Consider the following 71,928-nt stretch of genomic DNA (forward strand, 5'->3'; position numbering starts at 1 on the left):
ATTAAATAATATGTGACAATTGTTGCACACCAGAGTGTGTGGGCTGAGATTCATAAGGTATGCAGGAAAGCAGTGACCTTGTTCAGTTTTGCTTTTTCTAGAAGCTTTGCCCTCTAACTCCCAGACCCAAAGCAGCACCCCTGCTCCCAGCCCCACCTCGCCCACATACTTCCCACCAAAAGCAAACAAAAGCCAAAGCCCTGATCACGTCTTTTCAAACCGGAGTAGTTGAAACTGTGCCTAGTGTTACAGAAAGCCCAGCATAGGTACTGGGCGTATTCCTGGAGCACTAAATTTCCTGAAAGACTTTAAAAGAGTATTTTTATATTAGCTGGGTTTCCGGGTTGGAAGGAGCCCTGGTGGCGAAGTGGTTAAGCTAACGTGGGTTAATGTGGCTGTTAAAGAAAAGGTTGCCCAAGAGTCGGGCTGTTAAAACCTTCCAGCTGCTCTGGGAAGAAAAGATGTGGCAGTGTGCTGTCAGAAGGATTTAGTCTTGGAAACCCTATGGGGCAGTTCTATTCTGTCCTATAGGGTCATTATGAGTCTGAATCAACTCGATGGCAACTGGTTGGTTTTTTTACGGGGCAGAATACAAAATACAGGTGATTAAAAAAAAAAAAAGATAAAATTTCGGAGTTCAAAGGAACTTCTTTCTTGCAGGGAAGAGGCCCTGCCTGCTTCAGGGCCCCAAGTGCGTCCCCATCGATCAAGTTCTTAACAGAAGGGCATCTGCGTGGAAAAGTCTGAGCAGCTCTGGCCCTGCGCTGGGTCCGGCCCGGGGCCTCTTCAGGTGCTAGGGTTGCCTCTCTGGAAGGGTATCACATTCTTGTTAATGTCTCCTCAGGTTTCTCAACTCACAGCTTGTCAGCGCAGGCGAAACGTGAGAGCTGCGGCTACAGTCCAGCCTGCCGGTTTCATAAGGTAGAAAATGCAGAGTCAGCGACTTTAAATAACTTATCTGGGACATCCAGACTTTCCATGCCAACGTCCCTCCCACGGTCCTTGGCTGCCCCATCCTTTCATATTTCAGGAGCCCCTTATTCGCCCCTTGGCCCATTCTTCACCCCACAGTTCCACCCTCTTGGGAGGCCTCCTCTCCACAGGAGTATCTGGCGTCCTTGGGGATGCTTATAAAAGTTTGGTGAATTAATGGCTGCTGATTCTGTAACAAAAGCATCGGAGCCCAGCCCACCGGGCTGGTGAAGGAGAGGTGGGAGAAGGGCGGGGGGCGACAGATTTGCTTTGCATCCCCCCGTAGGGCCAAGAGAGAATAGGCTGCGTCAGGGTTGAGAGACTGGAACTGGGCTGACTGAGAGCTCCGAAGCGAGAACGCAGGTTGGCACGGGCAGCCCCTTCGAGGGCTCCGAAGCGAGAACGCAGGTTGGCACGGGCAGCCCCTTCCCTCCGCCCACGATCCTCAGGTGGGCGTGCGGCCAAGTCTGCTGGATGGTGCAATCTCCTGCATGCTTTGCACCGACCGAAAAGGGGCGGGCCGAAAAAGTAAACGCGAGGAGGGGCAACTGCATCCGGGCCTCGGCTGGTGACCACGCGACCAATGGGGATGCGAGCCCGGTCACGGGAACCAATCAACGCAGGGCGTGCAGTAGCGCGGGGCTGTGGGGAAGCCGGCTCCGCGTTGGAAGCAGGCGAGTCGGAGTCCGGCTATAGACTGACGCCGCTGACGGCAGGTTACGTGTGCTCTCCACGCACGTGCGCTGTCCACGCTATCGGTCCTCCTAGGTGATTTGCCACCTGGCCGCTGCACCATGGATGCCCCAAAACTGGTGGTCAACTTCGGGCCAGGGCCCGCCAAGCTGCCGCACTCGGTAAGTCCCCGCGAGGCGCGCGTACAGCGCGGTCCGGCGGGAGCACGCGTCGTTGGGGGTTCGCATCCCCGCCCCGAGAGCTCGGATCCACCCTCCCCGCCCCGACTCTTCGCTAACGCTTTGCACCCGCCCGGTCCAGGATGTCTCGCGGGCGGGCTTCTGTAAGAATGCACTTCGTGAAAAAAGCTCGGCGAGGCATGTTTGTGCAGCTGCCGCTGGCACCAACTGTCGTGCTAGGCGTGGACGACTAGGCCCGCTGGGGCGTGCCGTCCGCGCCCCGGCAGCGCACCTGCTGACCCGGGTGCTGTGTCTTCTCCCGGACCCGGGCGGGGGTGCGGCGGGAAGAGAAGGTTCTCGTCCCTGCGTTCCCATCGCGGTGCGGTGCTGCGAACCCAGGCCGTGTTGAGTACAGGCGTGAATGAACGAAGAGTGGGGATGAAGGAACGGGTGATGGGCTTTACAGACCGTGGTGAATGCGTCAACCGTAGGGGAATGCAGACGCTCCAGTTTGGCCTCCCTCGGACTGTTTCCTTTAGCCGGCATTTGGGAAATTTGCTTTTCAAGAATTTACGTTTGTAAGGCAGCCCAACCTTTCACCGCTTGCCCCGTAGGGAACCTACCCTTTCTTAAAGGCTTTACTCCATCTGCTTTACGCGTAGTTTTTTTTTTAAACCTGTTTGCCCCAGGGATATTCGTGTATTCTCACCTTGGTGGGCATGGGGTTACTGGTTCAGTACTCTGCAGTTTTTTTTCTGGAGCAAATGGAATGATTAGGTATTCCCCCAGGCCATTAACTGACCCTGACCGGTTGTCCAAGGGCAACCAGTCCCTGCTTTCCCAGCCCCCCGGGAGCTTTCGGCTCCTCCCGGTTCCTAACACTTCGTAGCCAGCGCTTTGTGCCACTCCCCCCGCCTCCCGCTCTCCACCTGTGAAAAAGGCAGTCTCTCAAGTGCCTTGAACCTATTGACGATCTGCTGCTGCTGCTGTTATATTTTGTTTTTTTTTAACCAGATAAATTTGATAATGTCTTGTAGCAACCCACAGGGGGCATAGCCAAGTACTTCACAATTACTTATTGTTGAATAGAGTAGCGCTCTCCTTGGGACTGAGCCTTCTCTGTGTCGTGGTAAGAACAGAGAATTCTACAATTTTGGAGGGGGAAGGGCCTTTTGCTTACATAGGGCCAGTTCTCAGTAACAGAGAGCAGGGCTGATTTTTTTCTTAGTTATTCTAGTCAGTTTTAGGTGAGATTTCCTGCTGGAGCTGTGGAAACTTCCCTCCTCATCCGTCTTTGGAATCTCCAGTATATTTGTTTCTTTTGTAATTTGTTATGCGTTTATTGTAATGGCAGTTGGCACCATTATTTATTTGCTATTCATTGCCTTAAGAGAATTTTTACATTCAGGTGCACTCTCTAACATGGGGGCGGGGGTAGATGTAACTTTTTATATTTTGTATTCTATTCAATTCTACTTGGTTCTTTTTCATTGAAAAAACGAGTTGTGATCCTCAAAACTGACTGTGATCTGCAGTTTGAAAAAAAAAAAGCCCACTGGATTAAAGGAGCTTGTTTTTTTTGGGGTAGAAGTCTTTAAAACTCTTTGTAATGATTTTGATTCTAGACTTTTCTAGATGGCTTTTCAAGGATTGGAGGGCTGGTGGTGCAGTGGTTAAGCATTTGGCTGCTAACCAAAAAGTCAGCAGTTTGAATTCACCACCCACTCCTTGGAAACCACATGGGGCAATTCTGCTCTGTCCTATAGGGTTGGTATGAGTCAGAATTGACTTGATAGCAACGGGTTTTTTGTGTTTTTTCCCCAAGGAACAAAAGTACAATCTTAAAACGGAAGTTCAAAGATGAGTTTATCACAGAAAATTTCTCTTTACTGAAGGAATGTCTTCATAAAAGTTTGCTTGAGCGGGTCCTGCTAATGGCATTCAGCTCTTCTCAAAACGATGACATATTCTTGAGCCAATTTCAAGGGAATCTTGCTTAATTATTGTCAAAATTTTGTATTTTAGACAAGTCAAAATCCAGTTTAGATTGTTTTAATGATGTCCTCCTTAGCCAGTATCTTTTAAAGAAACCATTGTAGACATCTCTGCTGGGGGATGCTTCTACAAGAGGGCGTATGGCCCCTGGTTTCTGTTCGTTTTTATTTTTAGAACTTTTCTTTCGTCTTATTGCAAAATTTCTCACATATGCAAAGATAGAGTAATATAATGAACCTCCACAGACACATATCCAAAGTTTGACAACTGACAACATTTTGACAATCTTATTTCAGCACCTCCTGCCCTTCAGATTATTTTAAAGCCAATCCGAGATATTCTGTCATATCACTCATATGCATCGCTAGTTGATAAGGGCTTCCTTCTTAAAAAAGAAAAGATAATGTCTTTTTTTTTTTCCAGTTTGTAGTTATTTGGGTTTTATGTAACTCTGGTGCAGTGAATTACTTAATATGGCCCTTCTAGCCATAAAAAAAAAAAAATTCTTTTTTTTCTAGCCATAGTTTTTGTAGCTCCCACCAGATGACTGGGTGGAACTATGCAAACGAGGTCCTTGTGACCCACCAAGGGTATTGTATAACTTGCTAATAATGAAAATAAGGTGCGTGGCACTGGCACCATTGTGGAGCTGGGACCATGCAAGTAATTTCCTAAAGCCTATGCCTGTGTTTATAAGCCCATCTGGGAATGGGTTGTCTTTGTTATGTTAATGAGGCATGTTTAGTGTAGGGTACTTTTCCAGTTAATCTCTTTTGAGGTATAAAAGAGATTAAATAAGCAAGCAAAAGAAGGAGAGACGGGGTAAGATAGATACCAAAACCAAGGAACCAGGGAAAAGCTGAAGAAGACAAGGACCTTCCTCCAGAGCCAAGAGAGAGGAAGCCTTCCCCTAGAACCAGCGCTTTGAGTCCTGAGAAAATAAATTTGTTTGTTAAAGCCGTCTACTTGTAGTTTTTCTGTTATAGCAGCACTAGATAACTATGACATCTCATCTTTTTTTTAACCAGAGTGAATTTTTATATCTAAGTAAATCCATGCCTTAAGAACTAACTGTATCTTAGTGTCAGTCGTGTTGTGTAATTTCACACTCAAGCTGAGTGTAAGTTGCATCACCGGCTGTGGGCGATGGTGGGGACCGTCTCCTGACTCCGAAGGCCTTGTGAGGCGACCCCCCCACCCCGCGCCTCTCAGGCCTGGCTGTACAGAAGGAAAGCTGTGCACAGTACACAGAAGTCATTTTATTTTCTTTTATTTTTCTAGGTCCTGTTGGAGATACAAAAAGAATTATTAGACTACAGAGGAGTTGGGATTAGTGTTCTTGGTAAGATTTACTTGTGGATTCTGTGAATGTCCAGGTTTCAGAGGAAAGCAACCTAAATGCATCAAGCCTAGACGTACCAGGGTCTTCCTATAGGCCTTTGTAGATACACTTTTAAACTTTAATAATTTTGGTTGCATGCTTGATAGAGACAATTTTGAAACCAGCATTTAAAAGCAAACTCCGTTTCCTTCCCACAGCTAGTGGTGATGGTAACATCTCATTGTCTCGTTTAATAATTGATTTTTGCTAATCACAGCATCTGAAGTGAAGGTACTGCTGATTTGCATAACAGTGCCCCAGACATTTACCATATTGCTTCACGTTTCAATTTAGTTTTATTTTCTGTAAATACTAACTTATTAAAGTTTAGAAGTGAAGATGTTGCATATTCATAATTTCTTTGCTAGTTTCTCTCCTCTTTCTTATTGGGGAGGGCCCCAGGCGGCACAGTGGTTAAGCACTGGACTGCTAACCGAAGGGTCGGTGGTTTGAACCCACCGGCTGCCTCGTGGGAGAAGGATGTGGGTGCCTGCTTTTGTAAGGATTACAGCCTTGGAAACCTTAGGGAGTAGTTCTTCTCTGTCCTGTAGGGTCACTATGAGTTAGAATCGTGTTTGGTTTTGGTTTTGGTGTATTATTGGGCAAGAGGGACCTATGAGTTTTAAAGTTTACCTTCTTTTATTTATTTTTTGGTAGTTCCAAAGGGTGCTTAGTGTTAGGAGACCGTAGGACTAACTGTGTGCTTGTTGCTGTTATTTTGTTCCTCTGGACTTGGGACATGTATTTAGATTTCTGTGAAGTGAGCTCACAACGTGAAATTTGCAGCTGTCCTGAAGGACAGCATTGCCACGGATTCCTGTTCTTGAGAAGGAGACATTGAGGAGTCAGGATACCTAATGATGAATTAGTAAAGGGCTCATTCAATGAACCTGTCACTTGAAAAATTACTCTGCTGTGATTATAAGGCTAAGATGTTTGCAATTTGGAAATCAATTTGGATCTTCCCTAATCTAAGTAATCTGAATCTTGGGGTTCAAACACAATTTGAATGCAGAAATCACTGAAATCTCCCTTTATTATGCAATTTTTTTTCCCCGTTTATAAAAAATAATTTGTTTTACTTTTTGGTGTCGTTGAGAAATATACACAGTGGAACGTACACGAATTCAACAATCTCTACATGTGCAATTGAGTGCCACCGATTACATTCTTTAAGTTGTGCAACCATTCTCACGCTCCTTTTCTGACTTGTTCCTCTACCATCAATATAAACTCACTGGCCCTTAAGGTTCCTATCTAATCTTTTGAGTTGCTTTTGTCAATTTGATCCCATATCAATAGTTCTTAAAAGAGCATAATGCTCAAGGTAGACATTCTTTACTAGTTAAACAAATTAAAAAAAAAAAAAAACCAAACCCACTGCCATCAAGTCGATTCTGACTCATAGCGACCCTATAGGACAGAGCAGAACTGCTCTGTAGAGTTTCCAAGGAGCACTTGGCAGATTCGAACTGCTGACTTTTTGCTTAACAGCTGTAGCACTTAACCACTACTGTTTTAAGAAGACTTCAGGGGATATTTTTGGTTTAAGGTTTAAAGATGAACTGAGGGCAATAGTTTCAGGTGTTTATCCAGCCTCCGCGGTCCTTTTTTTTTTTTTTTTAAACTGTAGCTATCCAAATGAGTATGAAGTGGTATCTAATGTGGTTTTGATTTTCATTTCCTTAATGACTGCTGATGTTGAGTATCATTTCATGTGCTTATTGGCCATTTTTATGTCTCCCTTGGAAATGCCTACTCAGATCTTTTGCCCATCTTTAGAGTGTGTCGTTTGTCTTTTTGTTGTTGAGTTTTAAGAATGATTTGTATATTCTGGGTACTAGACCCTTATTACATGTATAATTTACAAATATTTTATTCCCTTCTGGTTATCTTTTCACTTCGTTGTTAGTATACTTTGATGCCCAAAAGTTTCTAATTTTGATGAAGTCTATTTTTTCTTTTGTTGCTTGTGTGGTGGGTGTCGTACCTAAGAGTCTGTTATCAAATCCAAGGTCAAAAAGATTTACTCCTGTATTTTCTTCCAGGAGTTTTATAATTTGAGCTCTTACATTTAGGTCTTTGTCCTTTTGGAGTTACTTTTTGTATATGGTGTGAGGTAAGGGTTCAACTTCATTCTCTTACATGTGGAGATCCAGTGGTCCTAGCACCATCTGTTGAAAAAGACTATTCTTTCCACATAGAATTGTTTTGGCAGCCTTTTCGAAAATCAGTTGGCCATAAATGTGTGGGTTTTTTTCCCTGGACTCTCAATTTCTGTTCCATGAATCTAATTTCTGTCTGTATGCTAGTGTCACACAGTCTTGGTTACTGCCGCTTTGTAGTAAGTTTTCAAATTGGGAAGTAGGAGTCCTCCAGCCTTGTTCATCTTTTTCAAGATTGTTTTTGGTGAATTTGGATCCCTTGCATTTCTGTATGAATTTTAGGATCAGCTTGTCAATTTCTGCAAGGAAAATACAGCAGGGTTTTTGGTAGGGGTTGAGTTGAATCTGTAGACCACTTTAGGGAGCATTACTGTCTTAACAGTATTCAATTTTCCAATCCACGAATTTATTTAAGCTTTTGTTAATCTCTTTCAATGATGTTTTATAGTTTTCAGTGTCCAATTCTAACAATTATTTTATTAAATTTGTTCCTAGGTATTTTATTCTTTTTGGTGCTGTCGTAAATAAAATTGTTTTCTTAATTTCAGTTTTGGATTGCTCTTTGCTAATGCATATAAAGGCAATGAATTTTTGAATATTGATCTTATTATATCCTGTAACTTTGGTGAATTTGTTAGCTCTGATGTGTTTTTGTGTGTGAAATCCTTAGGGTTTTTTACCTGCAAATTTTGTAGTTATTTCTAAAGTCCCTTCTGCTTGTTTGGTTTTGAATTGAAACTTTTTCGTTGTTTATCTTCCTCTCCACAGAAATGAGCCACAGATCATCAGATTTCGCTAAGATTATTAACACCACGGAGAATCTTGTGCGGGAATTGTTGTAAGTTAAAATTTTAAAGACCAAATTATGTTACTCTTACTTTACAGTTCCATACCCAGACGTCTGTTACATTATTTTCTGTACCTGTTTTTTTGTGTCCGTAATATTCCATAGTTAAACATGTTATTTTTAAGATCCTCCCAGATTCAACCTTAATACATAATGCTTTTTAAAGAACAGAAATTTATTTTCTCATAGTTCTGGAGGTTGTTGTTAGTGGCCATTGAGTTGATTCTGACTCATGGTGGCCCCATGTGTGCAGGGTAGAACTGTTCAATAGGATTTTCAGGGCCGTGACCTTTCAGAAGCAGATTGTTGGGCCTGTCTACTGTCTCTGGGTGGGTTCAGACTGCTGACCTTTTGGCAGTAGTGAGGTGCTTAACCTCTTCTGCCACCCAGGGACTCCTTTCTGGAGGCTAGAAATCTGAATTCAGGACATTTGGCAGGGCTGTGCCCTTTCTTTGTTGGCTGTAGGAGAAGATCCTTCCTAGTCCTTTCAGCTTCTGGCAGTCGGGCTACTTCCTGGTATTCCTTGGCTCGTAAGTGGGTCTTCACATGCTGTCTTCACCCTCTGTGTGACTCCATTTCTGTGTTTGTCCTTCTCTTTTATAAGAGGCCACTCAGAAGAGGTTAGAATTAAGACCTGCTCTACACTCTGGCATGATTTAATTTAACTGATACCGTATACAAAGAAAAAAAGCCTGTTTCCCCAATGTCACGTTTACTTGTGCAGAAGTTAGGACTTCATCATATCTTTTTGGGGAACACAATTCAATCCATAACACTAGGAAAGTGTTTTTAGCACTGTGGAATTAAACTGGCTTAAAAGAGATTTAAACCACAAAGAAATGGTCGGCTTGGTCAGCATTAACCCGCTATGATTTCATGTAGTGGTTCTTGAAGCCTGGGCCTGGTTTGAATCAGCTGGTGGGGGGATGGTTATTAAAAATTCAAGTGTGGGCTCTACTTAGACCTCCTGAATCAGAATCTCTGGAGAAACTTCATTTTTAACAGGCTGTTTGGATAATTTTAAGCGTTCTGTGCTCTGGGAACCACTGCTTGAGTGAACAATCCTAGGTTATGTATACTGACTTTCATACACAGAGGAAACTTTAATCTTAGATTGCTGTTCAAAGGAGAGGTTTTGTGTATTGTATAAATATATACTCACATACATATACAGATACGGCAACCTTAAAAAAACACTTTTTCCTCCTGCTCGCAAAGAGAGTGCGCATTCATTGTAGAAAGTTTAGAAAAAACAGAAATGCACAAAGAGAACTGGAATCTTCTGTAGCCCCACTAATGGGGAATAATCATTGTTAATATCTTATGGTCCATCTTTGCATTATTGGGAGCCCTGGTGATGCAGTGGTTAAGAGCTCGGCTGCTAACCAAAAGGTCGGCAGTTTGAATCCACCAGCCATTCCTTGGAAACCCTATGGGGCAGTTCTACTCTGTCCTGTAGGGTCGCTATGAGTCACAATTGACTCGATAAGAATGGGTTTGCTTTGGTTTGGTTTTGCGTTATTTTATTAAGAAAATTGGAATCGTACTGATCACTACATAACTTTGCTTTCGTATTAGTTTCTTACAGCTGCTGTAACAAAATACCACAAACTGAGTGGGTTATAAGAACAGCAGTTTATCTCCTCACAGTTCAGGAGGCTGGGAGTTCAAGATCGGGGCATTAGCCATGTTGAGTCCTTTAGAGGCTGTGAGGGAGAACCTGTTTCATACTTCTTTCCTAGCTTCTGGGTAGCTTCGGGCTTTCCGTCGCTTGTAGCAGCAGTGTCATGTAGCATCCTTCTTGTGTCTCCCTGTCTCTGTTTTATCTTTTCTTTTACAAGGACCCCAGTCATAGAATTTTAGGACATGCCCTAGACAGTATGACCTCATGTTAACTTGGTAACATCCTCCTTAAAGACCGTTTCCAAACAGAGTCACATTTCACAGGTTCAGAAGTTAAGACTTCAGCATATCTTTTGGGGGCGGGGGGGATATAATTTAGTCTCAACATCTTCTAAATTGCCTTGACAGAGTGATTCAGGTGAGGCAGGCTTAGTGATATACATGTGAGAAGCATAGAAGCCCATTGCTATATGAGTGTTCAGAACTTGTGATCATTGCTTGCTTCCTACTCCCGCCTCTGCCTGCTGGGCCCCATGCAATCCACAGAACAATCTTGCTTTCATGGAGCGGGGAGGGGTTTGAGCCTTAGCCCGGGAGACACAGCGTTTGACCCACTTGGCTGTGAGCCTTTGAGCCCAGTTTGGTTTACTAGCCTATGCTTTCTTCCTCTGGCCAAATTCCTACTTTGCATCCGTGTAACTAGGCCTCTGTCTGGTTTCTTCCCACCCAGTTCCTGTCCTGACCTTGTTAAACTGCTTTGCATCTGTGTAACATAAATCCAGAACCTTGGGCTACCAGTCCGCCCAGCTACTAGAACCTCATGATTAAAGCATCCCTAAGACCTGACTGCTTGATTCTGTTGTTCTACTGAGCAGTGCTCAAGGCCAGGCATGTTTTCAGAGGAAGATACTTGCATACCACTTATTCTCTAAGATCCTATCACATTGCCCTGCGTTATTTTATTTCCACCTTTGTGCTAGAGCTCTGTGCTCCTAGCCATCCGCCATCTGCTTACCTCTTCCCACACTCCGACTTTACTCGACGGCTTGGGTCCAATATCCATGGCCTAGTCCTTCTGGAGCTGGCCTTATTCTGCTGCCTGTAGTCGTTCCAACCAGCATCTTAATTATTCAGAATTTTAATCTTAGTGTAGTACATGATTAGACCTGAAACAACAAAGATCCCTCCCCAGTGTTGACTTGGTCGATAACATGGTGCCACCTAGCACATAGATATTTCAGGACTTTTGGTTGCAAGTGACGGAAGGCCAACTCACTACCTTGAGCAAAAAAGGGAATGCATCAGCTTACATACAGTAAAGTAGAGGAGTGATTTAGGAGCTCAGATAATGTCAGGAAAGCCCTTTTCTCTATCTTCTGGGTCTTATGTATTAGCTTCATTCTTGGGCGTACTTTTCCCACATGGAGACCAAGATGGCCATCCATGGATGCAGGATTAGCTCCTCCAAGTTAATTTTTCACTTCAACAGAAGCAGTTCCTCTTTCCAGAAGTTCATTCAAAGGTCTCAGAACCAAATTCCATTGGCCAACTTGGGTCATGTGCTCTTGCCCTGGAGCTGGGGTTGGCCACAGTGAACCATGTGGCTGAGTGCCAGAGGGATGGTTTTCTAATGGAAAAATCAGGTGTTGTTACTAGGAAAAGGAGGAATAGATTCCATCCATAGAGTAACCATAGGTGTCCACCGCTGTGCTTAATAAATAGTTGCTAAAGGAATGAATAGATAGACGACTGAATGGGGAAGACAAAGTTAGATACAGTGGGATTTTACCGTATGTCTTGTAGTAAATCCACCCAAGGTAAAGCAGTGGTAGAGCATTACTCATTCTCAGTCTTTGGTCCTGTGAGTCTGTGAATTAACTGTCAATGGTTTTTCTGCCCAGAGCTGTTCCAGACAACTACAAGGTGATTTTTGTGCAAGGAGGTGGGTCTGGCCAGTTCAGTGCCATCCCCTTGAACCTGATTGGCCTGAAAGCAGCAAGGTGTGCTGACTACGTGGTGACAGGAGCTTGGTCGGCTAAGGCCGCAGAAGAAGCCAAGAAGTTTGGGACTGTTAATATCGTCCACCCCAAACTTGGGAGCTACACAAGTAAGTGATGGGAGATGAAGCTGGATGGTAAAATGCTGACTGGTGGGTGACCCTCAGATGTCATGTTACCCCTGCCCAGGGGAGTCTGCAGGTGTTTTTAATTCTTTACTTCCCTTGTCAGTAGTTAGTTTGGTATGACGTAGATTGGGTGACTGGCTGTACTAGCTGAGACTATTAACTGGCTTGTGCAGAAAGACTTATAGACTATTTAGCTGAAAAGTCCAGGGGCTGGTTTGGTTTCAGGTATGGCTTGATCAAGGGCCCCAACAATGTCTCTAGGTCCTGATGTCTCTCCCGGATGGCCCCACAGTTAGGAAGGCTTCCTCCTCCCTTTTGACCACAGCTACTGCTGACCTTACATTCTCCCCATTTCAGTGCCTTTGCCAGAGTGTTCCCAGTAACAGCCTGAGGTCTCAGGTGCCCCGCTCTGGATCAGCCACAGTGCTGTGCCTGAGTCACATTCTGCCCCTGGGCCTGGGGTTGGAATTGGCTTCACTGGAATTATAGGGCTGAGAGTGAAGGAGGGCTGGGGCCCCAAGAGGAAATCACTAGCTCATCAGTGGAAGGAGGAAGGATGGATGACAAGGAGTGAGCCAGATATTCACCATGCCATTCTTGAAGACTTTTTGCCCCCAATCACAGTGGAAACGGTGGGACAGATCATTCTTTTTGGATGTGAGCCATGATTCTAATGTAAGACTATAGGGTGTTTTTTACTTGGGAAATGCTTTGGAATCAGTTAATCTTTTGCTGCTAGGGGATGGATAGCAATCTTCTGGTTGATTCCCAACCTTACATGGAAAAAGGAGAGTACATGTGGAAAGTGTCATATTTTTCTTCTGTGATAGAAATTCCAGATCCCAGCACCTGGAACCTCAACCCAGACTCCTCTTACGTGTATTATTGCGCAAACGAGACCGTGCATGGAGTGGAGTTTGATTTTATACCAGATGTCAAAGGAGCAGTGTTGGTTTGTGACATGTCCTCAAACTTCCTATCCAAGCCAGTGGATGTTTCCAAGGTAGCGTATGAGAGGCTGTTTTGGGGAAATTCACTGTTGTCAGTTCATTTAGAGGGATTTTAGTATATACTATTTGCGAATAGTATATAGATGGGGTTCTTTCCCATAAGCCCCCAGAGTTTGGATAATATAGGAAAAGGGATCAGTGGTGGCTCAGAGGTAGAATTCTTGCCTTTGACACAGGACACCCAGGTTAGATTCCTGACCAGTGCACTTCATGTGCAGCCACCGACCATCTGCCCGTTGCCATGATGCTGAACAGATTTCATTGGAGCTTCCAGACTAAGGTGGACTAGGAAGAAAAGCCTGGTGACCTACTTTCAAAAATCGCTAATGAAAACTCTGTGAATCAAAACAGTCTGATCCACAACCAATCATGGGGATGGTGCAGGACTGGGCACCATTTTGTCCCATTGTGCACGGGGTTGCCATGAGTTCGGGGCTGATTCATCAACAGCTAACAAGAGCAAGCAGGATCAGAAAGGCCCTGGGAGTCTGGGGCCAGCAAACCTTGACGCAGACTAGCTCTGAGTAAGCAGGTGGACAGTTGTTTGGTTTTTACTGGTTGTGGAAATTTAAGGATACTGAGCATCCCAGCCCCAAGATACTGACAGCCTCACAGGGTCTAGTCAGGTCCTTGATGATTTTGCTGCCTTTGAGAGAGGCTCTTAGGCAACTTCTTTGGTCAACACACTATGAGTGACTTGCTCTCTTCAAGGGTTTAAGTGAAAGAGCCCCATCTTGCATTACACCCACCTCCACTCCAAGAGTATCAACCAGACACAGATTTTACAAGTGGCATGCTGAGGGTGGGGCAGTGGGAGCAGTCTACCCAGGTACATGCAGTAATAGGGTAGCGTGTCTGTAAAAAATATTACAGCAACAATTAACCCAACTAAAACGTAGTCTGCTTTTTATTATCACCAGGCACTGGCCATTCTAAAGGATGCAAGCTATAAAAAGGCTCCTTCCCAGTGGGGCAAGCTGTCCCTTTTTCCCCACTTGGGACACTACTTGATTTTATTAAAGGTGTCACGGGAAGATGGGGGAGAGGGTTCTAGATCTTATGCAACAGGTGTCTTTAAACATCTGTAGCTTTCTAAAATTTCTTCTCCCTCAGGCAGCCCATCCCATCCCTTGTTCCCATCCCTGTTCCCACAGCCATCTTCTTTACTCCCTCTCCTTACTGAGCCCCAGCGGTGCGGTGGTTAAGAGCTACGGCTGCTAACTAGAAGGTTGGCAATTCAAATCCACCAGGTGCTCCTTGGAAACCCTATGGGGCAGTTTTACTCTGTCCTATAGGGTTGCCATGAGTCAGAATCCACTCTATGGCAATAGGTTTTCTTGATGGTCCTTTTATTCAGATATAAATAGGTTAGAAAGTCTGTGTCTTTGTAAAGTGTGGTTAATACATAGGCCTGCTTTTGGTTACCAAGGAAACACTTGAGAAAAAAACAGTTGTATTCAGCCAACTCCAACTCATGGCAACCCCATGCATGTTAGAATAGAACTATGCTCCATAGGGTTTTCAATAGCTGATTTTTTGGAAGTAGATCGCCTGGCCTTTCGAGGTGCCTCTGGGTAGACTTGGATCTCCAGCCTTTCAGTTAGCAACTGTGCGCATTAATGTCTTGCACTCCCCAAGGACTCCAAGGACAGTTAGAGAGAGGTCCCATTTTAAAGACTGCTTTCATTGTAGAAAGGAGGTATACAGAGTGAATAAAAACTAAAAAACCCACTGCCGTAGAGTAGATTCTGACTCATAGCGATCTATAGGATGGAATAGAACTGCCCCGTATGGTTTCCAAGGAGTGACTGGTGGATTCGAATTGCTGACCTTTTGGGTAGCAGCTGTAGTCCTTAACCACTGCGTCACCAGGGCTCCACAGAGTGGATAGGAGTATGAATATGTCTGTAAGGCCATTAAAATGGTGGGCTTAGGTCAGCATCTCACTGGTGAAAGGGACCAGACATAGACCCTGCGGCCTCGGAATTCTGAGTATTGATTCACTGTCTCTGATAGAGGTTCCTTTAGGGAATGAAATGTACTCTACGTAGAAACAGGCATAGAGATAGAGTCTATTCATTAAAGAAACTGTGCTTTGGAAAGAAGGTTGGGAAGCTTGAACAAATTTGTGAAAAATAACCAAATACTCCTAATGCAGCACCCTTTCCTTTTTTTAAGTTTGGTGTGATTTTTGCTGGTGCTCAGAAGAACGTAGGCTCTGCTGGGGTCACGGTGGTGATCGTTCGTGATGACCTATTGGGGTTCGCTCTCCAGGAATGCCCCTCCATCCTGGAATACAAAGTGCAAGCCGGAAACAACTCCTTATACAACACGCCACCATGTTTCAGGTACATCCAGGACCCCACGTTGGGGACTGATGGAGGGGCCTCACTACTTCACTTCAGGGTGGGGTGACATTAATGTAGAGCATGCATCCAGAAAACAGTGATCTGAGGGTCCCAGATATCCCATCAGGATTCTCAGCCCAGCTCGCCTTCCCCCTTTATCTTCTGTGCACTGTGCTTTTCTTTTTGCTCTTTCTTTCCTCTTTTGCTGGATGTTTTGCTTGTGAACCAGGTGGTTCACCATCAACCGAAAAGCTCTCTGAAGATAAAGTGCTGTGGCCAGGATCACAAATAGCCAACTCAGCTTTGAAAGGAGGGACTTTGAAAGGCTGGGCTTCCCCGGCTTTCTTTTCTTTCCGGACTGGGCCTGCATGAAGCTGGCCAGCTCCACCACAAACATGCTGGCCTGGGAATCCCCTTCTGCTTTGTAACCCAGGCTACAGGGGTCCTGGTAGCCGGGCTTCTGTTAGCTTAGTGGGAGGATGCACCGCGGCGCTTTCAGGAAGAGCGAGCCTGTCAGCTCCACGAGCTTGTAACTCCTTGACTCAAGTGTTTCCTAAAGGTCTTCAGGACAAGCTAGGATTTAACAGTTGCCTGAGAAATCCTCTTACTTACTAGCTGTGTGACTTTGGGCAAGTCACTTAACCTACCTGTGCACCAGTTTGCTCTGGGAATAATAATAGTACCGTCCTCCTTGGGGTGTGGTAAGGATTAAATGAGTTGATACAATCAGTGCATTTAACCAGTTGCAGTTGAGCTGCCTCCGACTCATGGTGACCCCATGTAGGTCTGAGTAGAACTGTGCTCCTTGTTTGAAGGTAAGACTGCCAAGCCTTTCTTCCAAAGGGCCTGAGTGGACTTGAACCTCAAATCTTTAGCTTAGCAGTCAAGTGCTTAACCATTTACACCACCCTGGGACTCCAATTAATGCGCTTACTGGAAGTGCCAGAGTTTATGGATTCATCTTCCCAGGGAAGCTATGAGCTAATGATATAACGCTGATACTTTATTTTTATCTGTTGCCTTCCAGTCACTTCTGACCCCTGGTGACCCCATGTGTTACAGAGTAGAAGTGCTCCCATAGGGCTTTCTTGGCTGTAGACTTTATGGAAGCCTTTCTTCCATGATGCCGCTGGTTGGGTTTGAACTGCCAACTTTTAGGTTAGCAGTCGATTGTAATCCATTTTCTTTATTAGTCCTCGCAACAGTCCTACCCAGTGCATACTATTATAAGCTAAGGACATTTTTAGTAAGTGGCATATTTGGGATTTAAACCATGGCATTCCTAGAGCCTGGGTATGTACGCTCTGTGTGCTGTCACTTACTCCTAATCACAAGCAAAATTGCCAGTGTGGACTTGTCTGTCATTTGAAGGTTTCTGTCTTAGGAAAATCACCGTTGACTCCATCTCTTCCACGCAACAGAGTTTGTCTGTGATTTGTGGGAGGTTTCTTAAAAGAGTCTAAAAAGAGAGGGCTTGGCCTTGTGCCATCAGTGGCTTCATCTGGGTCAGGACCTTTCCAGAGCTCTTGCCCCAGCATCATAATTTATCACAGGAAAGAAGGGAGTTTTTTTCCAAACTTGGAATTCAGATGGAAATTTCCACCGGCTCTCCTCACAGCTCACAGAGCAGCTCATCGTTTTGCCCCTCCCACTTCCCTCAGGGAACAACGGGATGTTCTGGTTGCTGAACTGTCCTGGTCACCTGAAGACCCCACTGTGTTTTAGCCCCAGTTGAAAAATGTTTCTAAAATGCTTGTAAAGGATTTGGGGGGAGGGGATCTGAATCCTGTCTCTCACTGGTCATCTGACTTTGGGGGTTCTAAGAAAACCAAACCAAACCTCCTGACGAGTCAATTCCAACTCAAAGCAGCCCTATAGGATAGGGTAGAACTGCCTCAGAGGGTTTCCAAGGAGCAATGAGTGTGTTTGAACGGCTGACCTTTTCGTTAGCCACCGAAAGCTTAACCACTGTGCTGGCCACCTGAAAACAAGCACTAGTTGTGATAGGCTGTGAAGGCACATTTGTGACCTTCAAGTGCCAGGGGCAAGAAGGGAAAGGGGGCTTAGGTACGAGGCTGCATGGTAGTAGGTGGCAGGAGGTGGCCATACCTACCTGTAAGCAGGTGGGTTCAGGGTCTGCCGCCCAGTCAGGTGAGGCAAAAAGGTCACCACTGACTTGGGAAGTGAGAAGGGGGAGGAGGCAGAGAGCACTGTGAAGTGTGGCGTGAGAGTCAGCAAGTTCTGATCAGAGCACAGCCTGGGAGGAAGGAGGGACAGTTACTCCTTTGGGCACCTTCTCCAAGAGTTACTTTTAAGCTAATTTTAATAAAAAATGTCACCCATACTTTAGCATGCTCTGTTAATATCAGGGTGAAAAGTCATTAGTGGAAGTAGTGTGAAAACAAGTTAGTCTGTCTACTGTGAGAAAAAAATGTTTGGAGTCTTCAAAGGAGTAAATTTTTCATGGGGTCATTCCCCTCCAGCCCCTGTGCAGGCTTTGGCCCGGCCTTGACCAGTCGGTCAGCTGCTCCACTGAGGGTGAGGCCGTGGGGTAGGAGTCCCCTCCCCAGAGCATTCCTGCCTGAGGAGAGGGCTGAGCCAGAAACATGGGCAAAGAAGGGGCCAAGTTTCCTTTCCAAACCAGCTGGAATACTGATGATTGAGACCATGTCAGGGATGTCAGGATTGTTAATATTTGATTAGAAACTAAATATAGAAGGTGAAGACACTGGATTAAAAGTATTCTGACCCTTGGACCACTCACCACCACCCCATCCCAAGCTTTCACTTGTTTTGTCTTTTTTTTTTAAACACAAGCTCTGGTGTTGAGCCGGGACCAGAAAAGAAAAGGAAAAAAGTTCTGTATGATTGAGGAATTATCATACGTACATTATGAGGCCGTCAGTGGTTCGGTGGAAACTGGTGGCGTAGTGGTTAAGTTCTGTGGCTGCTAACCAAAAGGTTGGCAGTTTGAATCCACCAGGCGCTCCTTGGAAACTCTGTGGGGCAGTTCTACTCTGTCCTGTAGGGTTGCTATGAGTAGCGATCGACTTGATGGCAACGGGTTAGGTTGGTTTGTTTGTTTTGGTGGTTCAGTGGTAGAATTCTTGCCTTCCATGTGAGAGACCTGGGTTTGGTTCCACTCGTCTGTCAGTGGAGGCTCGTATGTTGATGTGATGCTGAACAGGTTTCAGCAGAGCTTCCAGACTAAGGACTAGGAAGAAATTTACTTCTGAAAATCAGCCAATGAAGACGCTATGGATCACAAAGGCCTGATTCAAAACTGCTCATGGGGATGGTGGGGCAGGACGGGGCAGAGTTTCTTTGTGCATGGGGCTGCCGTGAGATGCTTGGAGTTCATTTGCAGTGTTTAAACATTCAAGATTAGAAAATTGTAGCTCATTTAGTGAGAACAGCCTCCAAATGGAGATGTAAAGATCTGTGGAAATACCCTTCTCAATCATTGACTGTAAGGCTGATCAGGCTCCCAGCACACTTCAGAACTTTGTGTCACATAGAAGACATCCCGCCTTTGAAGAGACGTAGTTTTATTTTTTTCTGAAGGATGGTAGGGCCTGGAAAGTTTGTTTTAACTGTGGTGGGTAAACAGCCTTCACATAGTTGCTTTGTAGGCCTGAGCACTGAATTAGGTGAAATAAAGGCCCACAGTGTCATTCATTCTGTTTAACCCGTCAGTAGAACAAACTAAGCCCAGTTAGTGGCTTGGAGGGGGGAGGATGCCTAAACTTTTCCTTCTCTCTCCTCAAAACATTATTTACCTGCTGTGACTGACTGAACCCACAAGTGTAAATTTGTTTTAGCTGCAGTGTGAGGTAAAGTAACTAATAAAAACATATAAAACCAACAAACCTTGAACTTGGGCCACCTTTCTTACCACAATGGGAGCTTGTGCAAATGAAGCATGGGACCTGCCCTGAGAGTTTAGCCTCTGTCCCTGGGAGAGATTAGCCTGGGGGCTGCTAGGCTGTGGGTAGTGGGACCAGCTTTGGAGGCTTTCCTCTTGGAAAAGTGCTCCACATGGTTACTAACTTTGACTGATCCCTAGAAAACTGTGCCCGGGCAATACCATTTGCTGCACTTGAGTATTACGTGATTTTGGTTTGGTCTGTGGCACCTAATATTCAACGTGTTAAAACCTGTTCCTGTGAAGTCAATTCCGACTCATAAGTGAGTCCATAGGACAGAGTAAAACTGCCCTGTAGGGTTTCCAAGCAGCAGCTGGTGGATTCGAACTGCCCACCTTTTGGTTAGCAGCCGAGCTCTTAACCACTACGCCACCAGGGCTCCAGTACTAGTGTGTACCATTTATGTGGCCCACCTGCTGTATGCCGGGCCCTGTGCTCAGCACTTCACCCAGCCTGCCGACTTCTGGGAAAACTCCAGAAGTTCATCTCCAGAACAGCCAGGGAGAGTTTTCCTGGAGACTTTCTGGTATGCTTTTCTAAGCCCTACTGAGCAGGGAATGTTTAGTATTGTTTTAAAAAAAATTATAAAGGTAACACATGGTCATAGCAAAGATTTGTGAAGTGTGTAGAGTTGTCGAGGTAGCCACTGATAATTGCTTGCTGTGTATTCCAGCAGACGCTTAACTGGGCCTGTGCAAATATTAACCTGTAACCTGTTGCCATTGATTTCTGATTCATGGTGACCTCATGTGCGTGTTACAGTAGAACTGCTCCATGGGGTTTTCAGTGCCCGATTTTTTGGAAGTAGAGCACGAGGCCTTTCTTCTGAGGCACCTGTGGGTGGACTTGACCACCAACCTTTTGGTTAGCAAGTGCATTAATAATTTACACCACCCAGGGACTCCCCACCCAGAGCCATATATTTAATTATGCAAATTGAACTTTACTATACATACTGTTCTCTAACTTCCTTTTTTCTACCTAACCATATACCATGGACACTTTCCTATGTCAGCCTATCTTTTTTTTTTTTTTTTTTTAATAGTTTTCTGGTATTCCTAGGAACGCTGGTGGCACAATGGTTAAGTGGTAGGCTTCTAATTGAAAGGTTGTCAGTTCGAACCCCTGAGTGGCTCCAGAGAAGAAAAGACCTGGCGATCTCTTCCTGTAAAGATTACAGCCTAGAAAACCCTATGGGGGCAATTCTCCTCTGTCACATGGGTCCTGACAACAACATGGTATTGCATAGAATAGATGTACCATGATTTACTTACTCATTTAACAGGAAGGCTTAGAAGGTAAACTTAAGCTGTGTGTTTGCGTGTGACATTTTAGTAGTGAAGGCAAATAGGTTCTAAGCATTGCGGTGGTAGTGGTTTCTTATTTTGAGTCGTGCCACATCAGCAGATGAAGGTCCCGAAAGCTTTACTCCATCCACGTCATCATGGCCGGCTCTACTTTGAGGAGACGGCTCTTCCCCAGTCATCTTTTGAGTGCCTTCTAACCTGGGGGTCGCATCTTCCAGCACTATATCAGACAATGTCCCGCTGCTATTCATAAGGTTTCCACTGGCTAATGCTTCTCTGAAGTAGACTGCCGGATCCTTCTTCCTAGTCTGTCTTAGTCTGGAAGCTCAGCTGAAACCTGTCCTCCATGGGTGACCCTGCTGGCATCTGAATACCGGTGGCATAGCTTCCAGCATCACAGCAACACGCAAGCCCCACAGTCCAACAGATTGACAGACACGACTCCAAATGAGAAGAAATAGCTGCAAACATCCATTAATAATTGGAACCTGGAATGTATGAAGTATGAATCTAGGAAAATTGGAAATCGTCAAAAATGAAACGGAACACATAAACATCGATATCCTAGGCGTTAGTGAGCTGAAATGGACTGGTGTTGGCCATTTTGAATTGGACAATCATATAGTCTACTATGTTGGGAATGACAACATAGTAGAGGAATGGTGTTGCATTCATCGTCAAAAAGAACATTTCAAGATCTATCCTGAAGTACAGCGCTGTCAGTGATAGGATAATATCCATACACCTATAAGGAAGACCAGTTAATATGACTATTACTCAAATTTATGCACCAACCACTAGGGCCAAAGATGAAGAAATAGAATATTTTTATCAGCTGCTGTAGTCTGAAATTGATCGAACATGCCATCAAGATGCATTGATAATTACTGGCAATTGGAATGCAAAAGTTGGAAACAAAGAAGGATCAGTAGTTGGAAAATCTGGCCTTGGTGATAGAAACAATGCTGGAGATCGAATGATAGAATTTTGCAAGACCAATGACTTCTTCATTGCAGATACCTTCTTTCACCAACATAAATGGCGACTGTACACATGCACCTGGCCGGATGGAACACACAGAAATCAAATTGACTACATTTGTGTAAAGAGATGATGGAAAAGCTCAATATCATCAGTCAGAACAAGGCTGGGGCCGACTGTGGAACAGACCATCGATTGCTCATATGCAAGTTAAAGCTAAAACTGAAGAAAATCTGAGCAAGTCCACGAGAGCCAAAATATGACCTTGAATATATCCCACCTGAATTTAGAGACCATCTCAAGAACAGATTTGACGCATTGAACACTAGTGACCACAGACCAGACAAGTTGTGGAATGACATCATCCATGAAGAAAGCAAAAGGTCATTGAAAACACAGGAAAGAAAGAAAAGACCAAGATGGATGTCAGAGGAGACTCTGAAGCTTGCTCTTGAGCGTCGAGCAGCTAAAGCAAAAGGAAGAATTGATGAAGTAAAAGAACTGAACAGAAGATTTCAAAAGGCCTCTCAAGAAGACAAAGTAAAGTATTGTAATGACATGTGCAGAGAGCTGGAGATGGAAAACCAAAAGGGAAGAACACGCTCGGTGTTTCTCAAGCTGAAAGAACTGAAGAAAAAATTCAAGCCTCAAGTTGCAATAGTGAAGGATTCCATGGGGAAAATATTAAATGATGTAGGAAGCATCAAAAGAAGATGGAAGGAATACACAGTCATTATGCCAAAAAGAGTTAGTTGATATTCAGCCATTTCAAGAGGTGGCATATGATCGGGAACCAATGGTACTGAAGGAAGAAGTCCAAGCTGCTCTGAAGGCATTGGTGAAAAACAAGGCTTCAGGAATTGATGGAATATCAATCGAGATGTTTCAACAAACAGATGCAGCGCTGGAGGTGCTCACCCATCTATGCCAAGAAATATGGAAGACAGCTTCCTGACCAGCTGACTGGAAGAGATCCATATTTATGCCTGTTCCCAAGAAAGGTGATCCAACTGGATGTGGAAATTATAGAACAATATCATTAACATCACATGCAAGCAAAATTTTGCTGAAGATCCTTCAAAAACGGCTGCAGCAGTATATTGACAGGGAACTTCCAGAAATTCAGGCCAGTTTCAGAAGAGGACGTGGAACCAGGGATATCATTACTGATGTCAGATGGATCCTGGTTGAAAGCAGAGAATACCAGAAGGACGTTTACCTGTGTTTTATTGATTATGCAAAGGCATTCGACTGTGTGGATCATAACAAGCTATGGATAGCACTGCGAAGAATGGGAATTTCAAAACACTTAATTGTGCTCATGAGGAACCTTTACATAGATCAAGAGGCAGTTGTTCAGACAGAACAAGGGGATACTGATTGGTTTAAAGTCAGGAAAGGTGTGCGTCAGGGTTGTATTCTTTCACCATACCTATTTAACCTGTATGCTGAACAAATAATCCGAGAAACTGGACTATATGAAGAAGAACGGGGCATCAGGATTGGAGGAAGACTCGTTAACAACCTGCGTTATGCAGATGACACAACCTTGCTTGGTGAAAGTGAAGAGGACTTGAAGCACTTACTAAGGAAGATCAAAGACCATAGCCTTCAGTATGGATTACACCTCAACAAAAAGAAAATAAAAATCCTCACAACTGGACCAATGAGCAATGTCATGATAAATGGAGAAAAGATTGAATTTGTCAAGGATTTCATTTTACTTGGATCCACAATCAACAGCCATGGAAACAGCAGTCAAGAAATCAAAAGACGCATTGCATTGGGCAAATCTGCTGCAAAGGACCTCTTCAAAGTGTTGAAGAGCAGAGATGTCACCCTGAAGACTAAGGTGTGCCTGACCCAAGCCATGGTATTTTCAATTACATCATATGCATGTGAAAGCTGGACAATGAATAAGGAAGACCGAAGAAGAGTTGACGCCTTTGAATTGTGTTGGCGAAGAATATTGAATAATACCACGGACTGCCAAAAGAACAAACAAATCTGTCTTGGAAGAAGTGCGGCCTGACTGCTCCTTAGAGGCAAGGATGGCGAGACTGCGTCTTGCATACTTTGGACATGTTGTCGGGAGGGATCAGTCCATGGAGAAGGACATCATGCTTGGCAGAGTACAGGGTCAGCAGAAAAGAGGAAGACCCTCAACAAGGTGGATTGACACAGTGGCTGCAACAATGAGCTCAAGCATAACAATGATTGTGAGGATGTCGCAGGGCTGGGCAGTGTTTCGTTCTGTTGTGCGTAGGGTGGCTATGAGTTGGAACTGACTTGACGGCACCTAAAAACAACAGTGGTAGTGGGGAGAATTGAGACCAGGTCACAAAGCTGTGTAAGCATTTTGTTGTTAGCTGGCATCAAGCCGGCCTCCAGCTCGTGACAACCCCAAGCACAACAGGATGAAATGCTGCCCAGTCACGTGCCATCCCCATGATCGGTTGCAGATTGGACCATTGTGATCCATGGGGTTTTCACTGGATGAGTTTCAAAGGTAGGTCACCAGGGCTTCCTGGTCTTAGTCTGGAGGCTCCACTGACACTTGTCCGGCATCATAGCAGCACGCGAGCTTCTGCTGACACACGGGTGGTGGCTCTGCATGAGGTGCATGGGCTGCCAATACATAAGCATTACATGTTGCTGTCGAGTCGATTCCGACGTATAGGAGCCTATAGGACAGAGTAGAACTGCCCCGTGGGGCTTCCAAGGAGCGCCTGGTGGATTCGAACTGCCAGGCTTGGTTAGCAGCCAAGCTCTTAACCGCTTTGCCACCAGGGCTCTGTGTGAGCATTAAAAAAAAATGAAAACCCATTGCTGTTGAGTGAATTCCGACTCACAGTGACCCTGTAGGACAGAGTAGAACTGCCCTGTAGAGTTTCCAAGGAGCATCTGGTGCATTCCAACTGCTGACCTTTTGGTTAGCAGCTATAGCACTTAACCACTATGCCACCAGGGTTTCCACATAAGCATTAGGGCCCCTGTATTTTCAAGAGTTTGAATTTCATGGGGGTAGAAAGGTGGGTTAGTAATGAGTTGGAAGCCAGGAGGCCCTGGTGTTAAGTAGAGTCACGGAACCAGATATCTGAGGCTGTGGAGAGGCCCCCCCGCCTTTTTTTTTGGTGGTAAAATACACATAACACAAACCTTAGCATTTTAACCACAAAATTTTTTTTTTGCGATTAAAAACACATGTAACAAAACAGTTGTCATTTTGACATTTTTCACATGTGTGATACAGTGACATTAATTATGTTCATCGTATTGTGTGAACACCATTACTGTCCATTTTCATATTTTCCCATCACCCTTTGCAGAAAATAGCACCCCCTATGTTTTAGCCATTTTAAAGTGTATATTCAGTGGCATTTAGTACATTTGCACTGTTGTGCAGCCATCACGTCTTCGTAGTTCCAGGACATTTTCACTACCCGGAAAGGATACCCTACACTACTTAGCAGTCACTCCCCATTTCCTTCTTCCTCCAGTCCCAGGAAACCTGGCCTGCTTTTCTGGGGTCTGTTTCTCATGAAGTCTGTAAGTCTGTTTCTTAAAATTTTTTTTTCCCCCTCAGATGTCTTTCCCCATTTCCAATGCTGAATTAAATTTTTGTTTTTTTTACCTTTATTGTAGCATCTATGTCATGGGCCTGGTCCTGGAGTGGATTAAGAACAACGGTGGTGCGGCAGCCATGGAGAAGCTTAGCTCCATCAAATCTGAAATGATTTATGATATCATTGATAACTCTCAAGGATTCTATGTGTAAGTCGATGGATTTTACCTCACAACTTACCTCTTGTAAATTTTGAAACGTGTATATACTGTGGACTTTTGAAAAAAGGACACATTCACCTCTCTCTGAGACATTGCTGTTGAGCTTGGGTGGCCCCATGAGCATGAGGGGTATGTCCTTCCCTGTATCCACATCCCCACATCCCTAGGCTACGGAACCTGTCTTCCCGGGGTGGTGAGGTCTCTCACATCAGACATTGCCCTTGGGAAGAACCTCACTTCAGCCCTGGGCAAACCCTTCTCCCACTCTCTCTGTATGTCAGCTGGGAAAAAAACATGCCTCCTTGCTGGAAGCTGTCATCTTGCTCCCGCTGCCAACTCTTGGTGTAAACACCCACTCCTGGTCTCCTCCTGGGTTAGGAAAGTTCACTGCTTCCCTTAATGCAGCCCAGAGGCTCCCGTCCCAGGCCTGCCGTCTGTGAATGGAGCTGGCTATGGGATAGATAATCCCTAGTTAAATATTTCTGTGACCAAATGACTAATGAATGTGTATAGAGCATGGGGTCATGGGCATTATATTAGTTTCTCAGGGCTGCAGTAGCAAATGATCACTAATTTAATGGCTTAAAACAACAGATATTTAGTCTCTCACAGTTCTGGAGGCCCGAAGTCCAAAATCAAGGTGTTTGCAGGGCTGTGCTTCCTCCAGAGGCTTTAGGGCAGAACCTTCCTGGCCTCTTTCAGCTTTTAGTGGTTCTAGGTGTTCCTTGGCTTGTGGCTGCCTTATGCCAGTGTCTGCCTCTTCTTCACGTGGGCTTCTCCTCTCTCTGTGCTCTTCTCCCCTTCTGTCTGTTAGAAGGATGCTTGCCCTTGGGCTTGGGGCCCACCCTGATAATCCTGGATGATCTCGTTTTGAGATCCTTAATTGCAGCTCCAAAGATCCTTCTTCCAAAGCAATTTACAGTCAGAGGTTCCAGAGGTTAGGACTTGGACGCATATTTTGGGGGGCACCATTCAACTCACTATTGGCCTGTCACCAAAATGCCAGATGTGAAGCAGCCAAGCGCCAGGCCTGGCACACAGAGAAGCTTACAATGATATCTTTATTTGCTTTTTCCTCTCCCTCAGGTGGGCACAGGTGTGCAAGGACCAAACTTTATATTATGTGTGTGCATGCGTGCATGCATATATGTGTATGTGCGTGAATATGTGCACATTTTTACACACTTCTCACACATTCATAGACACTTACACTCGTTTATGAAAACCAAGACCCCCTTCTTAGCAGTCATGACTTTGGGATTCAGTTTTGTTGTAATGAAAAAATACCTGGCTGACACTTGGATAGGGATTTATACTGTCTTTGAGAATTCAGTGGGCCACATGGGGGACAGAAAAAATGATTCCGCAATCCTAACATAGAACCGTGTGTTTTGATCAAGACTTCCTAACACTTCACCAAAACCACCCATGTGTGCAGGGGGGTATGCTTTTGGGACTTTAAGTGGCCTGCTGCTGTCACCTCTGTCCTTACAATGCCTCGTGACTGCTCCTGTGACTTCTTGGCACGCAGTTTCCCCTGGCCACAAGCCCTGGGAGAGTCCGGCTTGGCTGGCTGCCTTGGGGTTCTCTCAAATGCAGCATCAGAGAGCGCTGTGCCATCTAGGGGGAGGGGTGCACACCCACATCACTGTCAGGGCAGGCCAAGTGCTTGGTCCTGGTGTGTGGGTGGGGAAGCCAAAGGACCCCGCCATGCTTACTGGAGCCATTTTAACATGCGGGATTAACAGCAGACTGTCCAAGTCGTTCATAGCCAAGGCCTAAGGAATAACAGTGTGAGCTTGGAACAGGGAGATAACTGTTCTGGTTGGAGGATAAGGCTGGATGAGCCAAGCCTTGGGTATGAGTGAAGTTAGAGAAGAGAGCAGAAGTACTTTCAGGAACTTCTTGGAAGGCAGAGAACGGATCTCACAAAGGCACAATGAGGAACAGAGTGAGTGGGCTGCCTGGAGAGGATGGCTTATGCTGGGATTAGAAGGAAAGTGTGGCAGGTCTAAGGACCACCTTTTTGTTCATTCATTCATCCACTCATCCATCCATCCAGCACACAGTTCCCGAGCACTCACTCTGGGCTAGCCTTGTCCTAGGCTCTAAGGATACACAGATGAAGAAGTCACCTTCCTTGGCTCCCGCAGTGCTCAGAACCTGCCTGAGTGAAAGCACTTGCAGACTGCTGTGGAGGGGAGACCAGTCTTTCTCTGAGCTTTTGGCTCCATGTATTTCTCAGGAGAGGTGTAGGCAGAAAAACCCAAGGACAGGAAGAATGATACCACCCCTGAAAATTCTAGAGAACTAGAAGCAAAACGTGTAGAAGCAGCTCTGGGAAGCCCCAGAATTCTCTTCCCTGAGGTTCCTTTTCCTCAGAGCTCCAAGTCTGGGCATTTCCCTAAAAAGGCAGCCTGTTAGGCCAATGGGGTAGATGTGTCCTAGGGGTCTGATACCCTTCCCCTTCACCCCTGGTACCCAGAACTCCACATAGCCTATGAACAGCCTGATCCGGAACTACCTCCTCTTTAGAGTAAACCTCCTCCTGGGAACTTCTTGTTTCCATCCACCCCCTCAGCTGCCTGCCAGAAAAACGTCACCTGGGGCCCAGGGCGTTCCTGTGGGGCCTTGTTACCAAAGTCAGCTTTGCGGTTTAGCCCTGCTGCTCTTCAGTGTTAACAGGGGAGACTCACCAGCCGTTCCTGTGCTCATTTGGAAATTCTCACTTTAGGAAATTTCTTCAGTTTTCCTTGAAGTAGAGGAAGCTCAGCAAAATGGCCTCCAAAGGGAAGGTGGGCAGCTCTAACGAGCAGTACTGTGTCACCTAGAATTTGCAGTTTATCACCCTGTGTGCCATGTTTTTGTCTCTGAGAAGATGAGCCCCTTTCCTCTTCAGTATCCCCCCCACCAACTCATGGGGCATCCCCTTTTTTGAGCACAGTTCTGGGTTGCACCAGCCCCCTCAATGTTAGAAGCTTCCTAGTGACCCTGGAGGAGAACTCTAAGCCTAGATGGGACAACTGCTGAAGTCGGTGAGTTAGTTCCATAGCTTTATCACCTACATGTGCTAGCTGACCCTGAGTTGTGCCCATGAGGACGGTATGGCGACATTTGGGATTGGAAGCCTAGTTTTGTCACTTACTGGCACGTGACCTTGGGCAAATAACTACTTCAAGCCTTAGTTTTCATATCTATAAAATGGCTGTAGTAATAGTACATATTTCTTATGATAGTCATGGGGATTAAATGAAAACGTTATGTGAATGAGGAGTTTATAGTATAGGGGCTAAGAGCATGGGCTGTCCTGTCAGTTAATTTGTATAAAACACTGGAAACAGTGTTTAGCACACAGGAAGCAATCCTTAAGTGTTCTCTCTTAATATTACTATTTGTGGTTATAATTATGTAATTTTTTTATATAACCACCTTCTGAGACTGCGATCCGTTCATTCCCCTTAATCCTTTTTCTTCCCCAGCTCCTTCCCAGAGACACAGTGCCGTGGGCACTATGTAAATACCTGTTGTATGGAGATTTCACCTTCAATTTCTAGTTTTTATGATGTTATTTCTGTATGATAGCTTCTGCTTTCATGATAAAACAAAAAAAAAAAAACAAAAAACCCAGTGCCGTCGAGTCGATTCCAACTCACGGCGACCCTATAGGACAGAGTAGAACTGACCCATAAGGTTCCTAAGTAGCACCTGGTGGATTTGAACTGCCAGTCTTTAGGTTAGCAGCCCCAGCTCTTAACCACTACGCCACCAGGGTTTCCTGCTTTCAAGATAAAAAAAAAAATAGGATGGGTAAATTTAGGGGGAGGGTGAACTGTAAATACAGTTTCTTAATTCTTCCTTTTTATTTTTTTCTTAAAGAAAAAAGCCAGTTGCCATCAAGTCGACTCCGACTCATGGAGACCCCACGTGTGTCGGAGTTGAAGGTGCCCTACAGGGTTTTCTTTTTTTTTTTTTTTAATGTGCTTTAAGTGAAAGTTTACAAATCAAGTCAGTCTCTCATACAAAAATTTATATACACCTAGCTATATACTCCTAGTTGATCTCCCTCTAATGAGACAGCACACTTCTTCCCTCCACTCTCTTTTCGTGTCCATTCCGTCAGCTTCTGACCCCCTCTGCCATCTCACCTCCCTCCAGATAGGAGATGCCAACATAGTCTCATGTGTCTACTTGATCCAAGATGTTCACTCTTCACCAGTATCATTTTCTGTCCCATAGTCCAGTCCAATCCTTGTCTGAAGAGTTGGCTTCGGAAATGGTTCCCGTTGGGCTAACAGAAGGCCTAGGGTCCGTGACCACCAGGGTCCTTCTAGTCTCAGTCAGACCATTAAGTCTGGTCTTTTTATGAGAATTTTGGGTCTGTATAATAATTTTTATTTATTTAACTCTTATCCCACTGCTCTCCTACTCCCTCAGGGGTTCCCTGTTGTGTTCCCTGTCAGGGCAGTCATTGGTTGTAGCCAGGCACCATCTAGTTCTTCTGGTCTCAGGCTGATGTAGTCCCTGGTTTATGTGGCCCTGTCTGTCTCTTGGGCTCATAATTACCTGTGTCCTTGGCGTACGTCATTCACCTTTGCTCCAGGTGGGTTGAGACCAACTGATGCAGCTTAGATGGCCGCTTGCTAGCGTTTAAGACCCCACCCCCAGGATTTTCAATGGCTGATTTTCCAGAATTAGATCACCAGGTCTTCCTTTCGAGGTTCCTCTGGGTAGACACCACATCCCAGCGTGTTAACCATTTACACCATCCAGGGACTCCTTTGTTAAGTTAGTTGTGTTTTATGTTGCTCTACCCCATAATAGGAGCCCTCACAGTGGGTGCCTTAGGCAGCAGACTATCAAAAGAGGTAGCCATTGAATTTTTAATTTTAGATGTCAGCCATGAAATCTACTGCCTTGTACAAAAGGGGGTCTAGGATTTTAAGCTCCATGTCTAATACCAGACATATGGCTCCTCCCTGCAGCCTCTCTTCTGCCTGAAGGTGTACACTTGACTCCTATGAGAGCAGGAATTATATATGTGCCCTCAGGGGGCTTTTAATGGGGGCTTTCTCATTCTGCTTTTATTTGCTGTTTAATTTTAATGAATCCTACCTTGCGGAAGTACAAGAATAAAACAGAATATGCTTGAGAAAGGGAGGAGAGAGGGTTATTACATATTGTGCTTTATTTTTATTCCAGGATAACACATCAGTTCTTTTTCCTTTTGTCTCCTTTGGTTGTCAGTGGAAAGTAATTTTGGCTGCTTATTTTCTAAATCTAAAACTAAAGTCAGATATTAACCTTTCCTAGATAAAAATTCATTCATCATCCATTTTTGAGTGCTATACATATTAGACCCTGTGTAAGATACTGGAAATAAAAAAGACATTTACTGTATTTCACAGATACTTATATAAACTCATTGCCTTCAAGTCGATTCTGACTCATAGACACCCTATAGGACAGAGTAGAACTGCCCCATAGCATTTAGTATGTTCCAGACACTATTCTAAATTGTATGAGTTACTTGCTTCTACATGAAAAACACCCCAAAATCTAGTGATTAACAACTGTTTTGTTTGCTCATGATTCTTCGGGTCAGCAGTTTGGGCTGAGCTTAGCTGGGCGGTTCTTCTGCTGGTCTCACCTGAGGTCCCTCGTTCAACTGAAGTCATTTGGTGACTCATCTGGAGCTGGATGGTCTAAAATGGCCTCATTCACATGTCTGGCAGTTGGTGCTAGCTGTTGGCTGGGCCACTTACCTCCAGCAGGCTAGCTGGGGCTTGCTTCCATGGCAGCAACGTTTTTAAGAGGGCAAGAAGAGAAGCTGCAAGGCCCCTTGAGGCCGAGGCTTAGAAATTGCACAGCATCACTGCTGTTGCATTGTCTTGGTCAAAGCAAGTCACAAATTCAGCCCAGATTCAAAAGGTGGAGAATAAGATCTCAATTCTTTTTGGAAGGGAGAGCAGAGAATTTATGGTCATTTTTAAATGTAGCACAAACATTCTCTGTAAATATTGGCTCATTTAATGCTCACAGCAACCCAGTGAGGTATGTTCTATTTCTGTTCCCACTAAGATGAAGAAAATGGGGCACAGAGATTAGGTAATTTAGGATAATCACACAGCTTATATAGTATGATAGTACTTTAAAGTTGCTACTTAAAATTTTTAAGTCTTAAAGTCAGGATTAAAAAAAAAAACCCATTGCTATTGAGTTGATTCTGACTCATAGCGACCCTAAAGGACAGAGTAGAACCACACCATAGGGTTTTCAAGGGCACCTGGGGGATTTGAACTGCCAACCTTTTGGTTCGTAGATGTAGCTCTTAGCCACTACACCACCAGGGTTTCCTACAGTCACTATTAGTACCGCCTTATTTACTTCTCTGCATCCTTTAGAGACAGGCTGCCATGTGTTAGAAATTTCATATATGTTGTACTACTGAATTTTCACCAAACCAAACCTGTTGCTGTCAAGTTGATTCTGACTCATGGTGACCCAATGTGTTACAGAGTAGAACTGTTCCATAGGGTTTCCTTGGCTGTAATCTTTATGGAAGGCGATGTCCAGGTCTTTCTTGTGCAGTGCTACTAGGTGGGTTTGAACCGCCAACCATTAGGTTAGTCGTTGGGTGCAAACTGTTTCACCACCCAGGGACCTTGAATCATCACAACTAGTCTGAAATGGAGGTTATTAGTCCTTGTTTTCAGATGGGAAAACTGAGGTTCATAGAAATTAAGTCGTACAAGAGACTGCTGACTCAGTGTTCCATATGCAAGTGTATGGTCTCCACAGGTAAATGATAAATGTGCTGGGGGCAGGTCCTCCTTTTTTATTTTTTAATCTCCAGCTGAGGACCCCTGGTGGTGCGATGGGTAAGTGCTCGGCTGCTATCTGAAAGGTTGATGGTTCAAACCCGCTCAGCAGCTCTGCGGGAGAAAGACCTGGTAATCTGCTTCTGTAAAGATTACAGCCTGGAAAATTCTGTGGTGCTGTTCTACTCTGTCACCTGGGGTTGCTATGAGTTGGAATTGACTTGGCGGCACCCAATAACAACAATCTCCTGCTTGTCCCTACAAAATTTTAAAGAAAAAAGTCTGTTGACTTGCTAATGACAGTCCACACAAATAAATGGGACAATAACCTGTTTTTTAGATGTCCAGTGGAGCCCCAGAATAGAAGCAAGATGAATATTCCATTCCGCATTGGCAATGCCAAAGGAGACGACGCTCTAGAAAAGAGATTTGTTGATAAAGCTCTTGAACTCAACATGCTGTCCTTGAAAGGGCACAGGTGAGTGCACACCCGGTCTAGAAGTTTGGCAGGGAATTGGGTTACTGTTTCACATGCAGACTGAAGTGTATCCAGGAGCCTGCCCAGCGTGGAGGGGCAGTTATGTAACCTAGTTGGGAAGAGCCAGTTGCCACGGAGGTAGTTCTGCCTGTTGTTTATATACCCTTTGCACGACTTCCTGGCTGAGAGTAGAGTGGGGGCACATCTTCCGTGGGTGCATTTTCATATTTTCCAACCAGGTTCAGCTTTATTTTTATTTACATATCTGGGTTCCATGTAAGAGTTTGTTTGAGTAAAGAGGTGTTCTGCTAAAAACATGTGGAAACCACTGATCTGAAACACCTGCGAGACCACCCACACCGGCATGTGAATTGAAGGCTTAGATCAGTGCCCTGTAACACCCCAGAGCATTTTTATGGGCACCAAGACATTTGTCTCTAGGTTTTGCTGCTAGGAGTTGGGCTGCCCAAACCTTTCAGTCATGTCCAATTTTGTCGTCACTGTGTCGGTGTGGATAAAATTATTCCATCATAGTCAATAAGTTCTTCATAAATGTGGCAATTTCTCATTGAAAACTACCCTCCTAAGGGAGCATAATAGATTTCATGGCTCTCCAGTGAAGAGGGAAGGTGCTAACTAGCCGTGTGGTTCAGAGTACATCATTACAATAACTACTTCCCTTTGAGGAATAAAGAACTAGCATTACAGCCTTAAAATTCTCTTTTAATACCAATAAAAAGAAATTGTCTCACTTGTTCTACGAGTAAAGTTTCTTCAGTGATGCCTCCTGTGTTTCTTGAGTCTCTTCCGTCTAATAGGGAGTCACTGTGTACTCCATCTGAACATCAGAGAAAGTAGTTAATCTCGCATATTTTATGAAAAACGGACGTCCTCACCCTCAAGAATAGCACCCAGGCAGCAGTGAGAGGCCGTTGCTTCAGGGAGTCCTGGGCTCCCTGTTCCCATCTTGTCCGCGCTGTGTGGCAGGGATCATTCAGTGGTGTGGTGAGCAGAATCACTCACCTTATTTAACTTAAAAGTCTTCCCAATTTTGTTTTTTCTTTGCCAGGAGTGAAGAGTGGCATTACTCTAAGTTAAGTGTGAGCGTAGTGAATGTTCGGTGCATACGGGGGAGTTTTCCAATGACTGAGAATGTCGGAAGGTCCCGGGCACCTGTTGGGGCTTTCAAGTGGGAGGTTGGACAAGATGGTGTCAGGTGCTGGGACTCTCAGGAGTAGGTGGCTGAAAAGAGAATTGTCTTGATGCTAAGTTTGATGCTTTTGTCCTAATGGCTGGTTCTTTGGTTGTTCCAGGTCCGTGGGAGGCATCCGTGCCTCTCTGTATAACGCCGTCACCATCGAAGATGTTCAGAAGCTGGCAGCCTTCATGAAAAATTTTTTGGAGATGCATCAGCTTTGAACACATCCTGACCAATGTATACTCTGTTGTTGAATGATGGATGAAATTTAAAATGACGAGGGAATGGCTACCAAAACTTAACACAGTATTTTTCTCGAATGAACACGCTTAATTTAGATTCTTCTTTTCTCAGAACACAGCAGCAAAACATCAAGAGCTCTGCAGAGCTGGTGGGACTTGACGGCGACTCTAACTCTGACTTGAAGCATTGTTTTAAATCTTACTGTTGCTTTTCTAACTAACTCAAGCTTATTTTGTCTTTGCTGCTGCTTTTTCTAGCTAGATCTCAGTATTCAAACTTGCCGGTGGACTGAATTATGCAAATGACAGTTAATCATTTCTGGAGACACACAGATTCACAGTATGGAAGGTGGGTGGGACCCACTGGGTGCTGAGTCTAGAACTTTTCCAAAATGACACGAATGGGGTCTCCTGGGTTCAGAGGTCATTAAGATTGGCCATTTGGTGAGCATCTGGGACTTCTAGGCCAAGGGCAAACTGTAGGTCTGTCTTTATACTGTTACTTTTATAAAGAGATAAACGTGGCATACTGTATTTTATATAGCAAGGCCTGTTTTTAATGACGTAGAGTTTATACCTTTATTCATTTGTAGTAACACGGTTCTCAGTGACACGTGTAGAAACGTTTAGAGTTTGTTCGAATCCTTGACGTAGTGTATTACATTAGCAACGGTTGTGACCCTTCTACAAGCTGCTTCAGAGAAATGAGATTTCGAAGTTATGTGCTTCACTCTTGCTGTCTATTTAGTAGCTAGAAGAGAGGTTTGTTCGGTTGGTTTGCTGTTGGTTTTTTAGTAATGCCTTCAAACTAAAAATCTCTGTTAAACTCCCTTGTCCCTTGTTCACTTGATTGTTTTCTTCATTGTGTCTGACCAGAGTGATACTGTGAGTTCCAGAAGAATCTGTGCTCAAGAGCCTTTTCCCTTCTTGTGTATACATTGTCAGTATCTTATGTTGACCGTGTGAAGAACATTAAAGACACTAAACCATCTAAACCTTTGTCATTGGGTTTCTCTACCTGCTTTTCAGACAAATGGTTCTTATTTTAACTTTATGATGGAAAGAAAAAAAAAAAAACCAAAAGAACTTGAGTTTGAAAATAGTACCTGAGAGTGGTAGTTTAGTTCAATGAAAAGTGTAAAACCTAAATCCTATGCATGCATTTTTTTAAAATGACTTAACAGTGTGGTAGCTCTCCACTTGCTTTTGGAGTGAACGTTATCAGCAAAACACCTTCCGGCGAAGCTCGTGGTATAAAGTTATGTCCCACGTATAGCAGAAACATGCCACTGTGATGGTTCTGAGCTGTCTTCATGTTCCGTTTGATTGTGTAATGGGACTGCACAGATTTCTTGTCCTAGCTGTGCGCCAACTAGGTGGGTTGCCCGGTCAGACCACAGCCTCCCAGTCTTGGTTCTTTCGTCTGTAAAATGAAGCTTGAAATAACATCCCAACTTAAGTCAGGGATGTTTAAGAGTTTAAAACAAGGTCAGGGTTCAGTGCTGAATGAGAACGATAACCACAATGTAAGTAGCAAAAGTCCGCCAGTCCATGGAGTCCAACTTAAGCGTTAAGATATTTAGTAGCAACTCTCCTTCCCCATGCTTCATGTGATGGTTACAAGTCCCTGTCGTTTCACCTGTGTTTCTTGAGTGTCTACTTACTTCCACTCATGTATTTACCACCCATTCTGCTGTGTCAGCCCTCAGTGGATTATTTCAGGAGCCTCCCAACTGGTCTCCTTGTCAGCAGCCTCATCTCTGCAGTCCCCTCCTCATGCCACAGTCCCTTCCTCATACCGGGAGGACATTATTCTCCTGCTTTTCATTGATGTGTACAAAAGCCAGACTTCTTAACCTGGCACAGTTTTACAGCATCTCTTACCACTTCTCTCTTCCTTCTATTATGGTTCTTTGAATGTGGTACATATTGCCCACACTATAACGTAAAAACAAATGGAAAAAATAGTATTCTTAAATCAAAGCTCCTATTTCCGCTCAGCAAAGCCAACCTGTCTTCAAGACTCCTGCCGACATCCTAACCTTGTTTTTATCTCCCCCATTGGAATCTGTTCTCACGAGGGTGACCCTTTTATCCCATCAGAACTCTGAACCAAACCAGGTGCCATCAAGTTGATTCTGACTCACGCTGACTCACTGAGTTTTCATTTGGTTGATCTTTCGGAAGCAGATTGCCAGGCCTTTGTTCTAAGGTGGCTTTGGGTGGATTTGAACAGCCAACCTTTTGGTTAGTAGCTGAGTATTTAACCATTTGCACCATCTAGAGACTCTTATACCATCAGAACATTTTATTATTTTCTGTATTCAGGTATGTGCTTACCTGCTTTGCCTAGTGAAGTAGTGTGGAAGGAACCATGTTACTTGATCTCTAGCACCTGGCACTTTGCCTTTCCCTTCGGAGGTGCTCAATAATTACCTGTTTCGTGTTGGTCTTCCTGAGTACTCCAAGCTGAGCTTGAAGGAAAGCCATAGGTACCATCTCCCACGTATATGGATTTTTTATTAAAAAAAATAAAAATACAATTTCATTTCCCACTAAAATGATGAAACATGATTCTGTGGGTTGAATAGGGAAACTTAAGACCTTAGAGGGCCCCCAGTCATCCTTTTAAACTGGTGAAAGGTTTTGGAAAATGGTTAACAACTGCATATACATGAGAGGTAATTACTATTGTCCGGCCAGGCAGGGAGGCTCTGGAGCACAGATTGCTGGAAGATAATCCCGGTGAAAACTTGACCTTTGTGTGTCTCCACTGGACTGATGACAATCTGCTGACCATGTGGAGAGAGGTGGAAGGGGAGATAAGGATGCAGGCTCCCAGGTCTGCAGGCTGTGGGGGCCAGAAGAGACTGGCCTTTACTTTAAGAGCGAAGTAGACAATGTCTTTCTTTGGAGTCTTGTGGAGGCTTGAAAGGAATGTCCTCATGATTCTTTGTTGTTCTTAGGTGCCCTCGAATCTGTTCAAGCTGATAGTGACCCTTTGTACAACAGAACAAAACACTGCCCGGTCCTGTACCATCCTTACAATCATGCATAAGCCCATTGTTGCAGCCACTGTGTCAGTCCATCTCTTGAGGGTCTTCCTCTTTTTTCCTGGCCCTCTGCTTTACCAAACATGATGTCCTTCTCCGGGGACTGATCCCTCCTGATAACATGTCCAAAGTACATGAAATGCAGTCTCACCATCCTTGCTTGTTAGGAGCATTCTGACTGTACTTCTTCTAAGACAAATTTGTTCGTTCTTCTGGCAGCCTATGGTCTACTCAGTATTCTTTGTCAACACCATAATTCAAAGGCATCCATTCTTCAGTCTTCCATATTCATTATCCAGCTTTCACATTCACATGAAGTGACTGAAAATACCATGGCTTGGGTCAGGAGCATCTTTGTCCTCAAAGTGACATCTTTGCTTTGTACTACAGTAAAACTTTCAGACTCCGTTAAGGTAAAAACAAAGATTGATGGAAAGCATAAGAAACATTCGAATGGGGAGACAGCCCCCACAGAGTGAAGACCAATGAATCCAAGGGGTGGAATTAGGCACCGCCCAGCAAGATTCTGATTGGCTGGCCCTCCCTGGGCTTTCTGGGTTTGTTTAAGCACAGCCACGTTGTCTGTTGGTCCCACCCAACCAGAGAGAGGCCCAACCATATGTATATAAATGGAAAGAAGTCAAAATTACATTCTCAGGAACGCAGAAGCGGGAGCTTGTAACAAAAATGGATTCAGGCCTGTTCTTAGGTCAAACCAAAACCAAAAATGTTGCCGTTGAGTTGATTCCAAATCATAGTGACCCTATAGGGCAGAGCAGAACTGCCCCATGTTTCCAAGGAACGGCTGGTGGATTCGAACTGCTGACCTTTTGGTTAGCAGCTGAGCTCTTATTAACCAGCACTCCTCCAGGGCCAGCCACCTTAAATATGCCAGGCAGCTGTGTTCTGAAGCTCTCATTCAGCTTTTCAACACTTTAAAAATGTCTTTTGGAACAGATTTGCCCAGTGCAATACACTGATTTCGTGACTGCTGCTTCTGTGGGCGTTGATTATGGATCCAAGTAAAATGAAATCCTTGACAACTTTGGTGTTTTCTCCGTTTATCATGATGTTGCTTATTGGTCCATTTGTGAGAATTTTTGTTTTCTTTATGTTGAGGTATCATCCACACTGAAGGCTGTAATCCTTGATCTTCATCAGTAAGCACTTCAAGTCCTTGTCACTTTCAACAAGCAAGGTTTTATCATATGCATAATTACAGGTTCTTAATGAGTCTTCCTCCAATCCTGATGGCGCATTCTTCTTCATATTATCCAGCTTCTCAGATTTTTTGCTCAGCATGTAGATTGAATGTGTATGATGAAAGGATATAACCTTGACTCAAACCCTTCCCGATCCCAAACCACGCAGTATCCCCTCGTTCTGTTGGAACGACTGCCTCTTGGTCTATGTACAGGTTCCGCATAAGCACAATTAAGTGTTCTGGAATTCTCATTCTTTGCAATGTTATCCATAATGTTACGATCCACACAGTCAAATGCCTTTGCATAGTCAGTAAAACACAGATAAACATCTTTCTGGTATTCTTTGCTTTCAGCCAAGATCCATGTGAACAATGATATTCCTCATTCCACATCTTCTTCTGAATCTGGCTTGAATTTCTGGTAGTTCCCTGTTGATGTACTGCTGCAACCATTTTTTTAATTATCTTCAGCAAAATTAATGTCACTGTCACGTGGTATTAATGACTTTGCTTGATAAATTTCCCATTCTGCTGTATCATCTTTCTTTGGAATGAGCACAAATATGGATCTCATCCAGTTGGTTGGCCAGGTAGCTGTCTTCCAAATTTCTTGGCATAGACAAGTGAGTGCTTCCAGCTTTGTATCCGTCTGTTGAAACATCTCAATTGGTATTCTGTCAATTCCCGGGGCCTTGTTTTTTTTTTTACCAATTCCTTCAGTGCAACTTGGACTTCTTCTTTCAGTACCATTGGTTCTTGCTTTTATGCTCCCTCCTGAAATGCAGCCTCTAAATTGTACTTCTTCCTCCAAACAATTTAAAGTACAGTAGTCTCCCGTTACCTGCAGGGGTATGTTCTAAGACCCCCCCATGGATACCTGAAACCACAAATACCCCCATACTATATTTTGTCCTATACATACACAGCTATGATAATTTATAAATTAGGCACAGTAAGAGATTAAAAATAATAAAATAGGACAATTATAACAATATACTGTAATAAAAGAGTGGGAGGATGTGAGATTTCATCACACTACTCATTTAACGTTTTTAGACTGCAGTTAACTGAAAGTATCTGAAACCTCGGAAAGGGAAACCGTAGATAAGGGGGGGACTACTTTACGTCATTTTTCCCTTTCAAAATTCTTTATGACATGTAATCACCGTTTTATTGCCATCCAAGGAAGAAAGAGCAAATTTGTATGTTTGCCTCCACACACTGCTTTGTCTCTGTGTCTACACAAGAAACAAAATTGTGTTCCATCCCTTAACTCCTCATGTCCCAACTATCTTGTTGTTGTATGCCACGGAGCAGATTCTGACTCATAGTAAATAGGGTTTCCTAGGCTGTAATCTACAGGAGCAAATTACCAGGTCTTTTCTCCCGTGGAGCTGCTGGTGGGTTTGAACTGCTGACCTTTTGAACACTTAACCATTGTGCTACTGGGGCTCCATCTTGCTACCCTAGGTTTATCTAAATACCTAATGCTGTCTCAGAGTCCCTGGGTGATGTAAATCGTTAATATGCTCAGCTGCTAACCAAAAGGTTGGAGATCTTTCTAGTCTACCCAGAGACATCTTGGAAGGAAGGCCTGGCTGTCTGCTTCCAAAAAATCAGCCATCGAAAACCCTACGGAGCCTAGCTCTACTCTGACACACCCAGGGTTTCCATGAGTGATAAGTGACTCAGTGGTAACTGGGTAATGCTGTCCCATCACAAGCTGATGCTGCAAAGTCTGGCATGCTCTTAGGGGAACTATGTGATATTATTATTTCTTCTTTGGTGCTGAAGGAACCACTAAGACTCATAAAAATGGACAGGACCCACTGATAGATTAGATATCGTCTAATTTGGCTGAAGGCATTACCACGTCTGGCCTTGTATTACGCTATGATTAATGTTTGTTGTATCGCATCCTTTGGAAGGAAAATAAGATGAGGAAGAATTTTCTCACATTTGATCAGAATGAGCATAATTAAAAAAAATGAAATGTTCCTGGGTCTGCTAAGAAATCAATCACTTTAATTGGAAAGATTCCTGGCCTCTGTCGGTAATTGGCCTCTTGGTAATTTAAAATCGGAATCCATGACAGTTAGTGATAAATTGGCTCCTTTTAGGCTAAAGAAGGTAAGAAGTTCTAATTACCCCTGAATTATTCCAGAGTGGTTGGAAGAATTTGATCAAAGAGCTGTTGGGAGAGAAAAAAGCTAGCAATGAGCAAAGATTTATTGAATTTTTTAAAAAAGATGCTAAAGAATAAAATACTTCAATTGATGTGACAAAAACGGCATGTGGTATTAGAAATCTCAAAGATTTAAATTGGATTTTGTAAGAAAATAAGGAACTGGGCATGTTAGAAAAAGCTTACATACATAAAACACCCCTAAAATATAAGCAAAGATGAGCAAAAAATATATTAGGAAAAAAAGTATAGTAGAAAAGCTAGACACCCATGTTGGAGGATATGTATCTCAGCAGCCCCAAGAGTAACAGACATGTTTTCATACTACGGATATTCTGAGAAAGTGTGCTTTTTGGTGGACCAGGAAAGCAGGCAAAGAGTTCCCTCATCTGGATATAGGCGCTAACTTGTGGAATTTTCTCTCCCTGTCAAGTTTATCTCTCGGTATTTTGAGAAATACAGCCCTTTGACAACACAGACCTTTAATCTAATAGCCAGACTAAGAACCACAGCCTGAGTTAAAAAAAAAAAAAAAAAAAATTTATCCTTTGAAAAATGCCATATAACAGCCTTAAGTTAAAGTTACTTCCGATGATTCTAGCTCAGCAGAATAACCCCTGAGAGAAGAATAAAGTCTGGGCTTCCATCTAGCCAGGTAAAAAGCCGAAGGCATCTTAAATGGCTGAGAAATGAAACTTGAGGTTGAAATATAAGAAGCTGCAGATCGTTCGGGGTGGGGTGGAGGAACGAGCTCATCCAGCAGAGTCAAAGCTGGCTACAGGCGGAATCATTTTTTCCTGCTCCCTTCCCACAGTTTAAAACCATACTTTCTTTGGGTGGAAAGTCCAGGAATTGAAGCAGAAATCTTCGGGAGTTCTTGAGAAATGACAGGTGAGCATGTTAATAACTCAGGCAGCAAACATTCTGGTATCAAATACACAGGGGAAAACACTTCTGAATTTCTGCTGCAGTTAAATCTGGGGGATATTACACATTTTCTAAGGAAATAGGTTCAAATTAAGGCGCCCACTGATTGTCACTTCCCTCATTAAAGCCATGCCCTATTCTCCCAGCAGCACGTTCTTTCACCCTTAACATTATTCAACACTTACTCAGTATCCTCCACGCACAAAGTTTTTGTGCATACCCATACCCATTGCAAAACAATCAAGGTATTGTATCAAATAAAATTTTTTTGGTGACACGAGAGAGAAACCTTGATCCAAAATCGCTTAAAAAAAAAAAAAAAGGAGGGGAGGGAGGTTATTGGTTGATACAACTGCAAAGTCCTAAGGTAGCGTCAGCCCCACGTGCGGTTTGCTCCAGAGACCAAGATAACATGTAGTCTTTGGGTTCACCTTTCTAGGACTCCTGTGGCTTTGCCCTCCTTGACATCTTCCTTCATGACAACCGTCAGGGTAGCAGCAGTTCCCACACTGCCTCTTCACACTACGTTGCCCAGATGACAAGAGTAGGTCTGTATATCCCAGCATTCTCAGCAAGGGTGTCGGGGCTCCCTCTGATTGGGCTGGCTTAGATCAAGTTCTCATTCCTGAACCAATTACGAGGGCCGGGAAGAAGAAAAGTGCTGACTGGCTTGAGTAAATCAGGGCCTGGTCTTGGAGCTGGGTGGGGCCAACTCTACCTAAACCATCTGGAAACCTGGGTAGTTGGCGAAGTAAACTGGTTTCTGTTGCCAGGATGGAGGAATGCTGGGTGCAAGCAGTGAGGTCCATCATCCTTGCTCTCATGGAGCTTACAGTCTGGCTGGAGAGGCAATAAACCAGTCAGCAAATGAGTACAATGTATGAGGTAAAGGAACACAGGTGCTGTGAGGCGTAAGGGGACACACTCCAGACTGGCATTTTGAAGGTGACATTTCAGCTGAGATTCCAAAGGTAGATAAACCAATAACAAACCCGTTACCGTCAAGTCAGTTCCAACTCATAACGACCGTATAGGACAGAAGAGAACTGCCTCATAGAGCTTCCAACAAGTGGCCGGTGGATTGGAACTGCCGACCTTTTGGTTAGCAGCGGAGCTCTTAACCACTGGGCCACGAAGACTCCCCCAAAGGTACAGCAGGAGTTAATCAAGAAAAGGGACTAGGGAGATACAAGCAATTTGGACCTTTTTGGGGCGGTATTTATTATTTTTCTTTCTCTCAGAATTCATGTACAGGAGCCTTGATGGCGCAGTGGTCAAGCACTGGCGCTCAGCTGCTAACCAAAAGGTCGGGGGTTTGACCCAGGAAGTTCCTCTTCCAAAGAAAGATGTGGAATGTAAAGATCACAGCCTTGTAAACCCTGTGGGGCTGTTCCACTCTGTCCTGTAGGGTCGCTGTGTGTTGGAATCCACTGGCTCGCCACAGGTTAGAGTTGGTGTGTGATACTCAAAATATTGCACCACTAGTATGGTATAATGCAGAGGCTGCAGTTCCTGCAAGTGACCACAGAAGGGCAACCTCAGGAAGGCACCAACTGGCTGTAGGTGGCCACAATCTCAGGGGGTCAGATGAGCAACCTGCATTAGCCCACTGTGGTTCCTGGTGCACTGTCTTTCCTGTTGGCAACTGAGGCCAACATAGTTAGGGCTTAGATAGTAGTTATTAACCAACTAGTATGGTAGTAGATGAACATGTAGACAACTAATATGGCAGCACCTGGTAGATTTTATCCTCTACCCACTGTCTACAGACCACCAAGCTGTGCAAATACAATACTCAATAAACGTTGACTAAACATAGATGGCAATATAGACAGCCATGGAAACAATCTATATTCATGCCCGATTGATATTGATAAGCTCTCACTCAAGAGAAAAATTAGCAAATGCTTCCCTGGATTCCTCAGAGAGTGGTCTTAGGTATTGATTCTCTACTAGAGGCTTCTGGAAGTTGAATTGACATTCACCTGACAAGGTTTGCAGATCAAGGGATTCCAGCCTGGACATACATGTTGGTTGTATGGTGGAATTTTGGTAACTCACATGGGGTAATAAACTCATAGTTTTGCTTTGTTGGAACCACCCAATTTTAAAATTATTATTAAACTAATGGCCGTATTTAAAAAAAAATCATGAGACATTAACATCTAGATTCCTGTCTTCTCTTGAAGGGGTGGAAGGTTTGGGTCTGCGTTCCAGCAGAGGGCAATTGTCTCCGGTCAATACAGGCTGCCTCTGTAGACAGGGTGTGCTCCAATTTGCCTTTCTCCTACTTTTCCCACTAAAAAAAAAAAAAAAAAAAGTGGTAAAAAATATACAGCCAAATATGTACCATTCTAACTATTTTTATGTGTAAATTCAGTGATATTAATTACACTTAGCATATTGTCCTATCTATCTCCAAAAGTTTTGCATCATCCCAAACAGAAACTCAGTACCCCTTAAACAATAATTCCAATTTCCCTTTCCCGAGCCCCTGGTGGCCACTAAGGAACTTTTGTCTCTGCATTTGCCTATTCTGGATATTTCATATAAGTGGGATCATATAATATTTGTCCTTTTGTATCTGACTTATTTCACTTAGGATAATGTTTTCAAGGAGCCAGGGTTCATCTATGTTGTAGGATGTGTCAGAAATTCATTTCTCTTTATGGCTGAATTATAGTCTACTGTACATGTATGGAAACCCTGGTGGCATAGTGGTTAAGTGCTACGGCAGCTAACCAAAAGGTTGGCAGTTCAAATTCACCAGGCGCTCCTTGGAATCTCTATGGGGCAGTTCTACTCTGTCTTGCAGGGTTGCTGTGAGTCAGAATGGACTCAACATCAATGGATTTTAATGGGTATGTATATGTCACATTTTGTTTATCCATTCTTCTGTTGGTGGACGCTTGGGTTGTTTCCACCTTTTGGGTGTTGTGAATAATGCTGCAATGAACATCAGTGTACAAGCACCTGCTTGAGTCCCTGCTTTCAAGTCTTTTGAGTATATACCTGGGAGTGGAATTGCTGGGTCACATGGTAATTCTATGCCCACTTTCCTCATTTACAGCACCTGCTTGGCCCTTAGGAACTAAGTCTGCAAACAGCTTTCTCTTGAAAATATCTTTTCTATTAAAAAACCATCCCAAGGTAAAAGTGTACAGAATTTTATTATCCCTGGTCCCACCTTTCTGGCCCTTTCCTCCATTTTCACCTCTGCAGCAACAGCACAAACTTCACAGCTGTGTGGAGGACTCTCAGGTAAAACCAGGAGCCAGAGAACAATGCTACAAACCCAGCTAGCATTAGTCCATTAGCTTTGTGCAGGCTTAAAGCATTAAATAATCATTTCCAGTTATATCCTCTTGTCATTTCCCTCTGGTTTACAGTTCCTTCCATTAAATTCCTCTCTTATATATCACCTGAAAGTCTGGTCCAGAACTCACGCCCTCCAGCATGAAAGAGTTATTGTCTTTAGACTTCTTTTAGCCTTGGAAGTATCTCTCCTGTTCAGGCCTGAGGTTCAGTTCTATAGAATTTCGAGGAAAAAGTGCCACGCACAAGTCACTCATCCATCTATCCAAACCACTCACATGTTTATTTATTCATTTAGTGAAAGGGGAAGCAATATCAACTAGGTCCTTATCCTCAAGAGATTTAAGACAAGAAGGAAAACTCAAATGTAAATGTGCAATGGCAATATGGCAATACACAATATAGTTGGGTTGCCAGATAAAATGTAGGATGCCTGGTTAAATTTGCAGGCTTTACTTGTTCAAACTGGCAAGCCTTCTCCTGGAGAAAGTGTCAGGTGCAAAGAAACCACACGTGAGTAGAATTGGAGAGGGCTTCTGTCTTAGTCATCTAGTGCTGCTATAACAGAAATTCCACAAGCAGATGGCTTTAACAAAGAGAAATTTATTTTCTCACATTCTAGGAGGCTGGAAGTCTGAGTTCAGGGTGCCGGCTCCAGGGGAAGCTTTCTCTCTTGTCGGCTCTGGGGGAAGGTCCCTTGTCATCAGTCTTCCCTGGTTGAGGAACATCTCAGTGAAGGGACCTTGGGTCCAACGGACATGCTCTGCTCCTGGCACTACTTTGTTGGTGGTATGAGGTCCCCTTGTCTCTCTGCTTGATTCTCTCTTTTTTATCTCAAAAGAGATTGGCTTAAATTGTAGATTAATCTTGTAGATTGAGTTTACATAACTGCCAATAATCCTACCTTATTTACATGATAGTGGTGGGATTTACAACACACAGGAAAATCACATCAGGTGACAAAATGGTGGACTATCATACAATACTGGGAATCATGACCTAACCAAGTTGACAGATATTTTTTGGGAACACAATTCAATCCATGACAGCTTCCTTAAAGAACTGACTTCAGGCTGAGATGAGCAGTCAGAAGAGAAAAGAAGGGTAGGGAAATGTTCTATGAATAGCACACATGAAGGCCCAGACTCAAGAGCTACCCCAGGGGGTTCAAGGAAGTGGAAGTTCAGTAAGGTTGGTGCATAGAGGGTGAAGAAATGTGTCATGAGGGGAGGGGGAGGCAAACAAGAGCAGGTAATAAAGAAATGCCTACATCATGCTATGGAGACTGGACTTTGCCGTTGGTGCAACGGGGAGCGTTGTAGGATGCTAAGCAGGAGAGTGATGTAAGATACACATTTGAGAAAGCCCTTCTGAATGGAGCTTAGTGGCTAGATTCGAGGGGGGAACCTGGAGACAGGAGAATGAGAGAATGATGCTTGTGATAGTAATAATGGTAACAATGATGGTGGCTGTGAGGAAGAAAGAGGAATGGATACATTGAGGGTGGATAATTTGATGTGGGAGATGAGGGAAAGAGAAGGGTCAAAAATGCTGTATGTCATAGATTGGATTATGTCCCCCGAAAAATGTGTGTTATCATTTGGCTGGGCCATGATTCCCAGTATTGTGTGGTTGTCCCCATTTTGTGATTGTATTTTTAGGTCAAAGAGGATTAGGGTGAGATTGTAACACCACCCTTACCCAGATCACATCCCTGATCCAAGGTAAAGGGAGTTTCCCTGGAGCGTGGCCTGCTTTATCCTTTATATCCTCCTTTATCTTATAAGAGATGAAAGGAAAGGGAAGTTAGCAGAGAGTTGGGGACCTCATACCACCAAGAAAGCAGTACCGGGAGCAGAGAGCGTCCTTTGGACCCAAGGTCCCTGTGCAGAGAAGCTCCTAATATGGGAAAAGATTGATGAGAATGCTGTCAGAGAGAGAAAGCCTTCCCCTAGAGCCGACACCCTGAATTTGAACTTCTAGCCTACTTTACTGTGAGGAAATAAACTTCTCTTTGTTAAAACCATCCACTTGTGGTATTTCTGTAACAGCAGCACTAGATGACTAAGACAACATATGTAACAGAGTGGGAGGTGGTTCCACATGATGGGATAGGAGACCCAGGAGGAAGTGGGTATTGCTTGTTTGCTTCAGCTCCATCCCCTGCCTTTCCACAGTTCCTTCGGTGGTGCAATTTGCTCTTGGCTACTAAACTAAAGGTTGATGGTTCAAACTCACCCAGCAGCACCATGGAAGAAAGCCCTGATCATCTGCTTCCATCATCATTACAGCCAAGAAAACTCTATGGAGCAGTTCTACTCTATAACACATGGGATCACCGTGAATCAGAACTGGCAGGGAACAGGTTTGGTTTTTTGGCTCTGTGTCTCAGGGGCTGACCTACAAACTTCATTTCCTAGGTTTTCTTGGCAACTATCTTCCAGACAGTTTAATCAGTGGAAAGCAATGACAAGAAGGAGGAGGGCAGGAGGAAGGGAGAAGCCAGGTACTGCTCCCTTCCTCTCTGCCTCAGGCTATAGGGGCAGCTGTAGCCTAGGTGGTGGCTGCTTTGCCTCTGTAGTCCCTGCCCTCACCAGGCAGCTGCTCCCTGTGTGCTTCCAGCTCCTGCCTGGGTGCCCTGGCTCCGGCTGGGGCAGCACTTCCTCCTTCTTTGCTCCTCCAGCCACAGGGTGGCTGTGGTTCCCAGCTGTTACTACTCTCTGGGCCATCCTGCCATTCCATTTGGCCTTTTGTCTTTTCCATCATCATATTAAATTTGCTGTACTGAACTACCCATCACGGGCTGTTTTTCTGACTGAACACTGACTATTATAAACATTTTGAGTTTGAGGTTCCTCTATGAGACATTTAAATGGAGACGTTTAATAGGACGTCATATAAAAAAGAAACTAGTTCTGTTAAGTCAACCCCCTCACCTCCGACTCACCAGAGTAGGACTGTGCTCCACAGCATTTCCAATGGCTGATTTTTAAAGTGTTAAAAAGTAAAGACGTCACCTTGAGGATTAAGGTGTGTCTGACCCAGGCCACGGTATTTTCATTGCCTCATATGCATCAACGATGAGTAAGGAAGACTGGAGAAGAATTGATGCTTTTAAATTATAGTGTTGGCAAAGAATATTGAGTATACCATGGACTGCCAGAAGTACAAACAAATCTGCCTTGGAAGAAGTACAGCCAGAATGCTTATTTGAAGTGGGGATGGCAAGGCTCTTGCACACTGGGTCACTTTGAGTCCCAACCAACTTAACGGCATTAGCAAATAGCAACAACAGAATTGCCTCATAGGATTTCCAAGGCTGCAATCTTTACAGAAGCAGACTGCCACCTCCTTCTCTGGTGGAGCAGCCAACTTTCCGGTTAGCAGCCAAGTGCTTTAACCACCTCACCACCAGGCTCCTTTGTAAAGATTAGGTCCTAGAAAACCCTATGGGGGAGTTCTGTTCCGTAGCACATGGGGTCGCTATAAGTTGAAATCCACGCAATGGCACACAATAACAACAGCAGCCTATGGAGGGATGCCAAGAGGACAGGAAGGAAGCCATCACTGGAAGAAAATGTAAAGATGTAGGAGAAGATGGCATCCGGAGGAAGGTAGGCCACGTCTTCACTAGCAATCCCATCTACTGCATATTCCCTCTCTGTAGCTCTCCACATAGACTCTCTGAAGGCTGTCCTTGATTCTCTGAATCAACTACCCTTGAGTCATTTGCTTTTCCACGTTTATCTCTCAGTGCATCTAAAACTGAAAAACCATGGTGGTTAAGCTGATTTTGACTCATGGTGATAGCATGTGGGTCAGAGTAGAAATGTGGCTCCATAGGGCTTGTTTGTTTTTTTAAATAACTTTTTATTGTGTTTTCGGTGAAAGTTTACACAGCAAATTAGGTCCCCATTTAACAATATCTATACAATTTTTTTTTTTTTATACAAATTTTGGAAACCCTGGTGGTGTAGTTGTTAAAGTGTTCGGCTGTGAACCTAAAGGTCAGCAGTATGAATCCACCAGGAGCTTTTTGGAAACCCTATGGGGCAGTTCTACTCTGTCTTATAGGGTCGCTATGAATTAGAATCGACTCCACGGCAACGGGGTAATGGGGTATACAAATTGCTCAGTGACATTGGTTACATTTTTCACAATGTGTCAACATTCTCATTATTTCCATTCTGGTCCGTCAGTTTCCATTAATCTAGTTTCTCTACCTCCCCTCCCCCCGTTATCTTCTTATCTTTACTTTATAGTAAATGTTGACTGTTAGTCTCATATAGGTGATTTTTTTAAAGGAGCACAGTACTAACGGATGGTATTGTTTATTTTATGAGCCAAATGTGTTATTTAGCTGAAAGGTAACCTCCAGGAATAGTTTCAGTTCAAAGTTCAAAGAGTAATAGTTTGAGAGGCTAATCTGATCTCCACTGGTCCAATAAGCCTGGACTTTTTCAATTGTACTTTAGGTGAAGGTTTACAAGGTAAATTAGTTTCTCATTAAACAGTGCACGTATTATTTTACGACATTGGTCAACAACCCCACAATATGTCAACACTGTCCTTTCTCAACCTTGGGTTCCCTATTACCAGCGTTCCTGTTCCCTCTTACCGTCTAGTCCCTGCCCCTGGGCTGGTGTGCCCCTTTAGTCTCATTTTGTTTTATGGGGCTGTCCAATCTTTGGCTGAAGGGCGGACCTCAGGAGTGACTTCATTACGGAGCTGAAAGGATGTCTGGGGGCTATACTCTCAGGGTTTCTCCCATCTCTGTCAGGCCAGCAAGTCTGGTTTTTTTGAGTTAGAATTTTTTTCTACGTTTTTCTCCAGCTCTGTCTGGGACCCTCTATTGTGATCCGTGTCAGAGCAGTCAGTGGTGGTGACCAGGCACCATCTAACTGTACTGGACTCAGTCTGGTGGAGGCAGTGGCAGATGTGGTCCATTAGCCCTTTGGGCTAACCTTTTTCTTGTGTCTTTAATTTTCTTCGTTCTTCCTTGCTCCCAAAAGAGTGAGACTAGTGGAGTATTCTAGACAGCCGTTTACAGGGTTTTAAGACCCCAAGTCTGGACTTTTTAAGAATTTGAGTTTTGTTCTACATTTTCTCCCAACTCCATAGGGTTTTCAATGACTGGATTTTTGGAAGTAGATCACCATGATTTTCTTCCGAGACAACTCTGGGTGGTTTTGAACCTCCAACTTTTCAGTTAGCAGCCAAGTGTGTTAACTGCCCCAGCCAGAGACTCCTCAGTGCATCTGGGCTACATGAATGTGAAAGTTCAGTTCCTGAATGAGTGCATAAAGTAAAAAATTAAAGATGGTTAGTTTTCTTGAAAAATCCCTTATAGGCATGCACCATTCTGGAGACCTACATATTGTTTCTTAAAAATCCAGTATAGCCAGTTTTTCCTCTAGCATTGGGACAGACTGATGTTCCTTTGGCTGACAGTCAGACCAAGGAATCAATGTGCACTTAGTGGTAATGTTGCTTGAAAAATGCAAAAGGCGATATGCTTCCGCTATGTGAGTGTTGTGTAAGGTTTTATCTTAGAGAATAAAAGAGAGAGACTCAGGTTTGTCATGCATAAACTCATTTAGTTTATTGCAAGTTAGTCATGGCAAGGCACGGAATTAAGAGCTCACCTCACAACATTCATTTAGAACTGGAGAATCAGAATTACAGTTACAATGTTGTTCAATGGTTAGAGTCTAAATCTTTAGATTTCAGGCTTTTATCTTTAACGAGAGGTCTCGGGAGGAAGGCTTGACATGGCTCGAACTTGGTGGCGGTCCCTTGCAACTAGGGTCCAAGATCGTGTCCGTTGGACAGGATCTCAGTTCCATTTCTGCCTTCTCTCAGTGCGTGAGCAGAAATTTAGGGTTTATATGTGAACTTGTCACCTTTGCTCCACTCAATAAGGGCTAGTGTGACATCAAAGTATGTTATGTCTTTTCTCCTGTAGCCAAATGATACATCATTTCTTCAAGGTTAGATATTAGGGGGTTTGTTTACATTAACATTACGTTTTCTTGTGTCACGGCATGACCGGTCAAAGTGAACTTAAATGTTGTTTACGTTCCTTTATACTTCACATGCTTTCATGTTTCTATGTATAAGTTCAGAAATTTTCTAAATAACTTTCTTACAGCTTATAGGGGCACAGTGGTTAAGCATCTGGCTGCTAACCAAAAAGGTCGGCAGTTCAAATCCACTAGCCACTCCTTGGAAACCCTACAAGGCAGTTCTACTCTGTCCTATAGGGTCGCTATGAGTCAGAATCTGCTCAACAGCAACGGGTTTCATATATTTTTTTTTTTATTTTAATGGTATATAGTTAACGTTAGAGTCTCACAAAGGTAGACATATTTCTAAGTTCATGTTATGAGTGCTTGTAGATACATACTTTGAAAGTGTATAGTTACCTACACCATATGGGATTTGAGATCTTTATAGAAACATACAGTACAGAGAGGCACCCAAGGACTGAGACTTACTGAGAGAATGGCACTTTTATAGCTCCCATTTCCCTGGGCTATGCTCTTATGGAGTGAAAGAGAAGGTAGAAATCACGGACATGGTTTAAGTTTTAATTTCTCTCTCTTTTTTTATTCAGAGCAAATTTAAAGGATTTACATAATTCGAATATATAAATTAAAGATCCATACAATTCTGTTTGACTGTATCCTTGTGACCTCTCTCTCCCCACCTCTTTTCCTTACATCTGTCCCCTCCAGCTCTTCAGAACTCAACCCCACGTCAGTCACCAGGCCACCCATGTCGTCCAGCTGAGTATTGCTTCCTCCTCTTCTGGTCCTTGTTGGCAACTTGTTCTCTGTCTCCAACTCCAGCTGGTCTGCTCCGTTCCCAAGAGCTGCAGGGCACAGAGAGATTGGTTCACTTATAGCAAGTGGCTGTCATGAGGCTACACTGCCAATCCAGAGCCATGGACAGACAGGGGTGATGAGGTAACCCTAGTGAGCCAGCCTTGATTTATTTATACTGATGGGAGTCAACAAGTATGGGAGAAATGACAGGTCTGCAGTGGTTTGGAAGTTATGGAACACACATCCCCAGCCTTGTCTTTCTTTGTTCTCTCTTGACTCCACCCAGGTTTCTCTTTTTCCTTTAGGGGAGGTCAGTACCAGCCTCGGGTGGTCCCGAAATGCTTCCTACTTCCAAGCCCAAATTAGGCTTCTATAGCTGCTTCTACGCATTGCCCCATAATTATAACCTGGGCAGTAGTTTCCTGCCTTAGGCTATTTAGCTGGTGTCGAGAAGGGGCGGGATTCATGGCTACCCCCTGCACAACTAAAGAAAATGCTGCTTGGTCCTGCGCCATGCCCCTGATCAGTTGTGAACTGGTCTGTTGTGATCCTTGGGGTTTTCACTGACTGATTTTCAGAAATAGATCACCAGGCCTTTCTCCCTAGTCTGTGTTAGCAGCGGTGGTTCAGTAGTAGAATTCTCGCCTTTTGTGCAGACCTGGGTTCCAGTCCCAGCCAGTGCTCCTCACAAGCAGCCACCGCCCCTCAGTGGAGGCTTGCGTGTTGCTACGATGCCAACAGGTATCAGCAGAGCTTCCAGACTAAGACAGTGGCTAAGCTTAATGCTTGGGTTTTTTCCAAGTATGTACAAGTCATACAATGCTTTTGTGATGAAAATTAAGCACCAAACCAGACATATACTTTCCATTATATTCTAGTGGTGTTAAATCGACTTGCTTCTTCCTGTTCTTGTTTCTTGGATTCTATTTTTTCATACAAGCCTGTTTTTCTACAGACGACTGTCTACTAATTTATAAAATATTATGTGAAGTTGGATGTACTAAATATTTTGCTCTCAGTTTTAATCTACATCATTTACTGCCCAGTAATCATTGGAGTGTTATTTTTCATATGTCCACACAGGGATTCAGGATAATAAAAATGCTTTGAAAAATAGTATCTTGTTTGCAAAGCAGGCACTCATACCCTATTAACTGTTCCTCGAAACCAAGCTTATTATGGCTGGAATTGCGCCTGCGTTTGTGGTCCGCTGCCGGGGCTGGCTCTCAGCAACGGTGATGGGTCATATGTCGCTCATCTCCCAGCAGCCTAGTTCAGGCTGATGCAGATGGCAGTGGATCTTCTCCAAGGGGAAGAATAGAAGCTATGATGTCTCTTGAGGTCTAGGCTTTGAACCGGCAAGCCGTCATATTAGCTGCATTCTATTGGCCAAAGCAAGTCATAAAGTCAACCCAGAATCAAGGGGTGCGGAGAAGCTGCAAAATCAAATTGCCAAGGGCATGAATAAAGGAGAATATTTGGAGCTATTTTCTCAGTTTTGAAGAGAGTTGCTGCCTTACTCAAGGAGGCCACTGGAAACTTTCATTGACCAGACACCCCACATTCTTACGAATCTTCTTCCCTTGTTTGACGGCTCCTAATTATTCCCAGTCAATTTTGGTGAAGGGGTGTTTTGTGACAAGCACCGCCTTTCCAAATGGGTAGGTCTGTTTTGACATTACATCGTTCGTCACATATTATGTGCAATTATATTTCTGCGTATAGTTTGAGAAACAAATTGTACAGGTCGAAACCCTGGTGGCATAGTGGTTACAATGCTACAGCTGCTAACCAAAGGGTCAACAGTTCAAATCCACCAGGCCCTCCTTGGAAACTCTATGGGGCAGTTCTATTCTTTCCTAATAGGGTCACTATGAGTCGGAATCGGCTCAATGGTTTTTTTTTTTTCAGTCTTCTTTCACACCCCCAGAGATGTTATAGAGGCAGTAAAAGTGTCCAAATTGGTAAAAATTGGAATAATCAAGAGTTACCTATATGGAATGCTATGAACAATAGCAGGTCACGCTAGAGTAGCTTTTCATCTGAGATACTCAGGGTCTGTTAACAGATTAAAAGTAGTAAAAGACACCAATCTAGAGAATTTTCATTATTTTGCTCTCTGGAAACTCAGCTTTTCATTGGTTTGAGCAGGCCAGAATATATATTTTTATTTCTAGTGGCATAGAAGCCTCTAGCAGTGTTCTTAATAAAGCAAGGTGTGTTATCAGCCATCATATGAAGAGGGTAAATGTACAATACTCCATTTTAAGAAAAACACAATCTGAAAGTCTTACCCTGGAAGAAAATCTTTATATGATCTTTTAAGAAAACTTCAAGAAAAATAAAGACGTGACACGATATTAAATTTAAAGCCAGTGACTTATAAGCAAAGAAAAGCAAAGACAGTCTGATTAAGGCGGCTGCATTGTTCTGGCATTTTTTTTTTATGTCTCACCCATTTCTCTGGCCTTTTTAGATCATATGATTTTAGGGCACAGAGAGCAACTCCATCTTGATGTAGTATTGAGCAAATGCACCCAGAAGCTCTCAATAAATAGGCATTAAATTCTAAGTCCAGAGGGGACCTTGAAATGCCCTCTGTTCACTTCCTCCTACTATTGGTAGTACTGAGTTTTTACCAGCCTGGGAAACCAGATTTTTTTTCCTTTTAAATCTCCAAATTCAGAAACTTCACAATAAGAATTCAGCTTTCACTCTTGCCTTGCGCTCTGCTGTTACTGTGGTGGCCCCTGTGGGAAACACTGGTGGTGTAGCGGTTAAGAGCTACGGCTGCTAACCAAAAGGTCGGCAGTTTGAATCCACCAGCTGCTCCTTGGAAACCGTATGGGGCAGTTCTACTCTGTCCTATAGGGTCGCTATGTGTTGGAATCGACTCAATGGCAGTAGGTTTGGGTTTGGTTTTTGTGGGCATCCGAAGAGTGGTGTGAACTCTACTGGTGCCTTGACTGGCCCTCCTGGCAGAATGGAGTGATAAGGAGGTCATTTCTGGCCTGGAATGCAGCCTTGGGCACATGCTGTTGTGGAATCTCGGGTGCTTGGCTACTCTGAGCCTCAGTGTCATTTGCAGGTTCTGGTGAAGATTAAATGAGACCAAGCCAGGGCAGGTGTTAATAAGTCTTTGCTTCATTTTAATTAGCTGCAGAGAAGAATGTGATCCCAGAGATGGGATGGTTGGACTCCAGATTGGTTCTTCTCGAACTTTAACATGCATATGAATCTCCTGCGGATCATGTTAAAATGTAGATTCAGTAGGTCTGGGGTGGGGCCTGGAAACCCTGGTGGAATAGTGGTTAAGTGCTACAGCTGCTAACCAAGATGTTGGCCTTTTGAATTCACCATGCACTCCGTGGGAACAGTATGGGGCAGTTCTACTCTGTCCTAGAGGGCCACTATGAGTCAGAATTGACTTGATGGCAATGGGTTTGGTTTTTGGGGGTGGGTCCTGATTCTGCATTTCTAACAAGCTAGGAGATGGTGACGCCACTGGACCTGCGGCCACACTTTGAATCGCAAGGTTCCTGCTCCTGTCTTTCTCACTTCTCCCGGCCAGAGCAAGACATTTGCCCTGGGGAGGAGGAAATGTCTGCAAAGTGAAAACTGTAATCTACTTCCCTCACTACGGAAAGCGGTCCAGTAGGTGGTTCAGTGGTAGGATTCTCACCTTCCATGTGGGAGACCCTGGTTTGAGTCCTCACCAATGAATCTCATGCTTGGCCACCACCCATCTGTCAGCGGAGCCTTGTGTGTTGCTATAACATTGAACAGGTTTCAGGGGACCTTCCAGACTAAGATGGACTAGGAAGAGAGGCCTGGTGATCTACGCCTGGAAGATCAGCCAATGGAAACTTTATGGACCACAGTGGTCCAATCCCTTTGTGCATGGGGTTGCCATGATTGAGGGCCTACTCCGTGGCAGCTAACAACAACTCTCCTCACTCACAGGGGTCTGCGCCACCACGTCGAGGCTAGCAGAAGAGACCTGTAGGCGATGAGTCCAATACCAGTTGTTGGACTCAGAGGCGGATGGTCTGTATGTAAAAGCTGGCTCTTCTACCACAGTGTGATCTTGGGAAAATTACTTCACCTCTCTGTGCCTGTTTCTCCACCAGCAGCATGAGGAAAATAATAGCCCCTCCTTCAGGGGTCTATTATGGAGATTAAATGAGATAATAGATGTATGCCCTTAGCAACACTGGAATGTAGTAAGCATGCAGTGTATGCTACCTTAGCTCTTATTATTGTTGTCAGTTGCCAGCAAGCAGGCTCCTACACATGGTGACCCCATTTACAATAGAATGGAACTTTGTCAGGTCCTGTGCCATCTTGGTGATCATTGGTATATTTGAGACCATTGTGGCCATTGTGTCAACCCATCTCATTGAGAGTTTCCCTCGTCTTTGTTGGCCCTCCACTTTACCAAACATGATGTCTTTCTCCAGTGACCAGTCCCTCTTAATGACATGACCAAAGCAAATCTAATTCCTTGAGAATATTCTGTGATCCATAGGTTTTTCTTGGCTAGTTTTCAGAAATAGATCACCAGGCCTTTCTTCCTAGTCTGTCTCAGTCTGGAAACTTCCCTTAAACCTATTCACCATAGGTGACCTTGCTGGTATTTGAAACATCAATGGCATAGCTTCCAGCATCATAGCAACATGCAAGCCACCACAGTAGACAAACCGACAGGCAGGTGGTCTGTCTGATTATTAAGATGGAGGTATTGTTAGAAGATAAGTCTGAACAGGACTAAACCAAAAAAAAAAAAAAAAAAAACCAAACTTGTTTCTGTCAAGTTGATCCCAACCCATAGCACCCTATAGGACAGAGTAGAATTGCCCATAGGGTTTTCAAGGAGCGGCTGGTGAATTCAAACTGCCCATCTTTTGGTTAGCAGCCAAGCTCTTAACCGCTGCGCCACCAGGGCTCCAAACAGGACTAAGTATACCCTAAAACAAAAGCTCCTGGAAAATGTCATCCTTCTTGCCTCCTGAGGCTTGTATAAAGGCAATGCAGGAGGAAAGAAACGGAGCAAGAAACTCTACACGTAGGGCCTCTCGCTTCTGGCAAAGAGGGTCAAAGGCTTGCTTAAAGGGCCTGTGTATCAGCCCCTGTCACTCCAGGCCTTTCTTTTGATTTCACCATCTTACCCTCTGTGGACAGATTTACCTTTTATTGCAAGAAGAGAGAAGGAACATGCATTAAAACAAACCTATGCTTACTTGGAAACTTCATGACTTTTTAAATTGAAAAAAACTGCCGGTCAAGAGAAAGGAGCCGATTCCGGATGGGCTTTAATTGGCTATTAGCGCGCTTACTGGGCGGTGGAAATTGCTTGGCCTTTGGCTTCGGACCGTGCTGGGCACCCACGGCAGGCATTAATAGCCCATTAATGCACACCCTGTCACAGCTTTATTTCCTAATTAATACTGCCTGCTTTAGGGCTAGGGGAACACAGCCATAAAGCTGTATTATCTGTTGCTTCAGCAATGAGGGAGAAGAAAGTCATTAGCCTCATGCCTGTCACACGTTAATGACTGGGCTAGAAGGATCAGCATGGGTTTTATTTTCTTAATCTTTACCTCAAGGTGGAGAAGGGCCAACCCGAAGCCCAACCCAAAGCTTAGGTCAGTAAGTTTGAATTTTGATGGTGTTATCAGCTCTTGGGATTCTTACATAATTTCAGAAGTTTAGGAAGTAGAAAGGAATGATCGAAGGTAGGGCCGATTTGCCTGATTCTCCTGTTAGGCTTGAGGAAAGAGAGAGAAGGAGAGCATGCCGCCATGAGCAGTTGTATAGGTTGTGAGCTATACAAGGGAGCCTCTCCTGAGGCGGCCCAATTCACGTCATAAACATAGAATATTTGTGTATATTATTATGACAACTTTCTGACAGATGGGAATAAGTGTCTTGAGGAAGTGTTATCTTTTCTGTTTCTCTTATGGGGTAGAGAAGTGCATCTCAATGGGGGAGAGTTTGGATATTTGGTAATGTGTTGAGGCAAATTTGATTGTCACAAATGAGCGAGGAGTGCTACTGGCATTTAGTGGGTAGAAGCCAGGGATGCTGTTAAACATCCTATAATGCACAGAGCAACCCCCCACAACAGAGAATTATCCAGCCCCAAATGCCACTAGTGTTGAGGTTGAGAAACCCTGGTCTAGAGGAGGAACGCGAATCTCTCTGACACCTAGTCTGGCATCTTCTCCCTGCCTATTTTGGGGAAATGATTGCTGGGGAAGGACTGAGGCATTCCTGACTCTACACCCATGTCTTTCTCCACTTTTACCCCAGCAACCCGTAATGCACTTAAGTGTCTATGGGGATAAACATGCCCAGAGAAACACAAGGCTACTCCACTGGCTGGCCCGTGTTTCTGGGAGGGCTGTGGGTCAGGGGGCAGCCACTGGGGGAGGGGAGCCTTCCTGACTCCAGGCCCCTGGCCCTCAGCTCATCAGGCCCTGGTGTCTCTCCCTTCCGTCCCATGGGCTTCGGAGTCAAGCCAGCTTTCCTCGTTTCTCCCAAGGTGCCCAGGTCCACTGGTGATTCCCTGCCTCTCGAGAGCCCCTGTGGCAAGTAGGGCGCAGTAGCCCCAGATTTGCCTTCCACGCTGCCTCCAAGGCAAGTTCTGGCAGGTTTTGTTGATGATCAGTGGGGGGCACAGGCAGTCATTTTGAGAATGAACAGGGAACTCTCAGGCTGGAGACTGGGTTCAAATCCCAGCTTTTCTACATACCAGATACGTAGCCTTCGGCAAGTCACTAAACCTCCCTGTGCCTCAGTTTCCTCATCTGTAAAATGGGGATGATAATACTCAGCTCACAGGGTTATGGTGAGGATTAAGTGGGTTAATACATGTGACGTGTTCAGAGCAGAGCTTAGCATGTAACAAGCACCATGTAAGTGTTAGCTCTTCCAGACTTCCTGCAATAATAAGTTTTTGGGCATCTACTACATTCCAGTCCCTGGATCATGCAGCAGGGAAATGTTGAACAACACACATCCTGAGCCGAGAGCGCAGAGAGGCTAGGGAAGGGCAAGAGATGATCAATGACTAACTCTGTATCAGCACTTGAATGAGTAAGACAACGTCTTGGTGACTATAGGGCTGTGGTTCTCAAAGTGGTGTTCTCGGACCAGCAGCCTCTACATCCTCTGGAGATTTGCTGCAATTGCAAGTTCTCAGCACACATCCCAGGCCTACTGACTCTAAAACTCCAGGTGGATGGGAGTGGCCCTGCAATCTGCGCTTTAAGAAGCTGCCAGGCTATTCTGATGCTTGCTGAAGTTTGAGAATCACTGCTGTAGTGGATCTAGACATGAATCAGACCCAGTGTCTGCTGGATAATGGATGGGCACACTAGAGTCAGACAGCTGTGGATTTCTATCTCAAGCCAGAGAGATCCGAGTTCAAATCACTGCTCTGTCCCCAGCTTGATCTGTAATCTTGGACGCTTACATTGAACCTCTGTTCCTCTTTGTATGATGAAGACAATAGTGTCTGCCTCATAACGTTGTGGAAAATTTTTAAAAGATGACACATTTAAATCACTTAGTATGGAGCTTCGCTGAAGGTTTGACCTGATTGAAGATACGGGAAGAGGGCAGTGAGCAGGAGATTCAAATTCTTTTAAAGTAGATAGAGGAAAGAATTGACACGTTGATGGTGACACCACCACAGGAGCCTTGGCCAAACTCCCTGTTGGAAAGGGGTTTTCAAGTCCCACAGAAACACCTGGTTGGTGATGACATTGCTTGATCAGGGACAGGAGACCAGCAGGTCCTTTGAGAAGCTCCTAGTTTCATTTTTTAAAATACCTTTCTGTTCCTTCCCAACTATTCTGGCTTTGTACCTGGCAAGTACTTGGTAACAACAACATAATCCTGAGTGCTTAACTGTGATGCCAGGTTGAAAAGAAAGACTATATCTCAGGGATAAAATCTCCCTGCTTCTCTCCTACCTTAGGTCCAGGAGTTACACTTGCCTTAAGTATTGCTCTGTATCAACAAATGGTAGGCAGTTCACTTCCCAAACCTCCCTTGGCTACACATTAAGGGATATGTTCCAAACCAAAAACCAAACCTGTTGCCATTGAGTCAATTCCGACTACTAGTGACTCTATAGGACAGAGTAGATCTGCCCCATACGGTTTCCAAGAAGCACCTGGTGGAATGAAACTGCTGACCTTTTGGTTAGCAGCCATAGCTCTTAACCACTATGTCACCAGGGCATGCAGAGGTTATGTTAGAACCACGCTATTAGAGTGATCATGTATCTTAGATTTTTCTGGACAATCATGACTTCAAAAATTCTGTCTTCTTGTCCACCTAAGGATACTTGTATTTTTCATACAACAGGTTCCAAAATTTGGTTTAGAAAATATGGCCTTGATGCCTACCATACCAAGATAGCCACTAGGAGGGTTGGGGAGGCAGTGGCAGGTGACAGTTGACAGATAGGCAAAGCCAGCAGCAAGAAGGAGGAGAAAAAACAAAAGACCTAGAGAATCCATAACTCTAGAACAAATTCCCAAATAATAATAGTTTACTGGAGCAGCTCGGACTCGCCTCCAGTTTATTGCCAAATCTATTCCTCCAGTTGTTGACTGCGAAATGGAAATACTAATACCTGCTTGATATGCTGGGAGGTTATATCAAAGAGTAACGCTAATATCAATAAAGCCCTTTAAAAACAAACTAAAGTGACTTGGAAAGTATTTACTTTTCCTCTCAATCACGCTCCTTAGCTACCAATCAGCAGCCGTATCTGTGCTGAATCTTGGACGTGTCTGAACTCTGGAAGTATTGCCAACAACTCTCTTTCCACCTGTGCAATATGTGCAAACGATTACGACCCAGCTCTTGGCCTTGCCTAAGAGCTACAGCAGGAGAGGATCAAATCGATACACGTTACAGCATCCTCAAGGGTCTTTGGCAAAAACCAATAGGTTTCTTTGCAGAAGGCATATGTTAATTGGACAGCAGGCCCTGAGTGGCAACAACAATGTGCTTGTCAGGTGGCAAAAACCCCTCCAAAAATCAACAGATGCAAGCAAGGCAGTCTCAGTGGCAAAGGTTGATTAGAACATGGCAGGTATTTTGGACAATAAACTCTATGTATGGTAGTCTCCCGGTCATTAAGTATCTCTGCTGTAGGAGAAAACTGGGGCCATTAACTTCTCCAGAGAGAACCAGAGGGAAAGAGCAATCATTCCTCTTATAAGCAGAAGGGAAGTTTCTGCTCAATAAAGGCCAATTAAACATCTCTGTTTTATGTTAAAAGGCTGCTCGGGAGCCGATGCCAATAGAAATTCCGCTGCAGTAAGCCCATGCTACCTCATACCCGCCAGCCCTCCCCACCTCTGTGTTTTGCACTGGGGAATTTTTTAAGAGGACCCTGGCTATTGTAAGCTCTATAAGGTGACAGTGGCTCTCACGTCTGTGGCTAAATGATCTTTGATGTTGAGTGACTTTTCCTGCATTAATCGGGGCATCCCTAAAGGACCAAAAGGCAAATCAAATGCTTCTCTAATTTCAACTGAGCATCAGTCATCCTCATAAGGAATTAAAAAAGAGTATAATAGGTATCTGGGAAGATTACCCGGTGGCCAGAGCTACTAATTTCCAGGATGCATGAAGAGTTTTGAGGGTTCCTGGTGGTCACTGCATAAATGTCAGAGTTCAAAGCCCTCCACGATCTCCACCAACGCTGATAACCTCATTCCAGTCCTTGAAATACCATGTGCTTCTATTCCTTGGCTTGTGCTATGTCCTTTCGTGTCTCTGCTTTAACAGAGGTAAACTCCATCTTTTCCTAGTCAGGGTTCTCCAGAGGAACAGAAGTGATAAAATATTTATTTCCTTATTTAATTGCTTATTAGCTTACTAACCAACTTATTAACTTATTAACGAGCTAACTTATTTGCTGGCTGACTGACTGGTTGACTTACTAGCTTACTTACTAACTTGTTTATTTATTGGAATTGACTCATTTGATGGTGGGGGCTGGCCAACCCAAAATCCATAGGTGAGGTGATAGGATGGAAACTCTGGCAGTCTGTGTCACAATTGGTGGACTAGGCAGCAGGCTGGAAACCTTGGCAGGATTTCTATGCCCGGCTTTGAAACAGAATTCCTTCTTCTCCCAGAAGCCTCAGTTTATGTTCTTAAGGCTTGGACTGATTGACTTAGTCCCCCCCACATTATAGAAGGCAATCTCCTTTACTCAGAGAGAACTGATTGTAAATGTTAATCACATCAACAAAATACTTCACAGTAATTTCTAGATTATGTTTGACCAAACAACTGGGCACCATAGCCTAGCCATGTTGACACATAAGATTAACCACCACTGCCCTATCTTTGGTGCTCCCATGCAGTTTACTTGTTCTTTAATTAAAAGACTTCCTTGACAGTTTTTCAAACATCTGTCGGCCACCCAAGATGTAAACTCCTTATTTATCTTTTCATCCTCTTATCATCCATCCACCCACCCACCCATCCATCCATCCGTCCATCCGTCCGTCCGTCCGTCCGTCCGTCCGTCCGTCCGTCCGTCCGTCCGTCCGTCCATCCATCTATCCATCCATCCATCCCCAGCATCTACTTTAATGCTTTGCCTTGGCAGGTGTGTTGAAATAAGCTTGCGAGTTGGCCTAGGATAAATTTTCACCATGGACAATATCCTGATAATCACATTCCTCAAATGAGGGCTGTGCATACTGGCCTGTGTCACATGAGAATCTTTGAAGAATGAGTAAATGAAGTTCTTAGGGGACACATCCATCCATGTTTAAAGCCATAAACTGTTGCACTTAAAAATCCCCTATAGTAATTCAGATATCAAAGATCTGGGCCTCTCTGTATTAGTTTTCTATTGCTCTGTAACAGATTACTGCAAACTTAGTGGCTTAAAATTACATCAATTTATTATTTCATAGTTTCTTATATCAGAAATCTGGGCACAGCATGGCCAAATTCTCTGCTTTACGTCTCGCCAGGCTGAAATCAAGGTGTCAGTTATGGCTGCAGTTCTCATCTGAGACTTGGGGGCTTCTTCCAAGCTCATAACTGTTAGCAGAATTTATTTCCTTGTGGTTGTAGGACCGAGGTCCTCATTTCCTTGCTGGCTGTCAGCTGGGTCCTGCCCTTAGCTCCTAGAGGCCACCCATATTCCTTGCCACATGGCCCTCTCCCTCTCCAAAGCCAGTAATGGAGACTCTTCCCTGTATCAAATCTTTCTCACACTTTGATTCTCTTTGACTTTGAAGCAGGCAGTCATGAAAGGGTTATTAACCATCCCATAACAGTTGTTTTTCAGAAAAGTCTACTCTTGCTACACTTTTTTAACAACTTTTACAGCCCTTCACCATGATTGATTGAATCCCCAGGTTTCTTCTCCTGTCCTGGCAAGAGGCCCAGGTGCAGGCACACTGACTCCTAATTTACCCACTATATGATCTTCCTGGGTGGCAGTAACTAGCCATGCCATTTTTTTAGGGCTGTGTGCAGTATTTTTAGAGCTGTGTGCAAAAACTCATTCACTAAAAATATGCGGACTGCACACACATCACAAGACTGAAGATCCTCCCCTCACTGTTCATGTATGTCACTCCCTATAAAAGGAGCAAATGTGCCCTGGTTCAGGGAGCTAGCAGCCTTAGATCATGAGACCCTGCCTGCCTCCCAGTTTGCAAACTATAAATACACTTTTCTGTTCTTTAAACCCTGTGTCTAGCTGGCTTCAATTTGCTAGTCTGCTTGACAAGAACCTATTAGTTGACAGCTTCAACTTCTGTGTCTCTGACCTCTACACTCAGATTTAAAGGGCTCGACTGATTAGGTCAGGCCCATCTGGATTGTTTCCCTCTTTAAGGTCAATTGATTAGGGACCTTAATTAATCTGTAAAATCCCTTCACTGAAGCACCTAGATTAGTGTTTGTTTGAATAATTGGGAGAATGTATATGTATACCAAGAGATGGAAATCTTGAAGGCCATCTTAGAATTCTGCTACCACAGTCACCAATATGATGAATTGAAAGCTTTGCTTATCTGGCCTTGCCTGATCTACTAATGTTCTCCTTGAAGTCATGCAGAGGTATAGACAGAGGAGGTGTCACAGTCTGGATCTGACATTGAAAGTGCTGTTCCCTGGAGAGGAAAGGAAGATACAACCTTGACTTTATCCCTTGATTAGAATGATGATTCACACTGTTTGGGATATTTTCCTGTAGATCAATCGCCTGATTGAGACACAGCCTTAGCGAAGTGCCAAATAGCAAGCTTTAATGTCTCATTTCTACTTGATATTATGAATGGTCTAAGATAGAGGCCAGCAAACTAGGGCCAGACACTTGTTTCTGTAAATGAAGTATCGGAACATAGCCACACTCAATCATTTGTGCTCTTACAGCAGAGCTGAGTAGTTACGACAGAGACCTTATGGCCACAAAACTGAAAATACTATCTTGCTCTTTATCCTGTTGTCCCCTTGTCTAGGATCATTCTCACAGTTCCCTGATGATAAGAATCACCTAGTTCATTTGCTAAAAACACAATTTCTGGGCCCAGCCAAGACCCACTGGAGAAGCTCCAGGATAGGTGTTTTGGGAAGCTGTGTGTTGAACAAGATTCACAGGTGATTCTTTTTGTTGTTGTTTTGGAGAGCATACACAGCAAAACATACACCATTTCAACCATTTCTACGTGTTCAATGTTTCCACAGGAAACACTGGGTACATTCTTTGAGTTGTGCAGTCATTCTCACCCTTCTTTTCTGAGTTGTTCCTCCACCATTAGCATAAACTCCCTGCCCCCTAAGGTTCCTAACTAATCTTTCGAAATGCTGTTGTCACTTTGGTCCCCAGATGATTCTTATCATCAGGAAAATACTGGTCTCAGGTGTGTCTCCCTGTCAGGTAAGGGAAGTACCTTTAAAAAGAGGCAGCATGTGTAGCCATCAAGAGCACTGACTTTGAGGTTGGATGCCTAGGTCTGCATCCTAGCACTGCCTCTCACAACCTGTGCCATCTCAGGTGCATTAGTTTATTTTTAAAAGACTTTATTTTTTAGAGAAGTTTTAGGTTTACAGAAAAATTGTGTAGAAAATACAGAGTTCTCATATCTTCCCCCCATTTCTCCTGTTAATGTTTTGCCTTCTTGTGGTACATTTGTTAGAATTGATGAACAGATATTAATACTTCATTATGAACTAAAGTTCATTGTTTATATTGAAACAAAAAAAAAAAAAACCAAGCCCAGTGCTGTTGAGTCGATTCTGACTCATAGCGACCCTATAGGACAGAGGAGAACTGCCCCATAGAGTTTCCAAGGAGTGCCTGGTGGATTGGAACTGCCAACATTTTGTTTAGCAGCTGTGGCACTTAACCACAATGCCATTTATATTAGGACTCACTTTTTGTGTTCTACAGTCCTATGGGTTTTGATGTCATGTGTCCCCCATTACAGTATCAGGCAGAATAGTTTCATTGCCCTAAAAATGCCCTGTGCTCTACCTATTCATCCCTCTCCCCTCCCCCTGAACTCCTGGCAACCACTGACCTTTTCACTGTGTCTATAGTTGAGTCTTTTCCAGAATGTTATACAGTTGAAATTATACCGTACATGGCTTTTTTACACTGGCTTCTTTCCCTTAGCCATATACATGTAAGGTGTCTCCATGCCTTTTCGTGGCTTGATAGCTCATTTATTTTTATCACTGAATAATAACTCCGTTGTATGGATGGACTGCAATTTAGTTATCCATTCAGATAAGTTACTTTTTGCCCTCATTTTCCTCACTTGAGAAATGTGGATCGTGATAACTCTTGTCACGGTGGGTGTTTATGTGAAGTGCCCAGTATAGCAAGTTCTCAGTAATGGTGATTCTCACTGAGAGGGGCAGCTCTGTATATACTCCAGCTGACCCCCTTGGGCAAACATCTCCTCAATAAGATGGCACTTGCTGGACTTTACCCCAATATTCTGCCATGTATAGGAGGCTTCCTCAGAAAGGAAAGCTTCCTGTAAAAGAATCTTGCATTATAGACGCACTCAGGACAGTACCAGGCCCTTTAGAATTTCAAAATTTCCTGCAGATCACTGACTATTGCAAGAGCTCATAACTGATTATTTTAGGATATAACTGAGTTTGCAAAGGAATACTTAATTTTATGACTGAGAATCCCGGTACTTAACAGGAAATCTTATTTTTTTTCTCCTGTTTCTGAGGTTAATGCTTTTAAAAATCATTGCCTGATGAGATCATGCAAATTCAGCCATCTGTATAGCTGCTGAAAGAAAGTTTTTAGATAAATTGCTATGCCGTTGCCACATAAATCCTTGTAAGGTACAGGATTCCAATATTACCGGAGAGTTTCATATTTTACTAAAAGGGGGGAAAATCAATCTCAAATCTCTTAGCCCGGTGACCAAAGAATCACTCCATTGATTTTGTTCAGCTACTCAGGTGGGTTTGCAATTTATCCTGAGCTGAGCTGATCTAACGTTTACTTTTTTTTCTGGGAAGTATTAATTCAAGAGTTATATAGACGGTACTGTAATACCAGACTCTCCTTAAAGCCACTTTACACAGCTTGTGTAAACATCATAGGACAGGGTTTCTTCTTCACATTTTCTCAAAGTTAGAATTTGAGTTTGCTTCATTTTTTTTTTTTTTTCATGTTTCCATGTTATTCTTATTTTCAACAGAAGAGGGAGGCAAAGCCTTGGCTGAATCATGTATCTAAGCCACTAGCTAGAGGGAAAGTTCTCCGTATTCTTCTTAGAGGCACAAGTAAACAAGAAGCTGAGTGAATTCAGCTAGATATGATTTAGGCTTTGCAAAAAAATCACCACTCGCCAACAAGAACCTTTTTCTGATTTCTTTCTTTTTAATTTCCTTTTTAAAAATGTATAGTTGGGAATCAAGGAGAATAAATCTGCAGAAGGCAGGGGAGGGATAATCTTCATTTTTATTCACTGCAGTATTGGAATCTTGCTAATGCCCTAAAACACAGCAGATGAACAGGCTACTTCAGGGTAACAACCTGACTGAATCTAAAACCAAACCAGATCAGTTGCCATCTAGTCAATTCCGACTCATCAGGACTTTATTCCCAGGCACTTCTGGGTGAAGTCTAACTGCCAACCTTTCGGACTCCAGACTGAATCTAGATTGAACAAACTCCCAGGGCACCTGGCTGAGCTCCAGGCAAGTCGATACTTGTATATTACTCTTCTCTCACTTCAAGGGGAAAGCCTGGTTGTCTCTGAGAGATTGGGCAAATATCTTCTGCGCTGATGCCCCTCCAAACTCCCAAAGGATTTTGGTAGCTGACACCTGGTGCTAACCAGCAGCCAGGGACCTGCTTGTAGTCTATCTTGAAAGGCTGCTGCTCATACGGAATTCAGAGGGTCTGCTCCTAATGAAGCAGTCTTCTTGACTAGAAGCTGTCTGTATTACCTGTTGTCTCCGTTTTCTGTGACTTCAAAGGGGGCAAGGGGAGTTTTACTTTATGGAAGATATAAATATTTGGGTTTGTTTTACTTCAGAAATTAATTTTTCCCTAATAGATGAGAGAGAATTATTTTTTTGATGTGTGTATGCCTGGTGTCATGGAAATTCTATGGGATGGGAGTCACTGAAGTTAGCTTGACTGGGTTGAGTTGGCTGCCACTTAACTGCAATGAGGTTTTTTGGGTTTTTTTTCTGTAGAATGAGGATTATTATACTTATCCTTTCTTCCTTAAGGAAACCCTGGTGGCGTAGTGGTTAAGTGTTACAGCTGCTAACCAAAGGGTTGGCAGTTCAAATCTGCCAGGCACTCCCTGGAAACTCTATGGGGCAGTTTACTCTGTCCTATAGGGTCGCTATGAGTCGGAATCGACTCGACAGCACTGGGTTTTTTTTTTTCTTCCTCAGAGATTGTTGTGAGGAGTCAGTAAAGCATGTATTTGAATAAGCGTTTTTTGTTTATTGTGGTTAAAATATACATATACCAAAACATTTGCCATTTTAACCATTTTTAAGTATACACTTCAGTGACATTAATTACATTCACCGTGTCGTGTAACCATCACAGCTACCCATTTTCAATGTTTATTTGAAAGTGCTTTTGGAAAGATAAAGTACTCTGTTTGTATAAAGCACGTGTGGGAGACAGCATTCCAGCTTGAATTTCAATGGGATTCAGAACTATGATAGTTAACAGGAATAATAAGCAGGACCAGACTAGGGTGAGACAAGCAAGGTGGCTAGGGTGCAAAATTTAAGGAGGTGCTCACATTCAGGGTTGTACATACACTGATTCTGCACAGGCAGGATCTTCAGAGTGAGTGCTCCTTAAACTTTGCACCTTATCCCCCCTAGCTGCCTCACCCTAGTCTTGGTCTTAGTGTTGAAATGGTGAAGCACTCAGCTGCTAACCAAAAGGTTGGTGGTTTGAACCCAACCAGTGGCTCCATAGGACAAAGGCCTGGTGATTTGCTCCTATAAAGATTACAGCCTAGAAAACCCTATGAGGCAGCTCTACTCTGTCACTTGGGGGTGTTACGGGTAAAAAATTGACATAACGACACCTAGGAACTAACTATAGTCTTGGCCCTGAGGGTAAGTAAAATACATCACCTATTAAAATTAAAGCACTCTGCTGCTAACTGAAAGATGGACGGTTTGAACCTACCAGCCTCTCTGGTGGAGACAGGTGCACAGCCTGCGTCTGTTAAGGTTACAGCCTTCAGCCTTGGAAACTCTGTGGTGCAGCTCTACTCTGTCCTATACGGTAACTGCGAGGTGGAATCAACTTGATGGCAATGCGTTTGGTTTGGTTGGGTATTAAAATTATAAACTCAATACCTATTCTTGGTGACAAAGTCTAATAGTACGTAGTCTAACTTTGCAGAGATGACCACTGGGACCATTTCTTGGGTGTTCTTCCAGGCATTTTTTCATGCATATGTAACCTTAATCAAATCAGATTTCTTGCTCTCCCTGTAAATACAATAACATCCCAAAGAAACACTAACGTGATCCCAAAAGTTCTTGGGGGTGTTCTAGGTCTTCATCATAGGCTGCCTTGCAGACGATGTGGAGAGGCCACATGGCAAACGGCATAACAGAATATACCTACACTCTACCTTACCCAGCTTTCTCTTCTACCCTCCAAGCCCTGTGCAGTTGCTCCAGGTACCTCTTTCCTTCCACTTCCTGGCTGGCCTCCTCTCTTCTCCCCTACTGCCTTGTTCATCTTTTCTCATTGAAGACAACTTGGCTGATGGAGGATTCTAAAATGGAGGACTGTCTTCCTGTCTCCCAGCCCAGTCCCATAAGAGATCCCAGTGGTAAGAAACCCAGTCTCCTCCTTAGGAACGGGCATGGGGGAAAAGGAGAAAGGTTATTAATAGTTTTACTTTAATAATTTTTGCCCTCGACATTTCCATATTCATGTGTACTTTTCTCCCCAGCTTCCCTCCTGCCCCATTTTTAAAATGGGACCACGCTACACCAAATACCCTGTGGCTGGCTTGTTTCACTTAACAACACATCTAGGAAGTCTTCTGTACCCTGCTGAAAAGCCTACCTCGTTGTTTTTAACAGAGGTCCCTTATTCTCCGATATGACTGTCCCATACTTAGTTTAATCACTTAGAAGACATTTATGTTTCTCCTTTTTTTATTCTTGCAAATAATAATACTGTAGTAAAAATCCTCCTACGTTTCTTCTTTCCTTGCACGCTTAGAAGTTTAATTTGCTGAGTCAAAGAGCCTGCACACTTTGCCAGCTGCTGCCGAATTCTTGGAGGGCCGATTGTGAGCGTAGCATGGACTCTGGCCCCGGTAGTTTTCTTCCTGAGCAACCTCCACTGGATTCACGTTCAAATAGAGTTCTCATTTATAGCTTAGGGGCTGTGAGTAAAAACTGAAAGAGCTATTTTTCTCAAAATTCCTCAGTGAAATATTATAGAACAAATATTACTGCCTTGGGAATAGTGGCTCAAAAGAGGAATGCAGTGTTTTCCCCCTACCCCATATACACCATTCCGCAGCTTTGGTGCCCGGGGTTCTTCTGTTCATGAGACAGAAGGACTGAGCAGGAAACAGACGGCCATGCAGATGACACAGCGCCACCCAGTGGCTGTCCCGGGAGGATGGACTTGTTTGGAAGCGCAAGTGCAAAATCCATGGAAACTCCTAGATAATGCTCGAAGGGCATTTTACTGGAGGCTGAAGTCCTGCCTGAACAGCAGGGACGATTGGAGCCAGTGATATTCGGATTATTGCTAAAGTGATTCCATGTGTAGCTGTAGGCGGGTGCCTGGGGCAACTCAGGTTACTGTTGCTATTGAGTGAATTTGCATTTTATGTCTCGCACTTTATCTGTATAACATTAGAACGAAACAGTGGCAAAATATCTCAAGCAAGCCATTCTTTGCTCTCTAAAAAAAATACAGTGCTTATATGACTTCGGGGACCTCTGCCATAACTCTGTGGTCCATAAGTTAGGAACCACTGAGATGGGATATTGAAAGGCTGAGTGCAAATGAAATCATTAGCTCAATGTCATGGGGACGATTCTTTAAAGGAATCCTGGGGTGAACCAGGTATACTGAAGGAACACCCTGCCACTCCTAGGTCCTAGAATGACTCCCCGATGTAGCAATCAACTTTTTGGGCATCTTGTTACCCTCTTCCTCCAATAAGAAGGCCCCACCCTGTAAGGAGCTTATTTTCTGCAGCTCTGGTCAGGATAGGTGGTGTTACTGCTATCAGCAAACACTACCCTTATTTCTACTTCTGTTTTCCTACCTCTCTGAAATGTTACCTCCACCCACTTTAGTAGTCGAAAGCCTACTCATATTTTAATGCCCCTCTTAAAGCCCTGGTGGCACAATGGTTAAAAGCTGGGCTGCTAACCAACAGGTCAGTAGTTTGAATCTACCACCCACCCTTTGGAAACCCTATGGGCCAGTTCTACTCTGTCTATAGGGTCGCTATGAGTCAGAATCGACCGGACAGCAACGGGTTTGGTTTTTGTTCTTAGAGCCCATTTCTTCAAGAAGTTCTCTCAGCCAATTTGGGCCTGTAGTGAAGTGCCCTTCTCTTCTGCAAACTCCTGGTGCTTTTACGCTTGGTGTCATACCTTTGGTGCCCTGGTGACGCAGCGGTTAAGAGCTCAGCTGCTAACCAAAAGGTCAGCAGTTCGGATCCACCAGCCTCTCTGCTGGAGAAAGATGCAGCAGTCTGCTTCCATTAAGATTACAGCCTTGGAAACTGTGTGGTGCAGTTCTACTCTGTCCTATAGGGTCGCTATGAGTTGAAATCCACTCGATGACAATGAGGTTTTTTTTGGTTTGATCACACATTTGACATGTTCTCTGTTGCAGGCGTGTTACTTCGTCTTCTCAGCTAGACAGTAAAATCTGACGTCAGTGATATGTAATATCTTCACAGCTCCTTGAAGCAAGGTGCTAGACACAAAATAGTGAATTGCATTTCTTGAGTAATTTTCTGCATAAAGAAAAAAAAAAGCTATTTTGCATGTGTGGTAAATTTGAATCTTTATACTTTGGATCAGCTTCAAGCAGATTAAAAAAAATTTTTATTCTTATTTTGTTATTCATTCATTCATATAACATATGTGACATTCTGAATTCGTGCCAGGCAAAAAAAAAAAAAGCCCAAACCAACCTGCCATTGAGTAGATTCTGACTCATGGTGACCCAATGTGTGTCAGAGTAGAACTGTGCTCCATAGTGTTTTTGGAAATAAATCGCCGGATCTATCTTCCGAGAGGCTTCTGGATGGACTTGAATCTCCAACCTTTTGGTAGCAGCCAAGCGCATTCACTGTTTGCATGACCCAGGGGACTCCACATGCCCGGCACACATCCCTATGTGGCAAGAATGGAGAAATAACCTTGGTTTGTTGGCTGCCCATGCTCTGTAGACATGACCCTAGTGACCCACTAGCATGGGCTTTGAAGATACCTGTTTGTCCAGGTGTGGTGACAAATTCGCCTTCCACATTTTTACCTGTGCCTTGTAGACCTACATTCAATACTTGTAAGAGGATGGACAAGGATATAGGGGTGTAGCCTTCTCACTTGGAATGGAGATGTTTTCCAGTAAAAAACTTACTGACCAATGTGGGACATCAAGTCAATTGCTCTTGAAAATTGAGTTAATCTGCCTGCATAATGGATTGAGAACTGAGACTACCTCGGTCTTATACGGGTAGTCTCTGAATTACGATGGGGTTCGGGTTCTGATGACTCCATTGTAAGTAGGTTCTGACATAAGTTGAATACTTTTTTTTTTTAGGTTTCATTGTTGTTGCCTTTTATTAT

The 71,928-nt window shown here is 43.9% G+C and overlaps 1 protein-coding gene across 2 annotated transcripts; it reads left to right on the plus strand.

Annotated features, from left to right (window-relative positions):
- Positions 1–1,609: 1,609 nt before the first annotated feature.
- Positions 1,610–35,067, plus strand: PSAT1 (phosphoserine aminotransferase 1). Of its 2 annotated transcripts, XM_049897020.1 has the most exons (9): positions 1,611–1,826; positions 5,100–5,160; positions 8,133–8,202; positions 11,736–11,941; positions 12,790–12,962; positions 15,148–15,317; positions 25,177–25,305; positions 32,476–32,613; positions 33,927–35,067. In XM_049897020.1, the coding sequence occupies exons 1-9, from the start codon at positions 1,767–1,769 to the stop codon at positions 34,030–34,032; spliced, it is 1,113 nt and encodes a 370-aa protein (XP_049752977.1). In that variant the 5' UTR covers positions 1,611–1,766; the 3' UTR covers positions 34,033–35,067. The 2 variants fall into 2 exon arrangements, with proteins under 2 accessions (XP_049752978.1, XP_049752977.1); XM_049897021.1 differs by lacking the exon at positions 5,100–5,160 and having other exon boundaries at positions 1,610–1,826.
- Positions 35,068–71,928: the final 36,861 nt, after the last annotated feature.

Source organism: Elephas maximus, chromosome 9 (assembly GCF_024166365.1).
Source record: "Elephas maximus indicus isolate mEleMax1 chromosome 9, mEleMax1 primary haplotype, whole genome shotgun sequence".
Classification (NCBI taxonomy): domain Eukaryota; kingdom Metazoa; phylum Chordata; class Mammalia; order Proboscidea; family Elephantidae; genus Elephas; species Elephas maximus.

Coding starts and splice junctions, on each gene's coding strand:
- PSAT1 (XM_049897020.1), top strand. CDS start 1,767: ATGGATGCCCCAAAACTGGTGGTCAACTTCGGGCCAGGGCCCGCCAAG. Junction 5,161..8,132: donor AGTTGGGATTAGTGTTCTTG/GTAAGATTTACT, acceptor TCCTCTCCACAG/AAATGAGCCACAGATCATCA. Junction 32,614..33,926: donor CTGTCCTTGAAAGGGCACAG/GTGAGTGCACAC, acceptor TGGTTGTTCCAG/GTCCGTGGGAGGCATCCGTG.